General features: G+C 39.0%; 1 protein-coding gene across 1 annotated transcript; it reads right to left on the bottom strand.

Moving 5' to 3' along the window:
- Window positions 1-1,841: 1,841 nt before the first annotated feature.
- BTG3 (BTG anti-proliferation factor 3) lies at window positions 1,842-22,184 on the bottom strand. The gene is made up of 5 exons (XM_081235419.1): window positions 21,988-22,184; window positions 18,423-18,601; window positions 13,635-13,772; window positions 7,683-7,890; window positions 1,842-2,565 (listed from the first exon to the last, which is right to left on the bottom strand). The coding sequence occupies exons 2-5, from the start codon at window positions 18,593-18,595 to the stop codon at window positions 2,326-2,328; spliced, it is 759 nt and encodes a 252-aa protein (XP_081091545.1). The 5' UTR covers window positions 18,596-18,601; window positions 21,988-22,184; the 3' UTR covers window positions 1,842-2,325.
- Window positions 22,185-60,948: the final 38,764 nt, after the last annotated feature.

The following is a 60,948-nucleotide window of genomic DNA, read 5'->3' as shown; positions in this document are numbered from 1 at the left end:
ATTACACTAAAAACCCAGAAACAAGCACTTTGGTATTGATGTAATATAACTTACCAAAAGAATTTATATTTTTCTTTTATTTTTGATATTTCCATGTCCAAGTTTAACCTCTAAATTTAGAGCTTTGCAGCTATGGCTACAAATATAAAATGGAGAATTAAAACAAATTTTCATCATTCAGTCACAAACCACTCCTTCTTCAAACAGCCTCGTAACATTGTCAAGCTGAAATTATGCAGCAACATTTTGTCTTCATTAGAGCAGTCCTGGAGTCTGAGGGAGACAGACTTAGAGATGTTACAACTCCTAGAGTCCTAATTACTAGTTAAAAAGTTTGACACACTTTGAATTGCATACTTACTAGACTGAGTTTAAGATGTAGCTTCTGAAAGAAAGATGGTTTTATTTCATTAGGAATGGATTGGAAAAGCTATATTGATGAGCTTTCTTTTGCTTTAAATAAATTTTGGAACAAGGTATGAGGTGGATAGTCAATAAAGGGCAGAATCTTCTACAGGTAACATATCTAATATGCAGTCAACTTCAAAATTAACATTTTCCCTGAGACACTGCCATTTAGTTGTCAACACTAATGAATAAGAGATTTAGATTTTTATAGTAATCTGATGTGGAAAGAAAGGTGTAGCTGGCTAGGTACTACCAAAAATATTTCCCTCAACAGTAGAGCTATTATGCTTCTGATTTTCCCAACAGCCTTATAACTATGACATGTGCAAACTAACAGAACAAATACTATCTGCTAACTCCATGATAAAAATACTTGAAACCTGCCACTTTTACGATTGCCTAGAAATCTGCCATTATCACCCAAACTCTCTAGGATCTATAAGTGAACAGTAACAATTAAAATTTTTTTTTCCAACTTAAATAAAACTAATCTCCCTTGTGATGCCAGTTACCCCTAGGAAAATATGCTCAAGTTTGAATAAGCATTCACTATAAATCTCAGGCAAAAATGTAGATATGGTTTAGAAATATATTAAAAGTTGCATGTGGCTTATCAAAGAGTACAATAACATGAAAACCACAGGCCTCTAAAGTTTAAGTCTTCTGTTGAAGTTGCAGACATTTTGAATTCCACATACTTCAAGCCTTTGAGAGCTATGTATCCACACGATTTGTGCACTTTTCTGGTAGTCTGTACATCAACAGACTTTATCAGCAAACACAACAGAAATATCTGGAACAGCCAAGGACATCCAATGATTTATTAGCAAGTTGTGATTTTTCTGGTAAGTCAAATAATTTGAGACTAGAAATCTAAAGATGTAGGTAATGAGAAAACATAATCTTTTAGTTTTTAAAAATTTACCTTCGGGAAAAAACCTAAATTCTTATATCTTTTTTTCTCTTTTCGTAGTTCAAGTACACTTACGAGACTGATGGCATTACCGTGGTATAAATAGGGACTACTGAAGAATCTGAAGTACTGTACTATTTGGCTTTATTTTAGACCTCTAATAAAGACTTCAACATGTTGAAAAAAAGCACAAGGCACAGAGATTAGCATAGCTATAAGAACATTTCTGCTTTACGCCATGGTACTAGGCGTATAAGTCAGATGTCACATCAAAATTTGTACAGGCCAAATTCTTGGTTAGGAAAATCTTACGTATAGTGACTCTAATGGTTGAAAGATGTTTCATTATATTTATATTTTCAATTATCTACTACTAACAAACTTTAGACGTTTTATATGAATCTTTCGATACTATAGCCTTTGGGAAAGGTATGACTAATAAAAAGTCAATTTTTTAAAGAAAAGTTAAAATTGTTAGTTTTTTTCTTTGCTAAATATTAAACACATGGAAGTGAGATACCCCCTTTGCTCTTTCTCCCTTTTTATGCACAGAACAGAAGCACACATTGTCATGCCTCAAACTACTTTTTATTTGCAACTACATGATTTCACGCAATTCTTCTAAACAATGACATAAAATAGATTTCCTTGTGTATAAATAACTTACATACTCTCCATAAAGTAAATGCTCAAAGGTGCTAGAACAGATCGTCCACTCCTACAGTGTTCTCATATCCAACAGAGTTGATGCACAATATATAAATACTCAAGTCCAATATTAAAAACTCAGGCACTTGACTAACTTTAATAAAGTTTCTCAAACTATATCAATATATCTAAAGTGCATATATATTTTTTAAGAAAGATTATTCTCAATAACTTCTCTATAAAAATAAGTTTGATGGTTTAGCCCGTCTAACTTTACTACTTTGAGTATGAACTTTTAATAGGCAGTCAGGCTTATTCTACCTTCTCTCAACATGACACCAACAGAATCAAAGCAGCTAGTGAGGTGCTAACATGTGAGGATTAATCCAGTGATTCCGGTCACAATGCATTCCAGGAGGAGGTACCCATGTTACTGGAATTGGGCGATATGGTTTATTCTTCCTTCCCTGATTTGGATAACCAAATGGAACAGGAGGAGGGTAGTGACTTTGATGACCATTCCCTCGGTACATTCCTGGTTTTTTTCTGGGTAAAGGGTGCCACATTGGAAGAGGCGGGAATATCAGCTCTGAAATCTGTAAAGAAGAGAAAACAGTAAGTTAATAAAAAGAAAAAATTAGTCATGTGTTATATAAAAACTAGGTTACCTTCCAGATTACTCATTAAAGAAAAACAAAATCACTCACCCACAACCCTAATAGTAGGTCTAAGGCACATTCCTACAATCAAGTCTAAATATGTTAAAAACCTCAAATATAATAGGTGATCAATCAGCGTTTTTTCACTAAATGAGTGAAAATGAGTAAACTCAAACACAGCACTCTAAAGCAACCGGATATTTTCTGGCTATTTCAACCAAAGAAGATGAAAACACGGAATGAATAGAAGCTTGTACGGATACATCATGTTTTAGACCACTGGTTTCCACAGCTGGCTAAAGAGTCACCTAAGAAGCTTTTAAACACAAAATGTTCATGCCCCAGCCCTGGTCTACTGAACAATATTAACAAAACTTTAGGAAGAAAGGCCAAGTATTTTGATGACACTGCAGGTGATTCTAATGTAGCCAGTTCAGCATTTTGGAAAACAGTCTTAGATTATCCCATAAGTCAAGTGGGACATCAAGTTCACATCATTCAAAATGTTATCAGCAGTTTCAGACTGCTCTGCTCAGAGTGCCACACCCTGTGACTATGAGTTTCAGAGTTCTCTGATTTCTAATCTGCTCTTCCTAGCATAGGCATTTAAAAATTTATATTCTGTATAACAGCACTGCATTCATGATAGAAAATTCAAAAGGTACAAAACTGTATACAGTGGAAAAAAGTCTCTCTTCTTTATGTGATTACCAGCTACCCTCTCAGAGGCAGCTGACACTAATCAATTGTTTGATTATCTTTAGAGATATTCTATGAATATACTTGTATACATCTATATACACATTTATAAAAACTTACAAAATTCTGTATACTGCTTTTTGCACTTGATAAATACATCTCAGAGACATTCATCTCAGTACATAACGACTTCTTTTGTCATTTTACAGCTAGACAGTAATGCAATGACTATGCCGTAACTAAATTAACTGGTGTCTTGTTGATAGTACATTTAGGCTTTCAGTCTTTTAATATCAAAAAAACAATGCACAAAAGCAAACAAAACAATGCAGCAGTGAATAACCTTAGCAGTTAATTCTTGATTATCTACAATAATGGGGAAATAAAGAATTTAGCGCTCAAACTAATTGACCTATACTACAAACCAGTAACAAAGTGGAATGTTTCATTTCTTTGTACATTGGGGTGTTGATAAGCTTTAAAAACTGTCAGAAAGCAGACACAATCCCACAGGCAACCACTGTTCTGATTTTTATCACCAGACTGAGTTTTCCCTGTTTGTGAACTTCGTATAAATGGAATCATGTGGCATGTATTCTTTTGTATCTGGCAATTTTTTTTTTTTGGCCACACCGCCTGGCTTGTGGGATCTTAGTTCCCCAATCAGGGATCAAACCAGCGCCCTCCGCAGTGAAAGAGGGGAGTCCTAATCACTGGACCACCAGGAAACACCCCGGCAAAATTCTTTTGCTCAATCAGATGGTTTTTAGGTCCTTCCGTATTGTGTCTATTATTAGTTCTTTCTGTTTTATTGCTATTATCCTACTGTGTGAATGAATACACAATTTCCTCCCATTCACTTGTTAATGGGTATTTGGGTTGTTTTCCTTTTTTTTATTAAACGATTATGAAAAGAGCTGTTATAAACATTCTAATATGAGGCTTTGTAGATATTTGTTTTTTTCATTTCTCTTGTTAAATACTTAGGAGTGGAACTGTTGGGTTATAGGGCAGATGCATATTTAACTTTGTAAATGCCAGTTTTCCAAAGTGGTTATACCATTTTACACTTCCATCAACAGTTTATGAATCCAGTTGCTTCACATCCTTGCCAACATTTGGTATTGTCAGACGTTTTAATTTTAGCCATTCTGGAAGTAGTGTTTCACTGCGGTTTAAATTTGAATTTTCCTGATAACAAATAAGGTTGAGCACCTTTTTCATTTGCTTACTGGTCATTTATATAACTTCTTTTGTACAGTGTTTATTCTTATCTTTTGCCCACTGCTTTTAACTGGATCATGTCTTTTATTATTGATTTATAGGAGTGATTTTTAAAGTATATTCTGGAAACAAGTCCTTTGACAAATATATGTATTGAGAATATTTTGTCCCAGTCTATGCTTTTGCCCATTCGTTTTCTTAATGGTTTCTTATTTATTTATTTTTATTTATTTTTTGGCTGCACCGGGTCTTCGTTGCTGCGCGTGGGCTTTCTCTAGTTGCAGCGAGCAGGGGCTACTCTTTGTTGCGGTGCACAGGCTTCTCATTGCGGTGGGTTCTCTTGTCGTGGAGCACAGGCTCTAGGCACAAGGGCGTCAGTAGCTGTGGCTCGCGGGCTCTGGAGCGCAGTCTCAGTAGTTATGGCACATGGACTTAGTGGCTCCGCGGCATGTGAGATCTTCCCAGACCAGGGATCGAACCCGTGCCCCCTGCATTGGCAGGTGGATTCTTAACCACTGTGCCACCAGGGAAGTCCCTCAAATTAGTTTTCTAATGTATGGTATCAGGTAGCAGTTAGGTTCTTTTTTTTTTTTTTTTAATATATAGATTATCCAATTGTTCCAGTACTAGTTCTTGTATACTTACCCTACTGAATTGCTTTGGCACTTTAATTAAAAAAAAAAACATAAACAAAATTGTACACACATGGGTCTACTTCTGGACTCTCTATCTGTTCCAATAATATATTTATATATCTTTAAATCATTATCACACTATCTTGATAAACATAATGACTTAATATTAGTGTGAGATCTCTGAGTTAATTCTCCTTTCTTTAAATTTTATCTAGAAAAAGACTTTTGGGATTTTGATAGCAAGTTGAAACTACAGATCAGTTTGGGGAGAAATAACATAATCTTCATTCTTAATTAGTAGAGAATTATCTCTGGAGGCTCCTTTCAGAAAACACAGACCCCCCTCAGAGAACAAAGGCCCCAAGCTTGGAATTATTTTGCCCATACTCTGATAAACTCTTTTTTAAGGCTCTTGGTAATGCCAGGTTCAAGATGGAAAAATGTATAGGTAAAAAAATTAAAGTGGACCATCTGCACCAGCTTTCTACACAATGATTTTAAGAGCTATGCTTCTCAGTCATGAAATGTTTTGTAAGTGAATATAATGTCAAGGAGAAAAGCACATGAAGGACAGTTCAATTTCTATGCCTTTCTGTTATAATTTTATCCTAATAGTCTTTCAACATAGGGGAAAACAAATACAATTTAATTTTAAAAGAAAATCTAAAAATTAAAGGTCAATTTACTTGAAAAAATTGGCAGCAATCACTTCAATTTGGAATTTACATTCTTGCTTTGCTGCGTAACAAATAAAATTCTTGAGGTAAAATTAGCACACATCTGAATGAATTCCAGGCAATTTAACAATGGTAATCTGTAGTACGTAATACATCATACAGAGGAAAAAAATGTCCAAAGTATTTATGGTAGTGGTCTTAAAAATGATCCCTGAATTACAAATATTATGTTTACTTATCTATATAGGGAATCTCTTGGGAAGAATACAAAAATAACTGGTAATGAAAACCTCCATGCAAGGGCACAAGACTGGTCACTGTGGGAAGAGGAGGACGTGTCACTATTATACTTTTTAAAAAAATTTATTTATTTATTTATTTATTTATGGCTGTGTTGGGTCTTTGTTGCTGTGTGTGGGCTTTCTCTAGTTGCGGTGAGTGGGGGCTACTCTTCATGTGGTGTGCGGGCTTGTCATTGCGGTGGTTTCTCTTGTTGCGGAGCATGGGCTCTAGGTATGCAGGCTTCAGTAGTTGTGGCTTGCAGGCTCTAGAGTGCAGGCTCAGTAGTTGTGGCACACGGGCTTAGTTGCTCTGCGGCATGTGGGATCTTCCCAGACCAGGGCTCGACCCAGTGTCCCCAGCATTGGCAGGTGGATTCTTAACCACTGCGCTACCAAGGAAGCCCCTATACTCTTTCATACTGTTTCAAGTTTTTGTTTTTGTTTTTATTTTTTTTAAAAGCAGGTGCATATGTTATAATATACACATATACATATACCCCTAAGAATGTGATAATCTTCAGAACTAATCTTCCTCTCAAGCCTAGGAAGGATAATTCAACAATTAAAAAAAAAAAATTAGGGCTTTCCTGGTGGCACAGTGGTTGAGAGTCTGCCTGCCGATGCAGGGGATGCGGGTTCATGCCTCGGTCCGGGACGATCCCACATGCCACGGAGCGGCTGGGCCCGTGAGCCATGGCCGCTGAGCCTGCACATCCGGAGCCTGTGCTCCGCAACGGGAGAGGCCACAACGGTGGGAGGCCCGCATACCGCAAAAATAAATAAATAATTAAGAACTCAAAAATTAAGTTAAACTGAAAGGATGTTCATTATATAAATGTATCCTGGATTTAAAGGTTCAGTTTCTCATACTCATGATACTCTGATTTCTCACTCATTAAGGTCTAAATTCTCATTTTAGCCCAAATCAAACCCTACCAGAAACCTGGTATGTTTAATTATGTCTAATTAAGGCCAAATTAATAAAAATAGGTATATTTAAAAATATACTCAAAATTAGCAAAACTGCACGTACAGAATAAGGCTCAACTCAAAGGACTTCTTTAAATTTTTGTATTAGTAGCTATATGACTCTTTAAATGTTAAAGCAAAGAAAAATATTGTTTTGGCTTGAGTGAAAAATTAAAGAATAATTTAGTGAGGTTTCTCTTTAATCATAGAAAGGGAAAGAACATGAAAGTTAGGTACAAATTGGAAGTGTTAAAGGCTACAAAAAAATTAGTGGCTATTTTTGAATGCAATAAGGATTTTTAAAACATCAGGAATGTTTTATCACCATGATTTTTTCTATTGTTTTTACAATGTATTCATCCCACTTATTTAGTAAAGCAGACCTTTGATAAAATGACTCAGGATGCCTATTTCATCTCAGAGGAAGCAGCTTTCCCCTTAGCGTGGGAAGGCAAGAACTGTGATCCAGAATTTCAACTCAGAAACTTTGGGCAATATAAGCAGGACTACCTAGAATGCCCTTGCAAGCCTTGCTCATGACCTTCAGTATGGAGCCACTTCATGGTTACCTGGTATACGGGGCTGGGGGTCGCAGCCACTGAATTGGGTTTCACTTCTACTTCCTTACTTGTTTCTTCATCTGAAGAAGAGGACCCTGAATGATAATCAGAGGTAACCTTATCAAGGGCCCTGGTCACTTTCTTGGAAATCTCATCCTTGTTCTCATCCTCATTTTCAAAGCTGGCAACAATGAATGCGTTGTTTTTCTCTCCATACCTAAGAATAAAAAACCCAAAAAACTTACACACCTTGAAGTCACATCAACAAAGGAAGAAATGTCCATAAAAACAATTGAACAGGTTTGGACATGCCATCAGTCCCAGGCAAAGAAGGAACCCTCCCAGAACTTGATTCTGCATCTATAGTATCCTAACCCAGCTCCATGCCAACAGGCAGGCCACAATTTTCTACTTCTGGTCTATTAAAGTACAAATAAAAAGTGACCTCATTCTCTTTTCCAATTTTCTTTTCTACTGTCTCCTGACAAAAATAGTTGTCTACGATATCAGAGAAACTCATTGTTTTGATTACATTTTTGTATGTACCATTGAAACTGGCCATACAGAACTTTCGAACAAATTTTTAACTGACCCTTATAACGTAGATCCTAGTAATTCAAGTCAAAACTCAACCAGACATTTCCTATGGGATTTATTTTTACCACGATTAAATAAAAAAGAGGCCTGTGTTTCCTATATACACACTGACAAAAACGAGAACTGAGGCAACTGTTGAAGTTAAAGGGGAAAAAAAAACTACTGTTGAGGAAAATAAAAGGATTTTGCTTGAATTATACTGCTGATTTCATAGAGATTCCTATGATAAATGCTTACCCCTCATCTTAATTTTTTTAAATTAAGCAAACATTTTTATCCTTCCAAAACATTTTTAAAGCTTTGATCTAAGAAAAATAATTGTCAGAACATGTAACTTCGGCTGTTGGGTACTAGAAAAAAGGAAAATAAATTCTGCAATGAGGGAAAATAGCACAACACACAGTAAAACTAGGAGTTTTCATTGAGAGGACAGAGGAGAAACCCACAAATCCATTCTAATAGATTGCACAACATAAACACTATGAAACAATTTCTAGGAAGTGTTAGGACAAAGGAAATGAATTGTTAAGCAGTCTTACACAGCATGTAACTAAAGTTAAACAAAGTGATTCTAAGCTTAAAAAATATAAAAACATCAACAGAAAATAGGGTTAATTGACTACAATGTCAATTAATTTCATTCATGATAATTCTTGTCTCAAATTATTTCTGAATCAGGATGATATCTACAATTAAGTAAAAGGCCTAACTGCAACCAAGCCTTTGAAAGTTTAAATGGCAATCAAGTAGTCTCACAGGCGGGTTCTATTTCTTTCAACTGTGCTATCTTCCATTCTCATAGGCTGGATGGGGCCATAAATGCAATCTAAATATGGTACATAATTTCCTTTTCTATTCTTTTTCAGTCTCTCTCATAAAAGGAGTTGCTGCAGGATGGTGGAAAGAGCACTAGACATGTTTCTGGTTCTGTTCTGTCATTAACTAGCTCTGTTACCAGGTGCAAGTTATTTAATCTCTCCCGGCCTTAGTTTCCTATCTGCAGAATGAGGAAGCTGAAGATAGCTGGATAGTGGTTAGTCTTCAGCTGGTGATTCTTCTTAGTAAAAGATGCCTGAACAGTGGGAAGGGTTCTTCACAACACAGAATTCATGAAGTATAATTTCAAGATTACTTAGCCTTGGGTTGTAGCAGTGGAAGCCTACCCCTTGGTCCTCTCCAGGTTTAAAGACGCAACAAATTTCAATAAAATCAAAGGTTAATTCATATATTAATACCAGCAGTATTAACAATGGGCTTAGGCCTACCTTCAGTATTGCTCATTAATGGAGTCAAAACTCAAGCAAAACAGAAAGGCAAGAAATTTGAGAAAAATCCCTGCCTCTGTAGAAACAGAAACCTAATCCAAGGGCAGACATCTAATGATTGAAGGATCAGCTTTATTAACTCAGGTTTCTTTGACACTCAAGCTCAGTTAGGTTTGCATTTTTCCCGTGGTAGTATTTTGGTATGAGGGCTCTCTTCAGGGTAAGTGAAGCTGCTTACTATATTACTATAACATTAGAATGTGCAGTTAATTCCTCAGAATTCGTAATGGACAACTTTTAAGTTTTCCAATTTTCAATGACACAGTGCTAAAACATTCAGGCCTACTGAGTTAATCTGAAACAAATCAATAGTATCTATTGCTCTTTATCAGGAAAAGAAAGGATTATAGAAGTTACAAACAAACAAAAAAAGAAGTGTAGAATATTGAGTAGATAATAAAGCTGCCAGCTATTTGCTGGCCTTCTCCTTATAGGATCTGTCATCTATTCAGTATCTTCTCTAATATTTCACTTAGTGAAATATTTCTAACTATATAACACTTTGCACTCTTCCAATATTTATCCTGATGGAATAACTCTATGAAGAATGTTCTCTTTGAGTGCATTTCAATTTTTTTCATAACCTTAGTCTTTAGTATACCAATAAGTTATTATTTTTAATGACTCAGATATTTATTCTATTGCTATATCAGCTTTAATTTTCAGAATAGTTCCAGTTTTGGTCCAAAAGCACTAATATCTCAGTCTCCTCTATTAATTTATAGCAATCACCTCTACCCAATCACTAACAGGTCTTTCTTTCTGGGATTTCTATCATCACTGAATGAGCACTCATATTCTGAAGATATCAATAATTTCTATTAACCGTGAAAAACCTCACATCATAGCCAATTTGGGGCAAAATTTTGATCATATATAAAATAATTAGAAGGCTACTGAATGCAAAGGTTTTCTTACATTAACAAGATTAAAGCACAGTAATTTTTTATTATCTGGCATCATCAAGTAATGAAGTATCCACTTAAGTAGAATGTCCATGTAACTAAAGCTTCTATCTTCAGGTGCCAAGATGTTGTTTAAGCCTTTCAAATAAATATGTCCAAAATGTTTATATAATTAGCCAACTTCTTAAATGTCCTTGGATATGGGAACTTTTCCCTAATGATTTAAGATCGTTGTATTAAGTATTCATTATTTGATGTTGTGATAATACATTTGGGTCAACTCTTGCTTTTTTGTTCTTGCCTCTATGTCAGACTGTTACTTTTTTTTGTAGCTTTATGACAACAGTATCCTGGGGGATTGGTTCCAGGACCATCCCTGCCTCCCCCAAATGACAAAATCTGTGGATGCCCAAGTACCTTAAATAAAATGGCATGGTATTTGCATACAACCTACGCACACCCTCCCATACACTTTAAATCATCTTTAGATTACTTATCATATCTAATACAATGTAAATGTTATATAAATAGTTGCATGGCATGGCAAATTCAAGTTTTGCTTTTTGGAAATTCTCCCCCCCCCCAAATATTTTTGAACTAAAGTTGGTTGAATGCATGGATGTGGAACCCTCAGATACAGAAGGCCAACTGTACTAGGAACAATCCCCTTTCAAATGCCACGTAATATTTTATGGGCTGAAAAACTACACAACGAACTTAAAAGAACTGTGTGTTAAGTAAGAGTAAATATGATCAAAGTGTGGGCCTCATAAAAAGTAAACATTTCAATATAGTAACTTTGTGATAGCTATTTCTTGTATACTGAGGTCTTCTGCAGGGATTCAGTGGTCCAAGTCTATAAAACAAAGTCTGATCCTGGCCTATGGTAAGTGCTTAATTAGTCCCAGACTCTAAAAATGTTTGACCTTCTTAGACCAAAAACTGAGGTATCTTGCTCTTCCTTTTTCTGAGAAATAAGTATTGGAGAATCAACTACCTACACCTGGTTTCCCAAAGCAATAAGCTTATATAAGCTACCAGCTTATATCAAGCAGCTCCAGGGTGGTACAGAAAATTGTTGCAGGATTACCATGTATTTTTCCAACATGTCTTCACCACCACTTTCATTTCTGGAGATCAGGTCAAAGGCTATGACCACCTTTGGAACATATTAGGGTTGCATCAAAAAGCACCTCTACTATAATCAATGGGTGAACTGTACCTCTAAACCAAAGAGAAAACCCTAAAGGGACAGCTGTAGGAAATTACTCACAGGGGTTCCATGCATCTATTCATCCTGTTCCTCCTGCCTGGAAATGTCCTTCCAACCTTGTCATCTAGTCAACTGCAACTCATCCTTCCCCACTCAGCTCAAGTATCACCTACTGTACAGTCAGCCCTCCATATCCATGGGTTCTGCATCCATGCATTCAACCAACCACAGACCAAAAACATTTGGGGAAAAAAAATCCAGAAAGTTCCTAAAAGCAAAACTTGAATTTTTTTCAATTCAAGCAACTATTTACGTAGCATTCGCATTGTACTTACAACTATTTACACAGCATTTACATTGCATTAGGTATTATAAGAAATCTAGAGATGATTTAAAGTATATGGGAGGTTATGCATAGGTTATATGCGAATACTACACTATTTTATATAAGGGACTTGAGCATCCAAGGATATTGCCTCTGCCTGTGTGTGTGTGTGCATGTGGCCAGGGCGGGGGCATGTTCTGGAACTAATCCCTCACCAATACCAAGGGCTGACTATAGTCTTTCCTGAGGCAGTAACTTTCTCGTTTGTGCCACCAAGTATTGCATTTTGTACATACTTCTATTATAGCAGAAATCACACTCTGTTGTAATCTACTTATTCTTTCTTCTCCCTCATTACACTCTGAACTACCTGAAAGAATGTCACTTTTTTTTTTTTTTTTTTGTGGTACGCGGGCCTCTCACTGTTGTGGCCTCTCCCGTTGCGGAGTATAGGCTCCGGACGTGCAGGGTCAGCGGCCATGGCTCACGGGCCCAGCTGCTCCGCAGCATGTGGGATCTTCCCGGACCGGGGCACGAACCTGTGTCCCCTGCATCAGCAGGTGGACTCTCAACCACTGCCCCACCAGGGAAGCCCGTCACTTTCATTTTTTAAAAAATCCTACAACTAAGAATGCCTGGTCCAAAGTGAGTATTTTAATTTAATTTAATTAATTAATTTATTTATTTATCTATTTATTTATGGCTGTGTTGGGTCTTTGTTGCTGCGCGCGGGCTTTCTGTAGTTGCGGGGAGCAGGAACTACTCATCGTTGTGGTCCACGGGCTTCTCATTGCGGTGGCTTCTCTTGTTGCGGAGCACAGGCTCTAGGCACGTGGGCTTCAGTAGTTGCAGCACTTGGGCTCAACAGTTGTGGCTTGCGGGCTCTAGAGCACAGGCTCAGTAGTTGTGGTGCACGGGCTTGGTTGCTCCACAGCATGTGGGATCTTCCTGGACCAGGGCTCAAACCCATGTCCCCCGCCTTGGCAGGCTGATTCTTAACCACTGCGCCACCAGGGAAGCCCACAATGAGTATTTTTAGAATGAATGAAGTTCAATTAGATTTCATACCTAACACTCACCTTTTACAATTCTGCTCATTAGGAGAAAAGAAATAATTTCCATTATGAAAATAAAACCATGAAAATATCACTCAGCCACTTAAAAACCAAAAAGGGGGAGGGAGGCAAGAGTAGAAACAAACAGAAACAGAAATCAACCAAAAGTTAATATCCAGTATTATTTGGGATTAGCATCTTTCCTAATTTGAAGAGGGGAAAGACAAGGGTACCACCAATGAAAGAAGATATAATTGACCTATAGGGAGTCTAGGTGTCTAAATTCTACAATAGAGTTCTTGGTAAAGCTCTAAAAAACCCCCTGCTCTATCAGTTTTTGAGTTTCTTTAGCTGTAAAAGAGGAATGTAACCAGTCTTTCACTATCACCTCCAAGAAGAATAGTTTACAAAATTCACAGCTGAGAAAGCCAAACAACCAGCTCCTAGCTATAAAAATACGTGCGTAGGCAGTACCTGAGAGAATTTCATAAAATCAGTTCCAGCATGGTAATCAGTTAAGCAGCCAAACTCAAGAACTCACCGACAGCACACCTCACATGGGTCCACCCATAGAGTGAGTTCCTTTGGCAAGCCCAGGTCACTGTACAAAATGCAGCTGTTCTCACAGGCTTTCAGGACATCAGGATCAACTCTCTGAAACTTATTGACACGAATGCATCTACAACAAAGTGGAGTAATGTTAATAGCTTTAAATAAATGTAAATCAGAAACTTTGTTATATCTATTAGTTTTTGTCAACATGAATTTAAAAAAATAAAACGAACCCTGGCAAAGAACCCAGGAATATCTATCCTAAATAGATAATAAATCTGAACTAAAGGCAAAGAGGCAGCAGCATCATCAAGACTAACCAGCCTGGTGGAAAGAAGAGTCTGTGTGAGCACAGGGAAATCACTAGAACTGGCTCTACTTCATTTCACACAGAAACTACTCAATCTCACACGTACATTAAATGAGCAAGGAGTATGAAAGTTGCATGAAATTACTTAGAGCTTTGAAGGTAAAAGTTTTAATAGGTCAAATTCCTATATAACAAAATCTCCAACTCACAAAAGACCTCAACCAATGGTTCAAATAATATTTGGAAATTCTTGTGACAAGTTTTGATCTGTTGTTACCTTGCTTAAGAAGGGTATCCTATGCCTTACCTATAATTGTTCTCTAAATACCGAATCAGTCAAGGACACAGAACCATTCATACCATGTACTTAAGATTAAAATATAATCCAGGGACTTCCCTGGTAGTTCAGTGGTTAAGAATCCATCTTACAATGCAGGGGACGCAGGTTTGGTCCCTGGTTGGGGAACTAAGACCCCACACCGCAACTACTGAGCTGGTGCACTCTGGAGCCCACGTGCCATGACGAGAGAGAAGCCCACGCACCGCAACAGAAGATCCCGCATGCCACAATGAAGATCCTGCATGCCACAACTAAGACCCGATGCAGCCAAATAAATTAATTAATTAGAAAAAAAAATCTGAAAATGTTATTGGCTTATTTCACTTAACCTCTGTTACTCGAGTTTTCTTTTTTTTTTTAAGTTATCGAAAGAGAGAAAAAAATTCTAAACCACTAAAGACTGCTCCTTTTTTTTTTTTTTTTTGGTCGTGCCACATGGCTTTCAGGGATCTTTGTCCCCCAACCAGGAATCTAACCTATGCCCACAGCAGTGAAAGCACAGAGTCCTAACCACTGGACTGCCAGGGAATTCCCATCTGTTCCAATTTTTCTAACCTAAGAAATACCATTCACAGCTACCTAACAGAATGCTCAAAGATGGCTCTCAGTATGAATGCAAAAATACCTGTTAAAATAAGTATTCTGCTTACATAGAGAAACGTTAGCTACAGTGAAAGTATTTACTGCCTACAACTAAGAAATCAATCAAGAGAACCCAGATTTAGTACGAGTCCTGAGTACTAGTATTATTGGGTGAATTTAGATTAAGTCATTTTACTTCTTCAGACCCCCAAAATATGGAAAATATAAGTTAATTGACAAATACTGATTATATTACTAAATACAATACTGTAACATCAACAGAATAAGGTACTATTTAAATTTTTTAAAGTTTAATTATTAGTTAATTTCAACTTTCATTTAAAACAGTGAAAAAAGTTCTCATTAGGTAACAGCTAATATGTATTTCTAAACAATAATAATAATAACTCTTTTTGAAGGTTTACCATGCAATGGAGAGTCTTCTAAACACTCTGCATGTACAGGCATACCTCAGACATTGCAGGTTTGGTTCCAGACCACAGCAATAAAGCTGTGGTATCTCAATAGAGCTAGTCACAAAATTTTTGGTTTCCCAGTATATATAAAAGTTGTATTACAGTATACTGTAGTCTATTAAGTGTGCAATAGCATTATGTCTAAAAAACAATGTACATAGCTTAATTAAAAACTACTTTATTGCTAAAAAATGGTAACCATCTGAGCCTTCAGCAAGTCTTTGTAACAGTAACACCAAAGGTCACTGATCACAGATCATCAAAACAAATAAAATAACGAAAAAGTTTGAAATACTGTAAGAATTACCAAAATGTGGTCGGGGTTTCGTACGTAGCAGAGCAGCTCCCTCGCTGCGATCTATTGAAAGTCAGCCCTCGACACAAGGTTTAAAAAAAAAAAAAAAAAAAATTTACCAAAATGTGACAGAGACACAAAGTGAGCAAATGCTGTTGGAAAACTGGCACTGACAGCCTTGCTCAGTGCAGCTGCACAAACCTTCAGTTTATAAAAAACGCAATGTCTGTGATGCGTAATAAAACGAAGCACAATAAAATAAGGTATGCCTATGTTAACTTTTTTAATTTTCACAATGATCCTGTGAGTTAGATACTATTTTCTCCACTGTAAAAAAGAAAGGAGGCAGAGAGAGTTTGAGTAACTTGCCCAAAATTACACAGCTAGAAAGTAATGAATCCAGAGTTCAGATCCAGACCAGATGCCAAAGTTCACTTTATTAAACAACCCTATTATGCCTGTACTTATTGTAACATCACCGTTAACAATTTAGCAAATTCAGAGTAAAAAAAAATATTTTAAACCATGTAAGACACTCTTTATTCCTTTCTATAATATGGTCCTATGTTACAGATTCTAATGTTGTGTAGGTTGATTCAAAAGTCCCACGTGCACCAGGATCAAAAGCAATTAAGCGTAAGGTAGATCTTAGATGTATGTTTGTTTTTTTTATCTACAATGAGGGAGATGCAGGCTCTCAGCTTAAAAAAATATGTGTAAATATAGATGCTTAAATAGAGACTCGCTTCAACAAAATTTGCATACCTTACATATTTTTATGCTATTTTTTTCACTCTAGATACTGCGACGATTTACCCATTAACCACTCTTCAAAAACAAGATTTTAAAAGCTGCATAAAAATAGTCCATTGTTTACTTAATGTTGACAGTGTAGCGCTTTCCAATTTTTTTGCAATTATAAAGTGTAAGAAATATCCATATTCATACATATTTGTCTGCATTTCTGATTATGCTTCTAGAATAGATTTTAGGAGATTTACTTTTCAAAGACTGTGAATATTTTTATAGATCTTGATAATGTTACCAAATTGCTCTTATTTGTATAAGAGAAACATACCCCCCTGCAGAGAAACATACTAATTTATAAAAACTTTAGAAGAAAAAGAACTTTACGGATTGAAGAGTCTACTAACTCTGGTTAATCCTATAGTCTATTCATTTATATAAAAGAAACGACCCACAATTAACTCTAATAATTTTCTACTTCAAAGACGGCTTCAAAATGACTCAATAATGATACTTCTGATTATATGCCAATTTAATATTGTGGCTAACTTTTTTCCTCAAGTTTTTAGAATTAATGGAAATAAAATTGTACACTGTCTGACCTTTAAGCATTTACTTGATAGTGTCTCCTTTTTCAGTAATAGTACGGTGGCTTGGCACTTCCAAAAGTCTTAGTCCAATGTCAATTACATCAGTGTAAAAAGCTTGAACAGCTCTAATTCACAAAAGCTGTTCACTCTATCAGAAATGAAGATGTGCAGAAAAAAATTAAGAGAATCAAGTGAGAGGATAAAAAACAGTAACTTGAGTGCTTTATATAGAACATCCACATTTCTACTTTCACTCACCACATTTTCCAATATACTAGGAAACCTCTTTGGATAGAAATGAAGAGGAAAATATATCAATTACTTTGATTCTTTTCAACAGATCATATGCTCACCTGGCTTTTAGCAAATGAGAACTAAACAAATCATATTTTCACCTCCCTTGCATACTCCGTGAACAGTCTTACACTTTCAAGAGCTCAGCGACTGAAAGGAAGTTCTTTTTATTGTGAAGGGCTGATTTGTGGAGGAATCTTTGGGGGCAGCAATATGCATACATAAAAGAATTTCAGTATTCATGATAGTCACAACTGTTCCACTTTTATTTTTTTGGTCACATCCACAAATGGGGCACGGTTTGACAGCTGAGTTTAGCAGAATATTCTCAACTCAGGTTCCCAAGTAGTCACATAAATACTAAAGAGTGAGCATGCCAGGACATGTTTTACAGGAGGCTGCTCTTCTTTAAACTGTAAATGTAACTTATAAACCACAGTACAAAAGATAGCTGGGAGTGAGAATTGCCTTCACTCTCAGAGACAAGGCTGCGGGAGGACAGTGGTATACAGAAAGCTCATAAGAATTTAGGGTCAGTGAGACCTGAATTCAAATCCCAGAGCTAATATTTACCAGTTGTGAATCATAGGTAAGTCACCTTCATCTATAAAATGGTTACAATGGCTTCTACCACAACGAATTATGCACAGTACAAATGAAATTATTCCTGTGTCAAGAACATGTTAGGTGTCTAATAATCTTAGTTCTCATTTACCAAAAAACTTTTAACACGTAACATGTAATTTACTTTTAAATACAAGGAACTCATTTCCCTCAACCCTTACCATGCCCCCTTTTAAGTGATAGTTTTAGGGGTTCTCTACAATTGGGAAAGCCCTCAACTACCTGTGATACTTAAAGAAAAACACTCAGGAACCACACTATGACCACAAGACTAACTCCCATGAGCCTATACTATTGGCCCTCCAAGTCCAGGCAGTGGGACTCGAATGATGAATACTTATATTTTAAAGTGAATAAGGAAAAAATAAAACTGAGACACTCCTGAGTTGGGTATTTTGCAGATAAACTGTGAAAGGCATGGACTGGACACACCCATCATTCCTCTGGCCTGGCACTCATTTGAGGAGCTGATCAGCCTCTTCATTTAGTCCAATCTAACTGTCCAAGCGATTCCTTTACCTGTAGGCCTGTCCTTTTGATGGTTTTTCCGGATACCAGTGATTTTTATATTTTTCTTGAAGTATTAGAGTCAATTTCTCAGCAAACCTCTCGACTGCTTCTTTTTTCAACTTATCATGTTTTCGAACTAGCCTTGTGAAAAAGAAGACTACGGCAGCAATTTCGTTCTTCATCTTTCCCTGCAAAGATAAAACAGTTTTTCTCAAAAAACCGAAACATCAAAACTTGAAGATAAAGCTCTGCAAAATATCCCTCCTTTACAGCAGCACCCCTTCCTCCTTCTAATTTTATCTTGTGTTTCACTGGCTCATATCTGGAGTAGGGAACAGTCACTAATTTATGCCATAAAGACCTTATTATAAAATACTGTTTAAGAGTCTTATCACCTAGCTTTGTAAAGGAGTTCAGTAAAGAGAGCACACCAAATTGCTCCTGTTAGCTAAAATAAAATCAGAGATATCACTCAAAGAGAAGCATTACAATGATACCACTATATAGTTTTTACTAAATGTGTCAATATTTAGCTACAATAATTCAAGTTTAAAGTTCTATGAAATAACTTGTATTTTAAAACATAAAAAAGTCCACTTTAAAATCCAGTATTGTAGAGCCACTACAGAAGACAGTTTGGCAGTTCCTAAAAAGGTCAGATATATAGCTACCATATGACCCAGCAATTCTACTCCTAACTCTATACCCAAGAGAAATGAAGCCATATGTTCACACAAAAACTTGTACACAAATGTCCACAGAACCATTATTCATAGTAACTAAAAAGTAGAAATAAACTAAATGTTGATCAACTGATAAATGGACAAATAAAGTGTGGTATATTATTCGGCAACAAAAAGAAATGACATACTGATATGTGCTACAACACGTATGAAACTTGAATACATTATGCTAAGGGAAAGAAGCCAAAAGACCAAATACTGTATGACACCAATTATATGAAATGTCCAGAATAAGCAAATCTATATAAACAGAAAGTAGATTAGTGGCCTAGGGGTAGGAGGATGGGGGGAAAGGAGTGATGTCAGTTGAGTATAATATTTCCTTTTGAGGTGATGAAAACATCCTAAAATTGACTGTGCTGATGGTTGTACAACTCTGTGAATGTACTAAAACCAAAGACCTGTACATTTTAAATATGTGAATCGTAGTTTGTGAATTATATTTCAATAAAGCTGTTATACACAAAGAAAAAAAATCCATTATCAAGCTTCTGTAAGCACTCTTTCAAGAACAGAGATATATTTACCTAAAAAATATGACCAAAAAACCCCAGCTCTATCAAAACATATTTAAGAGAGTGGAAATTCAGGATCATTCACAGAAAATCTAAAAGAAATAATCAGAGATTCAGCTGCATATTGGAACTGTCTCAAGAAGGACTCTTTTTAAATGACAGATCTGATTTATCACAGATTAATGCATAAAGGCAAAAACCTTGTACTGGGATTGTTTCGATGTATATTCTGTCTTTGCTTGATGAGCTCATTCATTTGGCTGCTGTAAGTAACTTGGAGTTATTCAGATGCTGCGTTTATTAAGCAACATCACCTTTTCAGAGCCAATTATTAAAGACATACAGCCCCTGTTATGTTTAGTGCAAAAACTGACCAACCCAGCCTATAGTTTGTGTTCTTTCGTATTTAAAAAATACAGCTGATTCTGTTAGCTTCCTTTTTCTTTTCTCAAACTTGCTCTTAAAGTCCGTCTTCATAAGATTCCTTTCCTCCTTGTGCAAATTCAAACAAGGGACCTCAGTGTGAAATAAATTCTATATGTTATTTGAGAGGTGTGCTGGCAGCCATGGCCACCCTGATGCTAGATGGGAAGACACCCAGACCTTCCTCTTGGAAACCCTAGAATGCCAAGTCTACCTTCTATGGCCAGCTGCACACAACCCCAGCCCTCCACAACTGCTGTGCAGCCTCCTCCTGAAAAAAAGTCAGCCATTTCCACTTATAAAGCTATATTTATACTCCACCACGTTATGATGGAAAAGAAAACCCACTGCAATTTAATACATGGTTTGGGATGAAACTTGCTGATGGAACTCCATTAGCCTCCACCCCACCAAAGAAAACAAGAAAGGTACTCAATCCCTAACTAGCCCATTCTCCTCATTCATTAAATTGGCCAACTATGTTCCACATATCTGAGTTTTGTTTTCCTTTTATTTTTTCTTCTCTGTTTCATATCAAAAAATAAAAGGAAGAAAGGAAGGAAAAGAACCACTTAGCGGTTGCTTTGGGTTGTAACACAAGATGAGTCATATGGAATTACTTTTTTTTTTTTTTTCTTCAGTTTGAGGGAATGATGCCTGGAAGAGCTGAGAATTTAACCCACCTCCACCGGTCAGTATTCTAGGAGTACCAAAAGGGCAGCCCTAGAGGGGAGAGTTATGAGGTCAGGGAGAGAGAAACCAGAAGCCAGCAGGGCCAAGAAGCTCTTAGGCGTCTCGAGTAAGTCGCCGCAATTCCTCCACCCACACTCGGAGCGAAAAGCTCCCATTTTAAACATCGCACGGTGACGTCATCCTGGGACGTAGTCACCGAGGCGGCTGCCCCTCAAGTTCTACTTTGTTCCACAGGCTCCTCTGCTCACGGCGGCGGGCAGAGAACCCAAAGGAAAACCCAGTCCTGCCTTCCAGGAGTTTATAACTTTGTACTTTTCCCTCTCTTGTAACGAAGAGCTTCATCGCGGCCGTTTCTAGAAACAAGTATTTCTCCCGACAGACGTTCCCAAGGTTGAGGAAGGGGGGGTGGCGGGGGGAGGTCCCGGCCGCGAGGGGTGACGAGCCCTCGACCAGGCTCCGCGGCGACACAAAGCGGGCTCTGGACCCCGAGAGACAGGATTCCCACGGGGCCGGGAGTTGGGCTTTGCAAGCCATCCAAGCCTGCTGCTCGGCACTCGCGCTTGGGTTTGAAGAGCGCCGGGTGAGTAGGCTCCAAACGTCCCCACCCACTCTTGGAAGAACGGCCTGAACGCGCGTCCAACTTCTGCAATCGCGGGTTTTCCTGAGTTAAGGGGGCAGCGCCCCGAGCCCCCTCCCCTTCCTCCCGAGAACAGCCTCGCAGGGTCCGCAGCCCCCGGACAGGCTCCAGCCTCCGGCAGCCCTGGGTTCAAGGACCGGGCTCCCCTCAGGCGCGACTCCCCCCCGCCCCCCCCCCCAGACAGCGAGCCGGATCCCCGGCTCCAGAAAACCCACGGACGCGGAGGGGGAGGGGGCGTGGGCAGGCGCGGGGCTGTCGCCCACCGCGAGCAGAAGGTATCGCGCGGTGAAAACGTGGCAGGAGCCTCGAGGCGGCGTCTCCTCCGTCGCGATGCCGCTGAGGGTCCCGCGGAAACCCTCGCGGGCCGCCCCCCTCCGTCCCCAGCCCTTCCTTCGCGCCGGGCCAGAGCCGATGCAAGCAGGTTCGACCCCGCGCTCCTCCTGGTTCCCCCGCGCGTTGCCCGCCCGCGAGCCTTCGACGTGGCCGCAAAGGCGCCCGGACCACCCTCCTCCCGAAGCCCTCAGCCCCGCCATGTCCGCCTCCTCCAGGCCCGGTCTCCTTACCGCCGCCGCCTCCGCTCTGGGGCCACAGATTCCCTCCTGGCCGGGAACCGAGGGCGCCGCCTCAGCGGGCCGGCGCTCGGCGGCAACGAGCGCGGCGAGCCTAATCTGGCGCGTGCGGCTCCCGCGTCGTCGGGCGGCCGAGCGCGCGCTGAGAGGGCGGGCTGGTGGGCGCGCGCGAGCGAGCGAGCGAACGCGGCTCTGAAGCGGCGCGCGGGGGGCTCGCGGCCCGGAAGAGGGGAGGGGCGATGACCCGGGAAAGGGATGGCGCCGCGCGGGACCGGCTCGCGCTCCTGGGGGGGAGGAGCCAGAGGCAGGGCTTCGTCGACGTCCCGCCCCCAAGGCTCCGGCCTCGCTGTGCGAGCCGCGAAGCACCTTCAGTCTTGCGACGCGCCAGCGGAGCCTCGGGTCAGACGGCTAGGACCCGCCGCACCGCGGGCTTCCGTCCTCGGGAAGGAACGGCGCTGAGAGCCGAGCGGACCCTCGCTAGCCCGCTCTACCTGCTGCAGCGTCTTCGGGAGTCGCGTGGGCCACTTCCCCTCTGCTACCTGGGCCTCTGCTTCCCCCTCTCGTTTCTCCTTGTCGCCCTGCGCCCTGACACCCTCCGGCCGGGAGGGCGAATACTAGACCCTGCTCTGTAGAGGTCCAGTTCTTTAGACCTGGGGCTTCGGGGGCGGGTTGGGGGGCGTGGGGGTCTACACAGGTCAGACGGAAGGCGGACTTTGCTTTTGTGGACTGATGCTCTTCTTTGCTGTGACAGTTACGGGCACGTCAGCTGTGCAGCCGCCTTGTGATATTTCAGTTTGTTTTGAAGTCCTAGTTGGGCCCCTCCCTGGCCGGGCTGGTGGCTCCCTAAGAGCAGGGACTGCCTCCTGTTGACCCATGTGTCCCAGCTTGGCACTGAGTACAGTGTCTTGCACAAAGGAGGGGCTGCAGGGATGTTGGCTGAATGAAACCTTCAGAGTCCAAGCTTTCTATTTCCCAGCCACTTCTAGTCAAGGACTTCCAGATACAAAGCTTAATCTTTGAACAAATACAAATGTGGAAAAGGTACGTTAACTTTATGGAAGAAAAAGAGGAACATCTTTCCAACCTTTTGTATTGAACTGGCGCCATGGTATTAGTTTTGTGAAAGCGCTTTAATACATTAAACAGGCCAGAAAAAGACAAGATATTTCTACTTTTTTTTTAATTAAAAGAGAGCCAGCTTTCACTGTTTCTAGCCAAAACATATTGTATATTACTCAAGAAATGATTGTTCAAGTTATACGTTGACCAGATATTTCACTGCCTGCTATGCCTGGGAGCATGTTTTCAGCTCAGTTCTATGAATATTTTAAATTTGTGTTACTGATGGTGAGTATAGCCTATTCGCAATTCAAAACGTTAATGCTTTTAGCAGTAAAAAATATGCAATTCCCAAACCAGTACAATAAACTTTATTTGTATTAAAAAAAAAAAGTATACTGTTCTACCTAGAGATACTCACTGGTCAATTTAAGGAGGATACTTGTATTCACACCCTAGTCTATTCTAGGAGATATGAAGGTGTTTTCATTCTAATCTCATAACAATCTGATTGAGGTTATTTTACTGATGAAGGCTTTTCTCTCTACGATTTCATAAAATAGCTAGGCAGGGCTTCCCTGGTGGCGCAGTGGTTGAGGGTCCGCCTGCCGGTGCAGGGGACGTGGGTTCGTGCCCCGGTCCGGGAAGATCCCACATGCCGCGGAGCGGCTGGGCCCGTGAGCCGTGGCCGCTGAGCCTGCGCGTCCGGGGCCTGTGCTCCGCAACGGGAGAGGCCGCAGCAGTGAGAGGCCCGCGTACCGCAAAAAAAAAAAAAAAAAAAAAAGCTAGGCAGTGACAAACACTACTCAGAATTTGTCCAGAAATTTCTAAAACTCAAGATTAGTATTTTTTTTTTTTTTTTTTTTTGCGGTACGTGGGCCTCTCACTGCCGTGGCCTCTTCTGTTGCGGAGCACAGGTTCCAGACGCGCAGGCCCAGCGGCCACGGCTCACAGGCCCAGCCGCTCCACGGCATGTGGGATCTTCCCGGACCGGGGCACGAACCCGTGTCCCCTGCATTGGCAGGCGGACTCTCAACCACTGCGCCACCGGGGAAGCCCAAGATTAGTATTTTGTGTGATGTTTATAAATCTGTGACCCACGTGGCCCCGTCTTACTTAGAGCAGTACTCTACTCAAAACACTCAGGCAAGTACCTGAAACCTAATTTCAAAATACAAAAAATTGTTATAGCCTAGACACTGCGAAGCAGATAAGTAACAAACAATGGATCTTAAACACTTCTCTTTTCTCTCTCATCCACTGTTCTCACACAAGGTAGCTGCTTGTGTGCCTCTGTCTTTCAAAACGCCCTACTGTTCTCCAGTCCTGGCTGCATGTTTTAGATCTTTCCCCCCAGCTCTCTTTCCTCCTAATTCAGAACCACACAAGCCCAAAAGAATTGGTCTCAAGTCTGGACCCTCCTCTTTTGGAGGCTGGAAGAGGGGAGCAGAGGCTGATACAAACAGTTACCCATTAATATGGATTTTTCCTTTCACAGTTTCTTTCTTTTCTCAGTGAACTCTAAATGTTCACTAAGATCGTGTGTTAGTAGATGTAGATTGCTTTTAGCACAAGCTGTTTCTTTGGAAAATGAGCCACCTAAATAGGGCAGGGCATCTATAATCACATACATCCTGCGGTTGTATCACAAAGTCACAGAGACCACGACTCAACAATCACCAAAATCTATGAATAGCTTCCAAAATCAGGACTTATTCTTTCACTAAATAAGTGTAACTCTTTCAAATCTGTTATTCCTTTTGAGCTCAGAGAAGTTCAGCATTGAAACCAGAACAGTGTCAGGCAACACCTTCTCAATCCACATGTCAAGTTTGAGTCTGAATACAAAACCATCCACTTTTATAGTGGACAGAGAGAGTTCTGTTATGTAACATCAGGGGAAAGTGTGCAGCCTTTGGGGGCCTTTGGAGGTCTACCAAGTGGGATTTAAGACTTTTTAATTCTAAAAACACTTCAATATATTTCTTCAAAAATTTCCAGGACCTAACCACTTGGATAAATTAAAACAAACTAAATCTATAATACTTTCTTTGCTTTGACTTCTTCAATATCCACAAACTGGCAGTGGTTTAAAAAAACATAAGCATAAAGAAAATTTGTAATCTTCATTATTTTCTCCATTACATCATGCAATAAAACTGACTTCCAAGAGTCGCAGCATAAACTCTCCTGATGAATGAGGCAATGGAAACTGGGCAAACCAACCTCTTATTAACTCTTAAAACCCTCCTCCCTGCCCCCCCCCAACTATAGTCCATCTTTTTTGGAAGAAAATGTTTTGATTAAACTTCTCAGTTTCTTTATTGGAAATTGGTTAGGATTTGTCAATTCATATGAACTAGCTTAGGCAAATGTATAGGTTATAGCGCTTAGGTAGGCTGCACACTCTGGACTCAAATAGAGCTTCATACTGGAAACCTCTGGTGTAAGATTTCCATGCTTGCCGGAAGAGGTGCCATTGTTGTTGGGTTCCTTTGACAATACTCTCTTGTTCTTCATACCAATAGAGAAACAGACTTCCATTAATAAGTAGTATATAAACTCCTACCCTTATTCAGTATAACAAAAGTAAGAATATAGATATATTCATTTAGCAAAACATTCAGAAATATTGTAAAAGAACTGCTTAGAAACACAACTGTGTTAGCGTTCTCCGGATACATATATGGATACAGAGATTTATTTTAAGGAATTGGCTCATGCAATTGTGGAAGCTGGCAAGTCTGAAATTTGTAGGGCAGGCAGCAGGCTGGAAACTTACACAAGAGTTAAAGTTGTAGTCTTGAGTCCCGAATCCATAGGGGTGATTTTTATGTTAAGGTGTTGAGGAAGGAATGGTATTCCTTCTACTCTGGAAAACCTTGTTTTTTGCTCTGAAGACCTTCAACTTGTTGAAGCCCACCTACATTATTGAGGGTAATCTCCTTTAAACTCCATTGATTGTAAATGTTAATCACGTCTACAAAATACCAATCACAGCATCATCTAGACTAGTGTTTGACCAAACAACTGGGCACCATAGTCTAACCAAGTTGACACATAAGATTAACCATCACAATGACCTTCATTCAATAGTATTTCCTCAAAGGCATGTGATAAGTAGGTTTAAAAAGATAAATCCCTTAGTGAACACTGTAAAGCATGCTTTCAATAAGAAAACAGCTCCCCTTGTTTCTATTTTTCTTTGCTCTTTTCAGTCAGTTGTGTGGTGATGGGGATGGTTGGGGACGGTGGGTGGGGAGGGAAGATTGGATGTTGGTCTTCAGGTGGCTTCTGCTTAATGATATCAAATATTTGTGCTAGAGTATCGGGGACAGTGTGTCCATTAGGGAGGATCAAAAGATGAACAAATAAGTTGCTCACAATCTAGTGGAAGTTAGAGACATGAACAATCTACCTTACATATTACAAGTTGTATTATATTGATAAATTAAGTGCCACAGAAAGGTATAAAGGCAATAGTAATGTAGGCATAGAAAAGGTTTTGTATGTGATTGGGCTCCCAGCTAAAAGGAAGTTTCACAGACCTGGAGGGAAGCATCGCAAACCTTCCTTAATACTTTTTCAGTACAGGAAGGTGGAGGGGGAGATGCCATAAGCCTAAGGAAATTGCTCCCAAGGCAGAGTCAGTCCCTTGATGCGGCAACATCAGTTGCACCACAGTGATGGCTAGAGTTAATCAAATTCACACAGCAAGTCCTGACACTTGATGGCTTAATTAGGGCGATTATGGGTAAGCTTTAAAAAGTCTGCTTTGTCAGCAGATGATCCAATAGATGAAATAAAGAGCATATTCCCACCCCACACCCAGCCCAGGAGAGGCTCAAAACATGGAACTAAAGTTAGTACATTAATATTTCGTGATGTAGTTGGAGAAAATATTTTGTAATTGTGTTTATAGGAGTATTTTAGGTACTTTAGATAATTGCATCAGGTCAGGAATTTTTCTATCTTGTAGGAAGATTTCAGCAACTCTTTGTGATACAAAAAGTTATATATATATGTATTTATGACATATATGTATATATACAGATATATATTTAGATGTATATTTGTAATACATATGGATAGATATTTATGTAACATACATGTATAAATAAAACCTTTATCTCTGAGAGAGAGAATAAGACAGAAAATGAGAGAGTCATGATACAGAGAGAAAGATTTATGACAGAGTTGGGTTTTATTTTTAAGTGTTTTAATGTTTTTATACTAGCCTAAAGTGCTCACAAATACTTTTTTTTTTCCCCAGAAGGAAAGTTGGTGAGAGTAATAAGCTAGCTATGACCCATATCATGAGCAACCACTGACACACAATGGGGACAGTATGTGTAGAAGAAAACAAAGAGTAGAACAAAGTTGCTGGGTTAGTAATTTTCTGTTTTGTTTTGTTTTTGTTTTTAATTGCAGACATGTAAATACTGAATTCTCATAGCGCTGAGGTATCAAAATGAATTGAAATATAATACTCCTTGCCAGATATTTAGCATAAATGTTATATAGAAACATATATAATTCTAGGATGTTAAAATGTCTCAGAGCCACAAAGTAATATAATTTACTAGTCTTTTGATATGATTGTGCAGCTTATGCTGATTTCACTGGACTATTTCAGCTCTATGATCTGTGTTTAATTTGGAAGACCTAACTAAAATTAAGTGATGACTCTTTATTTTGGATTTTCTGTGATGGTACAGATTTTATTCAATTTTATTGTTATTGTTATTATTATTATTAATTTATTTATCTTTTTATTTTTGGCTGCGTTGGGTCTTGGTTGCTGCACACAGGTTTTCTCTAGTTGCCATGAGTGGGGGCTGGTGGCTTCTCTTGTTGCAGAGCACGGGCTCTAGGTGCGCAGGCTTCAGTAGTTGTGGCACATGGGCTCAGTAGTTGTGGCTCGCGGGCTTTAGAGCTCAGGCTCAGTAGTTGTGGATCACAGGCTTGGTTGCTCCGCAGCATGTGGGATCCTCCCAGACCAGGGCTCGAACCCGTGTCCCCTGCATTGTCAGGCGGATCCTTAACCACTGCACCACCAGAGAAGTCCCCAGTTTTATTTTTTTTAAGGCAGGTAATTCATTAAATACATAACTAAATATTTTTCAAATATTTTGGTTTGTGGGATTATTCATTTATTTGTGTTTACAAATCAGAGAAAAAAAATACGATCTAGGAGAGATTTTCAGAAAGGGGTAAGCCAGGAGGTACCATTCTTTTCTCTTTACACTCTTTTCCATGGTATTTGAACTCATCATCTTAAGGCTTTGAACACCATTGATGTGAGAGTCCCTAATTAATAGTTCCAGTTCCAGACAATCCTCTGAACTCTAGACTTGTGTATCTAACAGCTTAATGAACATCTCCACTTGGAGTGTGATTGGCATTTCGTACATAATATGTCCCAAGATGAACCCTTCTCTGCCCCTGGTCCCTGATCTCCCTCTAGACTTGCTCCTCCTGCATTGTTTGTTATCTCAGCACCACTTTTCTACCCTTGGCTCAAGATGGTTTGGGGATCAACAATGACTCCTCTCTTCCAAGCATGCCATAGGCCACCTATGAGCAAATCCTCTTGACTCATCCTTTGATTTTCTACTCTTTTTGACCCACTCAAATGGCAGTTTTATATAGTTCAGCCTAATGTACCCAGAACCTGACATCCTCTCTCTCTTACAATTTCCCCAAGTTTATACAGTTGTGTGAACTATTGCAACATCCATCTAACTGGATTCTTATACAGGGTAGTTCAAAGAGATCCTTTTACAATGTAAGTTTGATTATGTTATGCCTGCCCCAATCCCCCACTGACTCCCCATTTCACCCACAGTAAAAGATAAAGGCCTTACAATGGTCTGCAAGGCCCCATAGGAGTTGCCCTCCCTTGTTCACCTTCTTCCAATCCACCCTTTCATCTCCTATTACACTCCCCCCTCATTTCAATCCGTTGTCATGGTCTATTAGTATTCTATTGCTGCCATAACAAAAGGCCACAAATTGCCACAAATTTAGCAGCTAAAGCAATACAGATTTATTATTTCATAATTCTGCTGGTCAGAAGTCATTTGGTTCAGCTGGTTTTTCTGGTTGTTGGCAGAATCTCACGCTTTATGTTTATAGGACTGAGGTCCCTGTTTCCTCACTGGCTAAGGGCTGCTGTTAGCTCCCTAAGGCCTCTCTCTGGTCCTTGCTCAGGGGACCACACATCTCAGAGCCAGCAACAGTGTGTGGTATTATTCTCACACTTGGAATTTTTCTGATTTCCTTTTCTGCCAAATCTCTCTTGCTGCCAGAGAAAGTTCTCCGCCTTAAGGGCTCATGTGATTAGATGGGACCCACCTGGATAATCCAGGATAATCTATTTTAAGGTCTGGAACTTTAATTCCATCTGCAAAGTCCCTTTGCCTTAATATAATATAGCAAATATACAGGTTCTGGGAATTAATCACATGACATCTTTGGGGGACCGTCATTCTGCCTATCAGAGGGCCTCTTGGCCAAGCATGCTTCCATCTCAGGGCTCATATACTTGTTGTCCTACTACCTGGAATATTCTTCCCCTGATAACTGAACAGCTCATTCCATCTGTTCAGGTCTCTGAACTAAAGATCTGTTATAACCATATCCTATCAGCCTCTCTAAACAGCCTTTAGAAGAAATCCCTCCTTACTCTTTTTTCCCTTTAACCTTTTGTTTTTCTTTTTCTCACCAGTACCTGACACAGAATATAATCGTTTACTTGTCTATTATCTGTCTCCCTCTACCAAGTCCCTTGAGATGAGGGACTCTGATTTATTCACCATTGGCTTCCCACTACCAACTGCAGTTCCTGGCACATGGTGAAATGTTCAATAAATATTTGTTGAATTAATGAAAATCACCAGGAAAGCCCCAGAGGCTTCACTCCATTAATCACGTCTGAAAAAAATTAGTCAACTAACTCTGAATTGACCTAATAGAAAAACTTAAAAAAAAATCTTATTCATAAGAATATCGTTAGTTTGTCAAATGCCTTGCTAAATCATTAGTTGTAACTTCTATAGCATCTCCCCATCTATCATAAAAGAAAACAAGGAGCTTGACGTTCCTGTCCTTGGCATACCTAAACTAGCTCAAAGTTTTCCTCTCTTCCATCGCTAAGGGCTGACAAGCTTTTTAATAATCTGTTTTAAAATCGTGAAAGAGCTCAAGTCTGTAATTTTCAGAACCCACTTTCTTCCTTCTCTCAAAATTAGGATGTATCTCATTTTCAAATTCTTTAAACTTCTCTTATTTTAAATATTTCCTCAAAGATGATTGACAATACACTCTCAATATATAAGTGACTCTACGATCTGAGATATGAATCCCCTCAAAGTTACCATTCCTTCTTTTTCTTTAACCCCCATCATCCCACCCCACCCCTCTGTGAGGTTTGTTTTGTATTTTCTTATTTAAGTTTGCTTGGGGCAAAGTAGGAACACAAAATGAAATTTTGAAGATTTTGCTGTCTGTCTCCACCTGCAGCTGAGCAGGGATCTGAACACCTTCTCTGGACTTAGCTAAACAGCTGCTTGAGAAGTATCAGTTCACCCTGACAGCCTTTCCTCCACCATTGTTGAGGGTTTCAGCTGATGTCTTTTCTATTTGTAGCTGATCCATCAGGCAGCACCTTGTGCAGTCTCTTTGGTTTCCTATGCATTTTCTCCTTTTCTTTCCTCTTGGATATTATTGATAACATGGGCAGAAAATTTTAGAATTTCCCCTTCCTCCTGAGCCATTTTCTAGTTTAGATCTGTGTCAGTGCAAGTATACCTCTCCTTCTGAATTAAAACAAACTTTCAAAAAAAATTTTTTGAGCCCAAGTGCAAGCAAGAGGATGTGCTATATACGATGGAAAACATCTTTGAGTTGTTTTCTAAGTGTGCTCCCTGGACCACCTGAATCAGAATCATGGGGTGGGGTGGGGGGGCATGTTTATTACAATGTAGGTTATCAATTACTGAATCAGAATTGGAAAGAGGTGGATGGGAGGCTTGGGAATCAGCATTTTAACAAGTTTCTCAGGTTATACTCTTCAAAGTTTGAGAACTTTATCTGTCAAGGTATGCAGAAGTGTAGGTTCTTGCTATTAAGGAGCTAATACTATATTTAAGATAAGGTGTAAAAATAATATATGTCAAATGAATGGCATAGACAGTAAGTACACGGGAGTCAGTAAGTCAAGCTGTTAGGGGTGGGGTAGGGCTGTTCAGGATGGCTTCATGGAGCAGGCGTTCATTGCTCATAAGTGATACTCAAGAACTGTTTGTTCTGTGTTCAAAAAATGACACACCTGTACTGAAAGGTGAAGAAACCATAACTTTTTTAATTGTGAAAGAACATAGGATCCTCTTGTCTTATCTCATTTTCATGCAGATAAGGAAACTGAGTTCCAGAGAAGTTATTTGACAATTGCCCCATTTTACACAACATGGTCGTATTGGAAAAGACTAGAACCAAAGTTTTCTAATTCCAGAATTTGGAGTGGATAAGAGTAAGGGGGAAGGCATTCTAAGAACTGGAGTAAATTTAGTTCAGTGTGTCAAAGGGGAAGGGCAGAGGATTTGATTGAAAGTTTAATGACAGACAATCCTGAAAAGGTAGGTTGGAATCAGATTGTGAGCAACTTTGAATACCAGAATAAAGGATGTAGATAGTGGAGACCTGCTGAAAATCTTAGGATAAGATAAAAGCAGTTTATTAGGAAACTGCTACTGAGAAAGCTGAGAGAGATGAAAGGCCAGGGAGACACGTGAGAAGGAGCCAGATTCATGGTCCATGATGAGAAAATTCAGACCAAGTCTGATAAAAAATGGATGTGACAAAATTTAAAGAATGGATCAATAAACTATGGAAACTATTTGAATTTTGGTCTACTTCAGTAGTTTCCTTCTTTATTTTAGTTGATTGGTTGTGTTTTTTAAAAAGCAAGGAATTCACATTTTCTCATTCCAATGTAGGGCCCAACTTTTCCTTTTTTTAAAAATAAATAAACAAATAAATAATCAAATCTAAGTCTTACACTCAGGAGGTAATAAAATCACTGTATTAAAATACCAATTCAGGGACTTCCCTGGTGGCGCATTGGTTAAGAATCCTCCTGCCAATGCAGGGGACACGGGTTCGAGCCCTGGTCTGGGAAGATCCCACATGCTGCAGAGCAACTAAGCCCGTGTGCCACAACTAGGGCCCACGAGCCACAACTACTGAAGCCCGTGCGCCTACAGCCCGTGCTCCTCAACAAGAGACGCCACCGCAGTGGGAAACCCACGCACCGCAACGAAGAGTAGCCCTTGCTCGCTGCAACTAGAGGAAGCCCACATGCAGCAACAAAGACCGAACACAGCCAAAATTAAATAAATAAACTAACTAATTTTAAAAAAGAGAGAGAGCAGATTGCTCCATCTCCTATTAAAAAAAAAAAGAAGTTAAAAAAAATGAAATACCAATTCATTCAGCAAACCTTTAAAAGAAACATGTCTTTGTTAGGCACTGTACCAGTTCTGGGTTCTTTAGAAATACATAAAATATGGTCTCTATATTAGTCAGAATCCTCCAGAGGAACAGAACCAATAGGGTGTGTGTGTGTGTGTGTGTGTGTGTGTGTGCATAAAAATTTATTATAAGGAATTGGCTCATGTGATCACAGAGGCTGAGAAATCCCAAGATCTTCAGGGTGAGTCAGCAAGCTAGCGACCCAAGTGTATTTCTAGTCCAGTGGTTAGCAGGCTTGAACCCAGTAAGAGCCAATGTTCCAGTTTGAGTCTAGAGGCAGGAAAAAGCAGATGTCCTAGTTTGAAGGCAGAAATTCTCTCTGATTTAAGGGAGGGTCAGCATTTTTGTTCTATTCTGGCCTTCAACTGATTGAATGAAGCGCACCCACATCATGGAAGGCAATCTGCTTTGCCCAGTCTACTGATTTAAATGTTAATCTCATTCAAAAACACCCACACAGAAACACTCAGAATAATGTTTGACCAAATAATTGGTCACCAGGTGGCCCAGTCAAGTTGACACCTAAAATTAACCACCACGGTAGCTGTCTTCAAGGAGGTTATACTTTATTGGGAGAAGACAGACAAGTAAAATAATAACACATCATTTTAATGCTCCAATATAGGTGTTTCAAAAGTATTTTTAAAGGGTGAATGATGAATTTTGCCTATAGAGAAAAGGAAAATCAATGACGTTACAGGACAAATAGGAAAACACCTGGATGGACAATTTTGTTTATGGATATCAGGTTCTCTGAGTACAGCCATATTAACGCAGGATACTCCAAATTGCCCTGGGTGGGAAATAAATGTACATTTGACGTTTGGATGTAGGCAAGAGATTAAGAGCTAGATTCTAGGAAGAAATCAAGGCAACCCAAAAATATGTTGGGCTAGTTCTTAAATGGAGAAGAAACACCAGTGAAAATTTCTAAGATTCAGGATTAATGAGAAGTTCTAAGAACAGGAATATGTTATTTTTTATTTTTAAATTAGAAAGTTGTATGAAATGTAAACACATACAAAAGAGAATAGCACAACAAAGCCCCTATGTCCATAAAGATTTGGCAGTTATCAAGTTTGCCCCATACTCACTTAATCTGTTTTCTCTCTTTACTGAATATTTGAAAACAAATCTCAGAAATGTTGTCATTTCACTTCCATATATTTCAAGATGCATCTCTAAAAATATGTTTTTTTTAATAAAACTTAGTAACTTTAAAAAATAACAATGTGATTTTCACACCTAACAAAATTAATAATAATTCTTGGATATCATTTTGATACTGTCAAATATCCAGTTCATATTAAAATATTCTTGGTTGTCTCAAACACTGCATTTGAATAATTTGACTCTTGAATTTTTTAAATCTAGAGAAGACCGTCTTCCTTCTCTTTTTCTTTATTTCTCATGCTACTGTCTTATCGAAGAAACTGGGTTGTCATTTAAAATATCCCACATGCTGAGTTTCTTCTAATATTTATTTATAATTTATTTTCCATATTGCTCTGCAGTATAATCCTCTATCTTTTGCTCTGTACCATCAGTAAATTCTGCTCCCCACTCAGCTTTGAGTCAGCTTCTTATGGGAGCAGAAGAATTGGAGAGATGCTTTCCAAAAGAGGGTGGTGGGTTATGGAAAAGGGAATGCCTGTGTAGAAAGTGAAATGGCATAGATCAAGAAGACAAAGGAAGCAAAAATAGAAAGTGAGAGAGAGTCGATGCAGAGAAACATAAAGCCTCACCCCAGCTCCCCTACACCTACCAAAGAAAGTGAATCAAATTTGAAAAAATGGAGACATCAAGTGTAGATGTTAAGATAATTGTAGAAAGATCAGTATTAAGAGGGTGATGGAAATCTGAATAGTAAAAATGTATTAAGCCCACTAAATAGATTACTGTTAAATTGGCATTGTGGGCTCTTTGACTGAAATATAAAGTTGACAATTTTTTTCTTAGGAAAAGGCTAGATTATGACACACTGTAGAAGCATGTATTATAGAATTCAGTGGTAAATGGTTTAGTATAGTTTTACAGTTTGTTGCTTTTATAGTCTTAGACTATAAAATAAAACAGTTGGACTGAAAATGTCTTGCTCTTAGCCAATTTCATCACCTCGCTGCTTTCCACGCTCTTTTGCTTTTTGTTGGCCAGCACACTACTTCATTTTAAGCCAAGTATTTGAAAGTGTCAAATAAAAGTTCTGCTGCAGCCAGGCAGCAGCTGACTTTATTTTTACTCAAGTGTGAGATAGCGCTCACAGATGTCAACTTGTATTCGTTTTTAATGAAATAATTTTTGTGGCTAAAACACTGCCACAATTACTTTAGAAACCTAGTGTACAGTAATCAATGTAGACTCCAGCAACACCTCAAATGTATCAAATATCTATTTTCATAGAGACCTGGTGAGATCAACATGACAGTATTAATGATTTTAGTTTTTTTAAAAAAATTCACTCTTGATATCGTTTTCATTTTATACACTTCTTTACAGATTGCCATTTTATACATTTCTCCATATTACTACCCTCTAAGACAGAGTGAAGCTAAAGACATTTGTTTGTGCTGCCTAGCACCCCCAAGTGCGGTAAACTAGACACCACTTGATTGAGGTGACAATAAAGGGAAGATGAGGTTTATTTCACACTATTTTAAAAAGTCTGAATTTGGAAAACTTTCAACAGGAAGTAGCAAACACGTTTGAGGATTTGGGTATAAATAATTTATTTATCTCCAGTCTCAGTACCACATAGTAAGAGGTTCAGAGTGGACCATTTGAAGTTGACAAAATTCACATATCTCTTCAAGAGTGAAGGGTTGTACAATCTGCAGGTTAAAATTGGGGCCTGAGGGACTTCCCTGCCAGTCCAGTGGTTAAGACTTTGCCTTCCAATGTGGGGTGGTGCGGGTTCCATCCCTGGTCGGGGGATCTCTGATCCCACATGCCTCGCAGCCAAAAAACCAAAACATAAAACAGAGGCAATATTGTAACAAATTCAGTAAAGACTTTAAAAATGGTCCACATCAAAAAAATCTTAAAAAAACAAAAACAAAATTGGGACCTGAGTTTAAAAGTCTGTGACATACAAAGTTTAAGGGCTTAGAGGGAAATCTAAGACAATACACTGTGAGTTAACAGCTTTAGGAAAGATCAAGGATGGGAAGAATTATACAAAGAACAGGTAAGGAAAGCAAGCAGAATAACAGAGTTGCATATTGGTGTGGAGGCTCAGCTAAAAGGAGATTAGGACAAACCGGTCAAGGTTTCCAAAGGGCGATATTTAGGAGACACAAGCCAACTTGGCAATTCAGTTGGTCATTAGAGGTTTTACTTCTACTTAAAACTAAAAGGAAGAGGGGCTTCCCTGGTGGCGCAGTGGTTAAGAATCTGCTTGACAATGCAGGGACACAGGTTCGAACCCTGGTCTGGGAAGATCCTACATGCCATGAAGCAACTAAGCCCATGCGCCACAACCACTGATCTTGTGCCCTAGAGCCCGCGAGCCACAACTACCGAGACCGCCTGCTACAACTACTGAAGCCCGAGCACCTAGAGCCCGTGCTCTGCAACAAGAGAAGCCATAGCAATGAGAAGCCCGCGCACCGCAACAAATAGTATACCCCGCTCGCCACAACTAGAGAAAGCCCACACACAGCAACAAAGACCCAATGCAGCCGAAAATAAATAAATAAAATAAATTTATAAAAAAAAGTAAGAGACTTGGGTCAAAGCCCGTGTCTGTAGGTATGAAGGGTTTGAAGCAGGGAGTTTAGATTCTGGCTAGAGCTACGATTAAGATGGTCCCAAGGTTTAAGTCTAATTCTTTAAACCTGTGCTAAGTTAATTGTATACCATGAGACCACGTCTGGAATTTTCTTTAATTATATGAAGCTAATATCTCAAAATAGCCTCACACGCACTAGTAAAGATTAGCAGGTCTTTTGGGCCGAAGGTTTGTTCTGGAATAAAGTGAACAGAAGAGGAAGGAAAATTGCAAAAGGTCATGAACCCAGGGGTATGATCTTCAGAGGAGAGATTTCATTTCTCTTAAACGCTACATAATAGTGGAACTCTATATGGGAGGATCTGCCATCTGGGACCTGCCTAGAGCAGAATAAGGTACGGGTACCTCATTCTACTACAGCGAAAAGAAAAAGTACTTTTTAAGACTTTGCAAAATTTTGTTCATGTTGCACGTCTTTTTAAAATTCTGGCTTTATACACTAAAAAGAGAGAGCCTAAATAAACTGTCTTTTTGAATTAAGAGCCTGATAAGTGCAATAGCTCTTCCAGTTAAGTCAGGAATCAGACTTACAAAAATATCAGAGGGAGCTTTCCAGGCGTAGCTAGAGAAAGGTCGGCTGGTGAAACTGAACCAGTTATTTTTATTTAGAATCTTGAACCTTTTTTAGTTTACTCATGTATCCTCCAATACTCTAGCTTTCTCTAGAAATCAGTAGAGAGAAATAACGGTGCTATTTCAGGCATGTAATGTGTCAAAGACTACATGTTGGAGGACTGCAGAAAGAAGAAAAAATAGAAGTACCCATAATCAACGACGGAAACATGCTAAATGCCTTCTTTACTCTTCCTGGATGGTGAAAGAGAAAACCATTTCATAGCCTCTCATTCCTTGAACACGACCACAATAATCCCAGAGTAATATTCTACAATAAAAATATGTAAATTACAAGGAGTTGGAGTCTACAGAGAAGAAATGAATGGAAATTATCTCAAAAACACAGAAAAGCCTAAATAGAATTTTTAGCATAGATCTGGAAAGAGCTCTTAGAAATTATTTCCTTCAGTAGCCTCCTTTGTAAAAATTTTTTATTTTATATTTTATATATACAGTTGATTAACTATGTTGTGTTAGTTTCAGGTGTACAGCAAAGTGATTCAGTTATACATATACATGTATCTATTCTTTTTCAAATTCTTTCCCCATTTAGGTTATTACAGAGTATTGAGCAGAGTTCCCTGTGCTACACAGTAGGCTCTTGTTGGTTATCTACTTTATTTTATTTTATTATTTTATTTTTTGGCTGTGCCGGGTCTTAGTTGTGACATGCAGAATCTTCATTGCGGCATGCAGGATCTTTAGTTGTGGCATGCAGGCTCTTAGTTGTGTCATGCGGGATCTAGTTCCCTGACCAGGGATCAAACCCGGACCCCCTGTATTGGGAGCACAGAGTCTTAACCACTGGGCCCCCAGGGAAGTCTCTGGGGGAAGTCTATTTTAAATGTAGCAGTGTATACATGTCAATCCCAAACTCCCAGTCTATCCCTCCCCCACACCCCCCACTCTTCCCCCGGTAACCATAACTTTGTTATCTAAGTCTGTGAGTCTGTTTCTGTTTTGTAAATAAGTTTGTTTGCATCATTTTTTTTAAGATTCTGCATATAAGCAATATCATATGATATCTATCTTTCTCTGTCTGATTTACTTCACTTAGTATGATAATCTCCAGGCCCATCCATGTTGCTACAAATGGCATTATTTCATTCTTTTTAATGGAGTAGGCTCCTTTTGAAAATATCAAGGCTCAGACCCAGATGGGTAAAGTGACCTGCCCAAGTGCTGATAAGTGATAGGCCCAGTGCTAAAGTTTTAGGTCAGCAGATTCCCAGGTCAGTGCAGTTTCTAGAGCTTCTAAAAATTGATGTTATTACTTTTTGCTGAATTAAAGCATAATTAATAAGCATCAAATATTTGTAAAATATCTTCTGTGTAATAGGGTATGTTTCTTTTACTTATTAGTAAACTTACCACTATATTAACTTACTTAGTAACTTAGATTTTTCTCCCTGTCCATCATATACTTCACTTGCCACACTCTCACTTCTTCCCTCTTCCTTCTCACCTGGTCTGAAGGACAGAGTCTCTCAGGCATTTCTCAAGCTCGTGACAACTACTAATTTACTTTTAAAATATTGTAAATCTAAAACAGTTTTTATCTGCAAAATTTACTTTAGTAAGATTGGTTTTTCTTAAAGATGTTTCTAGCCTTTTATCCAATAATTATACTCCTAGAAATGACTTCCTAGAAAAATACCTTTAAAAACCCAAAATGTCCTGTAACTTTGTTCTTTTTTCCCCAAGTTGTTTTGGCTATTCTGAACCTTTTACATTTTCATATATATTTTAAAATCAACTTGCCACTTCTACAAAGTAGTCTTCTGGGATTTTGACTAGGATGCCTTGAATCTATTTGCAGATTTTGGAGAGAATTAGCATCTTAACATTATTGAGTCTTCTAATCTACGAACACATTTTATCTCTCAATTTACTTGTCTTTTAAAATTTTTCTTAGCAATGTTTGTAGTTTTTAGTGTTTGAGTCACACACAACTTTTGTCAAATTTATTCTTAAGCATTTCATGTTTTTGATGCCATTGTAAATGGTAAATTTTAACTTCAGTGTCTGTTCATTGCTAATGTATAGAAATACAATTGGTTTTTTATATTGACTTTAAACTTGCCATCTTACTAAACTCAGTTTTAGTTCTAATAGCTTATTTGAAGATTCTTTACGATTTTCAAACGACATAGATAACCATGTCGTTTGTGAATATATAGGGATTTGTTTCTTCCTTTACAATCTGTTTGCTTTTATTTTCTTCTCTTACCTTATTATAGTGTTAGAACCTCCAGTACAACACTGAGCAGAAATGACGAGAGTGGATATCTTTGCCTTGTTCCCCATCTTAGGAGGGATGTGTTCAATCTTTCACCATTTGTATGACACTAGCTGTAGTATTTTCATATATGCCTCTTATCAGGTTGAGAAAGTTCCCTTCTGTTTTTCTGAAGTAATATGCAGACTGCAAAAGTAATTGTCAGGTTGGTATAATTTTGAGTAATTAAAATACTATATCTCAGTTATGTTCTTCAACCTTGATGTACATCATCTTTTCAATAACATTTTCATTGGTAATAATAGCTGAATCAGTTGCAACTCTTTTCTTGCCTTGGACAGAAAACTCAACCAACGTTGGCCGAAGTAAAAAGGGAGGTTATTTGATCACATAACTAAAAGGTGCAGGGACTTGTGATGCCATTAGGGTCCAGTTTCTCTCTCCCAGGCTCTCTGCTCTTCTCTCTGACGCCGTTCTTAGACATCCTCTCTTCCTGTGATGTTAAAAGGGCTACAGCACTTACATTACCTCTTTTAATCTTCACAACTACTGAAGAGAAAGGCACTATCCCCACTTTATAGATGAGGAAACTAAGCTTTAGAGATGTTTAGTAACTTGCCCAAATACAGACAGTAAATGGCATAACCAGGAATCCAACTAGGCTGATTACAAAGCTGGTAGATTTTACTACTAAGTTAAACTTATTTATTGTTTCTTCAATTCTTTCAAAGAATGAGTAATGACTCTCAACCTAAATGAAATTATAACAAATTAGTAAAATATGCACGAATAAGGGTTTTAGAACAGTAATAAACCAGAGACATAAATGATACTTCTGGTTTCCACAATTTACTTTATGCTCTCTTTCTTCCAAAGGCTGGACTTGATAATAATTTCTTTGAAATAAAATGTACCCCAGGATGTTCTCTGAAATAATCTTATCAAATGTCTCATAAACCATTGATTCCTTGCTATGGACTGAATGTTTACATCCTCCCCAAATCAGATGTTGAAGCCTAAATCCCCAATGTGATGGAATTCGGAGGTGGGGACTTCAGGAGGTAAATAGATCATGAGGGTAGAGTGCTCATGAATGAGATTAGTGCCCTTATAAGAATAGACTTGAGAAGGATGATTGCTTTCTCTCTCTCTCCACCATGTGAGGACACAGCAAGAAAATGACCATTGGCAAAACCAGAAAGTGGGCTCTCACCAGACACTGGATCTACTGGCATTGATCTTGGACTTCTCAAGAAATAAATTTATTTTGTTTACAATCCTCCTCCCTCCCCCCCCCAAAAAAAGGAAAGGGCTACAGCAGCCCCAGACCTTACATTTTCTCAGCCTTAAGGCAACTAGAAAAGAGTGCCTGGACTTCCCTGTTGGTGCAGTGGTTAAGAATCCACCTGCCAATGCAGGGGACATGGGTTCGAGCCCTGGTCCAGGAAGATCCCACATGCCGTGGAGCAACTAAGCCTAAGAACCACAACTACTGAAGCCCACGTGCCTAGAGCCTGTGCTCCGCAACAAGAGAAGCCATGTCAATGAGAAGCCCGCACACCACACAATGAAGGGTAGCCCCTGCTCACCGCAAGTAGAGAAAGCCTGCGCAGCAACGAAGACCCAACACAACCAAAAATAAAATAAACAAATAAATAATTTAAAAAAAATTAAAAAGAAAAGAAAAGAGTGCCTGACTCTGTCCAGATGTTTCAGCAAAAGTCTTATTCTCGGCCTGAGTTGGGTTGCTTGCCCAAATGAATTGGCCTGGCCTGGGGAATGTGATGAGTTGACTGGCTCTGGCTTGTGTCCAGCGTACCAGTTGGAGTTGGGGTGGGGCCAGCGTCAACAAAACCACATGGTCTGAGATTGGCAGAGGTACTGCCCTGAAGGGAAATAGGGATGTGGTTACCAAACTTAGAGGGAATGGATTATGAATGGCCAGAATCAAGAACAGTCCACTGTACTAATGTTTATTCAGCATACAATATGTGCAAGGTACCTTAAATCTCCTCGTTTACTCCTCCTCAGAACAAGTCTGTAACAATGACTGTTACTATTCCAGTTCTCCAAATAAGGAGACTGAGGTTCAGAGGTGTCATACAGACCCAAACTCATATGGTCAAATTGTCTGATTGTCTGACTTCAAAGGCCAAGCAATTAAGTTCTCTGCCTGACTGCCTCTCAGTTAACTCACTGCCAAGATCATATGTAATCTGCCCATGTTCAAGAAATGAGAGAACGCAACACAAGTCAAATCTAGTAGGAGAAACCCCAAAAGGAAAGAAGTATTTTTGTAAAATATACTTAAAGGTGATACATTAAAATGTATAAAATTGTTTTTATAAAAAATGTTTTTGAATAGTTTCTCTTTTTAATACACTTTATTTATTTATTTTTATTTTTTAAACACTATTTTTTAGAGCAGTTTTAAGTTCACAGCAAAATTGAGTGGAAACTACAGTGATTCCCTGAATGCTCTCAGCTCTCCCCAGCCTCCCCCAGTATCAACATCCCCCCACAAAAGTGGTATGTCTGTGACAATCAATGAACCTACAGTGACACATTATCACCCAAAGTTCATGGCTTACATTAGGGTTCACTTGTGGTGGTGTACATTCAATGGGTTTTGGCAAGTGTATCCATTATTATAGTATTATACAGAATAGTTTCAGTGCCCTAAAATTCCTGGGCAGAGCACATTTTTGGGATTGGTTCCAGGACCAATACCAAAATCTGCGGATGCTCAAGTCCCTTATTTAAAATGGTGTAGTATTTGCATATAATACTTTTTTTGTCTCCCTATTCTTTAAATCATCTCTAGATTACTTATAATACCTAATACAGTACAAATGCTGTGTAAACGGTTGCTGGCACACAGCAAATTCAAGTTTTGCTTTTTGGAAATTTCTGGAATTTTTTCAAACATTTTTGATCCACGGTTGGTTGAATCCATGGATGTGGAACCCACGGATATGGAGCGCTGTACTGTTCCCAAACCTGGAAAAAAGATAAGCATGCATAGGTCTGGTTTTCTAATCAAGGTATAGAGAGGTATAATAAAACCGTTCGACAAAACCACATACCAAGGTGCCATTCTTGGCCTGATGGCAAACCTGAGGTGACAGTTAGTAATTGTTCACTGTTACATTTATCAAATGTTTATTGACTCTCCCCCAAAGTGTGTTAGCTCTATAATTTTAATTAATGCATTGTATGGAACAATCTTTTTTTTTTTTTGCGGTACGCGGACCTCTCACCATTGTGGCCTCTCCCGTTGCAGAGCACAGGCTCCGGACGCGCAGGCTCAGCAGCTATGGCTCACAGGCCCAGCTGCTCCGCGGCAAGTGGGATCTTCCCAGACCGGGGCACGAACCCGTGTCCCCTGCATCGGCAGGTGGACTCTCAACCACTGTGCCACCAGGGAAGCCCTGGAACAATCTTGTTATGTGTCTGCGGCAGAGTCCTATCTTTAATATGGTGCCTAGAATTAGAAGACGCCCCTGAATGAAAGCTCTGTTCTAAAGTCCACAGAGAACACACAGGTCAGTGAGAAATGCCTTGGTTCTAACGTATTGGTAGATTCCTATAGTGTAACAAGGGAAACTTTGATACCCAGTTATATTAATCTAAGATAGCAGGGGTGAGTGCTAAAGAGGGTATCAGCAACATTGGGCTCTGCTGGAGTGACTTAAGCAAGAAAGTGGGTTATTTTCTTCATGTCAACAAGAAGCACCAAGGGCAGAAGTCTGCTCTTCTATTCCAATAAGACTTCAGGGGCACTAGCTACTTCTAACTTCCAGCTCTTCTTAGTGCGAGACCAGTGCTGGCTATGTAACTTGTGGGGCCCAGTGCAAAATGAAAATGGGGGGGGCTTGTTCAAACATTAAGAATTTCAAGAACATTAAACCACAACTCAGGGCCCTGTGCAACTACATGGGTTGCACGCCCATGAAGCTAGACCTTTACTATTGCAAGATGGTTCCAGGTTTTGTATTCAAGTTCTGGGCAATAAGGTGGGAAACATGGAGGCAAAAGATACGTGTTAACTGAGACTGTCCCTTTTTTTTTCGGAAATACAATAGCTTTCCTGGAAGCCGTAACAATAAACGTCCACTTACATTTCATTAGCTAGAAATGAATCAAATGTCAACCCTTAGCTGCAAGGTATCTAGGGAAATAAGTTCTTCTGGCTGGTTATTTTGCTGCTCCAAAGAAAATTGTGGTTCGGATTCTAAAAAGGAAGGGGAGAGATACTACTGGATAGGCAATTAGCAGACATGATATTAATACTAACACTTACTTCTTCATTTTTCTAATGCTGTGCAACCAACCACCCCCAAATCTAGTGGCTTAAAACAAAGACAACATTTAATTTGTTTACAAGTCTGCATTTTGGTAGGGTTTGGCAGGGATAGGTTCTCTCTGCTTTACTCTGCATCACTTAGAGTGGCTCAAAGCTGAAGGCTAGAAGCACCTGAAGGCTCACTGACTCAAGGGTCTAGAGGTTGGTTCCGGCTGTTACCTGGTATCTCTACTGGGCAGTGGCTGTAACACCTTCCTGTGGCTCTTCCATGTAGCTGCTTGGCTTCCTCACCCCATGGTGGGTGAGTTTCAGTGACAAAGCTCTATTGTCTTTTATGCCTTAGCCTGGGCAGTCACATGGTATCACTACTGCTCTAGTCATAGGCCCACCTCAATCAGGGGAAGGGGACCTAGACTCTACCTCTTGACAGTAGAGTGCCAACATCATATTGTAAGAAGAGCATGTGGGATGGGATATATTGGTGCTGGCACCTTTGGAAGATATAATTTTCCAGTAAGTGCTTACCTGCCCCTGTGCTAATATGTGAACATGGTTGTTTCATTTCTACGAACATCAGCACCCATTTTTCTTTCTTTTCTTTCTTTCTCTCTTCCTTTCTTCCTTCCTTCCTTCCTTCCTCCCTCCCTCTCTCTTTCTTTCTCTCTCTTTCTCTCCTTCCCTTTCTTTCTTTCTTTCCTTTCTTTCTTTTTTCCTTTCTCCCTCCCTCCCTCCCTTTCTCTTTCCTTCCTTTTTTTCCCCAGAGCATTCTTTTAAAAACAAAATTTGGACAATGTTGTTTGTCCACTTAAAACGTTTCAATTCTTCCCAGTAAAACTCAAATGTAATAAAATCTTTTTACCGTCGTTTATGAACCGGGTTTCTCTCTCCAATTTCATCTCAGTTTCTTCTCCCCTTCACTTGCTGGGCTTCTGCTACAGGACATGTCAGTTCTGCAAACATACCCGTTTCTTTCATTCTTCTAGTCCTTTGCACATGCTGTTTGCTCCACCTGGAGCACTCTTCCTTCAGCACTTTGAATGGATCAGCCCTGCTCATTTTCCACCTTCTTAGAGGGCTTTTAAATAGTAATTAGCTGAGGCGTTAAATAGTAATTAGCTAAGACAGGGGGTTCGAGCCATAGAATGAGACTAGACCGAGCTCAGTTCAGAAGCAAAGGAAAGCATTCTCAGATCAGAGAATGGAAGGCATGCTCCAGCTCTAGAGCACAAGCTCTACCTAACAGACCGTGGGCGGGGCTGCTTTATAAGGATCTCCTCACTGGGGAGAGGAAGAGGCGGAGTTCTCGCAGGGCCGCTGCGGCTGCGCGTCTCAGGCTCCAGCTCGCAACGCCAGGCCTGGCGTCTCTGCGCACCGCCCGCTGCCGCCATCTTGCGTCGCCGTGTGTTGTGTGCAGCTTGTGCAGCCGGTCCCAAGCTGAGGTGTCGGCACAGCCGTTTCATACCAGGAACTCTGGTCTGAAGGGCCGGGTGTGAGGCCTCTGCACGGGCACCCTATGAGCAAGTGAGACTAGACTAAGCACCAAGGAAGAAAAAGGTTAGACTTTATTTTATTACCCAGATTCTAATTTTATTTCCTGGGAATTGTTAATGGGCTTTGCTGTTGACGTTTATATATCCACATTTATTTTTACTCATTTATTTTTATTTCCCCCTCTGAATGAAGCTTCATAGCTGCAGAAACCTTATCAGTTTTGTCACTGCTGTGTATCTGTGTTTAGTCTTGTGCCTGGCATTTCATCATAACCTAATGAGCTGGGTACTATTATCGTTCTCACTTCACTGATAGGAACTGAAGCCCAAGGCCCATAGGTGGTAAATGACACAGCCAGGCCTAGAACCCAGGGGCAGACTCCAGAAGCAATGCTCTGATTCACCATGCTCTAAATGATTTGGTAAAAGAGAGAAAGCATGCATTAATTTGGCCTGCCATAGGTGATAGGGTAGGGGTTTCTTGGTGGTGAGGCCATTTGAGCAGGGCCTTGAGTGTTGGGGAGAGCTTTGTTGAATGGTGATGGGAAAAAGGGCATTTCAGGTGGTGGTGGGAACAGTGTGAATTGAAGAAGAATTGGGAAAGCACTGGAACATTCTGGGAATAGTAATTGTAGAATAGGGTGTAGGGGAGTTAAAACTGGAAAGGTGGTTGCAGCATTCTGTAGGGGCTTAGAAGACATCAACGTTGTTTCATTTTGTTTTGTTAAGAGGAGGCTGTATCTGTATTTTAGGAAGAGACAGCTGCACAGGATAAGTATAAGAAGTCAGCTGTTGGTTTTGAACAAATCATATAAATACTTAGAATCCCATTTTACTTGTTTATAAAATGGAGATATAACACTGTGCTCATGGTTTCTTTTGGGTTTTTTTGTTTTGTTTTTCTTGTGAGGGTTAAATAAGATAATCCTTGTGGAATTACTCTGTAAACCTTATACTATACACAAAGGTTAGTTAGGATTTTCATCATAAGTTCCTTGACTGAAGAGAGTGTAGAAGTGAGCAGGTGACCAGAGCAGTTGGGCAATAGCAGAGATCCAAGTAAAACGTGACCAGAGTCTATACGGGGGCCAGATAATGAGATAATATTGTCCAACAAGGGCAAGTTTAAATGAGTTTATGTTTGTGAAGCTCCCAGAAGAATACTTGTCTCATAACTCATCATAAGCGATTGTCTATCATCTATTTATCACTCTCTTTTTTTTTTTTTTTTTTTTAGATGTTGGGGGTAGGAGTTTATTAATTAATTAATTTATTTTTGGCTGTGCCAGGTCTTCGTTTCTGTGCGAGGGCTTTCTCTAGTTGTGGCAAGCTGGGGCCACTCTTCATCGCGGTGCGCGGGCCTCTCACTGTCGCGGCCTCTCTTGTTGCGGAACACAGGCTCCAGACGCGCAGGCTAGTAGTTGTGGTTCACAGGCCCAGTTGCTCCGCGGCATGTGGGATCTTCCCAGACCAGGGCTCGAACCCGTGTCCCCTGCATTAGCAGGCAGATTCTCAACCACTGTGCCACCAGGGAAGCCCAATCACTCTTTGTTTTTTAAGTAATAAGAATGCAAAAGATGTTTAAGGGATGGAACAAATTACGACTATTGTGTGAAGGTCAGTTGCAGAGAAAAAGGAATCAAAGTTAACAACAACAAAAATATTATAACCCCAGGTGCCTGGGAAAGTGTTCATTAATTGTTATAAGGAAGAAAGAACAGAGAGGAGAGATCAAGACTTCCTTTGAACATGATACATTGTCCATTGAAAACCCATAGCAGATGTTCAAAAGCTTATTGAAAAAGGATGGAAGGAACTCGTGGTCAGAGGAATAAATTTGGGAATTTTTGTTTAGAGTGGTTACTTGGAGTTTGGGATCAGATCAAGAATAGAGTGAACAGGGGCTTCCCTGGTGGCGCAGTGGTTGAGAGTCCACCTGCCGATGCAGGGGACACGGGTTCCTGCCCCGGTCCGGGAGGATCCCACATGCCGCGGAGCGGCTGGGCCCGTGAGCCATGGCCGCTGAGCCTGCACGTCCGGAGCCTGTGCTCTGCAATGGGAGAGGCCACAACAGTGAGAGGCCCGCGTACCGCAAAAAAAAAAAAAGAATAGAGTGAACAAAGTTTAGAGAAAATGGCCAAGGGCAGAAAATTAGAGCAATGCTTCTGAAGCTTTACCATGTATATGAATCACCTGGGCATGTTACTGAAAGACAGACTGACTCAGTAGGTCTGAGGTGGGCCCCCAAGATCCTGTATGTCTGACAAACTCCCAGATCACAGCAGTATTGCTAGTCCACTGGCACAGTCTGAGGTACTGAGGTATGGTCAGAAAATTGAGAGCCAGAAGAGACAGAGGCAGAAAAGAGAGGGGGCGAGAAATAAAATTGAGAATGCAGTGCTGCAACGTAATGAAAAACAGGCGAAAGAAAGGAGAGTGCTCCTTCGTGCAAGCACAATGAGTAAGGCTTAACTTTGACAAGTAATCCAGTATATATAAATAAGAGCATGGTTTCAGCAGATGGATGTTGGAAGTCACATTACAGCAAGGAGGTAGAAACCCTGAGGCAGTGATTGTAAACCGTCCAGTAGACAAATTAAGCAGAGAAAGAAAAGTGGGTGGCGAGTAGCGTTAATAGGGCTGTAATTGTAAGGAAAGCATTGCATTCAGGATAGGAAAAACTCCTAAGTTTGTAGGCAGAGAGGGAAGAGGCAGTAGAGGAGAAATGCCTGACTGGAGAAAGAGGGGGAGACAGAGAAAACATATATCAGAGAAAAAAAAGGGGTGTGTGTGTTAAATCTAATCACAGGCAAAAAGAGTTAGACATGAAAAAAGAATAGATGAAAATATAGAGGTGATTTCAGGCAGAGGAGAGGCTAGGGAAATAGATGGCATTAATTTCAGATGGTTTAATCGGCCTAGGGGTTACAGAACTAAGGCAAGTTTGGAGCAACCTCTCTGGGTGACATGAAAAGGTACAGAAAGAGTGAAGTAAGGATGGCCAAGCAGAATGAGGACATGCTGAGATTAGATAGCGTGAATAGGTAGTGGACCAACAGGCACCATTCAGCAACTTTCTCAAGCAATGCACAGCAACAGTGCACAATGGAACAGAAGTAGAGGCTTGGGCTTCCGCAGGTGTTGGGAGCTGGACATGTGGGTCCATGTGAGGGACATGCTGGTTACATTTTGGTATTTTTAATTGTTGCCTTAAGGTTGAGTAAAGAGCCAGGTGAAGCTGAGAGAGAGGAGAGAATCATGGGTCAAAGCAACGTGACGCCGGGGAATGAGTACTAGACTCAGAGGCAGGAGACTTGGATTCCTACCCTAGCTTCACTTTCTAGATGGTAGACCTTGGATAATCTTCCTTAGTTCCTTTATCTTTATAACAAAGGTGTTGAAGTAAATTAGCTCTCAACCTTGGCTATACATAGAATTGCCTGAGGAAGTTTAAAAAAATATTATTCTTGGTCCCTATCTTAGAATAATTAAATCAGATTGGGAGGTGTGACCTAGATACCTGGTTTTTGTTGTTGCTGTTTGTTTTTTTAAAAAGCATGTCAGGTGGTTTTTTCCCCAGCTTTATTAAAATATAATTGACATGTAACATTGTGTAAGTTTAAGGTGTACAAAGTGATGATCTGACATGTGTGTATATTGTGAAATGATTGCCACATTTGTTAATAAGACTAGTTAATACATCTGTCCTCTCACATAGCTACATTTTTATTTTTTTTGTACGTGGTAAGAAATTTTAAGTTCTCTTAGCAACTTTCATGTACACAATACACTATTTTTTAATGTTTTTTTTAATTGTGATAAGTCACATAATATAAAACATACTATTTTAACCATATTTAACTGTACAGTTCAGTGGCACTAAGTTCATTCACATTGTTGTGCACCTCTCACCATCATCCATCTCCCGAATTTTTCACCTTCCTAAACTGAAACTGTCCCCATTAAACACTAACTCCCCATTCCCCCTCCCAGCTCCCACCCTCAGGCATCTACCAATGTATATTGATAACTATGATCACCATGCTGTGCATTAGATCCCCAGAACGTATTCTTATAACTGGAAGTTTGTCTCTTTTGACCAGCTTCACCCATTTGCCCCTACAACCCCCATCCCTGGCAACCATGAGTCTCCTCTGTTTCTAAGAGTTTTGTTTTGTTTTTTAAATTCCACATATAATTTCAGTTATAGAGAGTGATTGGGAACATTGGAAAAATTGGTCAGAAAGTGAAATTTCAGGTTGGATGGTAAGGTTGGGGGAAAGGCCCTCCATGTGGGTGGCCATCACTACTTAGGGTTGAATTTTGTGGCCACACAGAAATAATTTTTAATTGAATTGCTATTAGGGATACTGTGCAAAGAGCCTTTTGAATAAATGCCATAGCCAAATGGTTGAGAACACATGGGTTCTAGCCAGTGCCAATCTCAGCACTTACAGACTAGGCCACCAGCTAACACCATTGGGTCACTTGGGGCTTGTGCCCAAACTGATACTGATGAAACCGTAGAACCTTGTTAGCTGTTAATTCCTTTCATGCCTCTCATAGCTCTTACCCTCAGGTCTAGAATGCAGGCTCCTCAGGCATTTCTTATTATCTTCTTCATGCTCTGTGCTTCTTCTCCTCTGAGTCATCTCGTTGCTTCCCAGTGCTGACGTCTCTCACAACCCTTTTTATTGCTCTCTAGAAATATTATTCCATTCTCCACAAAATCCTCAATCTCTTACCGGAACTCACTGTGTTCTTGTCCTAATGTAAACTTGGCTTTTCCTTGACATCATCACTACTCAGGTAGCTTTCTTTAAAAATGTTAGCCATTCTGTCTTCATTTGTATCTCTGAACCAGCAGATGATATTCACTTAGACCCTCATAGTAACTTTCAAACCTTGACTCTCCAATCATATCCAAAAAGCCCTCTGTCTTTGAGTTGTGTGATACACAACTCTAACACCCACTCCCCTGCTCAAGTAATCGGGTCACTTCCATGATTAATGAGGACTCTGACAAGTAGTTACTCATAAAAAAGTGTGAAATGAAAATTATCTTCTCCCCATGTCTTTCAGTATTCCAGTACCCCTCTCTAGAAGCAACTATTATCACCAATTTTTGGATATCCTTCCAGAAATATTTTATGAAAATACAATCATATGCAAATATATAAATATATATGCATATTTATACATATATATGAATATATGCCTATTTATATAAAAATTATTTTTTAGAAATAGACAATGGTATGATATTATTACATTATATGCACTGTTCTAAAACCTTTCATGTTTTTACTTAACAAAGTATTTTATTTTCATTTTTTAATTTTATTTACTTATTTATTTTTAATTAATTAATTAATTAATTAATTTATAGCTGCGTTGAGTCTTTGTTGCTGTGCACGGGCTTTTTCTAGTTGCAGCGAGCGGGGGCTGCTCTTCCTTGTGGTTCGCGGGCTTCTCATTGCAGTGGCTTCTCTTGTTGCAGAGCATGGGCTGTAGGTGTGCAGGCTTCAGTAGTTGTGGTGCATGGGCTTAGTTGTTCTGCAGCATGTGGGATCTTCCCAGACCAGGGCTCGAACCCGTGTCCCCTGCATTGGCAGGCAGATTCTTAACCACTGAGCTACCAGGGAAGTCCCTTCATTTTTATTTTAATTGAAGTATAGTTGATTTACAGTATTAGTTTCAGTTGAACAACATAGTGATTCAATATTTTTATAGATTATACTCTATTTAAAGTTATTATAAAATAATGACTGTATTTCCCTGTACTTTACAATATACCTTGTTGCTTATTTATTTTACACATAGTAGTTTTTAATCTCTTAATCTTATACCCTTATTCGCCCCTCCTCTGACTTGTTCCCCATATCTGTGAATCTGTTTCTGTTTTCTTATATATATTTGTTTGTTTTATTTTTTAGATTCCACATATAAGTGATAACAGACTATTTGTCTTTCTCTATCTGACTTATTTCATTAAGCATAATTCTTTCCAAGTCCATCTACATTCCTACAAATGGCAGAATTTCATTCTCTCTTATGGCTGAGTAATATTCCATTATATATATATATATCCATTATCCATTCATCTGTTGATGGACACTTAGGTTACTTCCATATCTTGGCTGTTGTAAATAATGCTGCTGTGAAGGTGTGGGTGCATGTATATTTTCAAATTAGTGTTTTAATTTTTTTGGATATATATTCCAGCAGTGGAATGGCTGGATCATATGGTAGTTCTCTTTTGGGTTTTTTAGAACCTGCATAATGTTTTCCACTCTGTTTGCACCAATTTACATTTCCACTAACAGTGTGCTAGGATTCCCTTTTATCCACATCCTAGCCAACGTTTGTTATTTGTGGAAAAGCATTTTATTTTAAATATAGCAGTGTGTACATGTCAGTCCCAAACTCCCAATCTATCCCTCCCTCACACCCTTCCCTCCTGGTAACCATAAGTTTCTTCTCTAAGTCTGTGAGTCTGTTTCTGTTTTGTAAATAAGTTCATTTGTATTTTTTTTTTAGATTCTGCATATAAGTGATATCATATGATATGTGTCTTTCTCTGTCTGACTTATTTCACTTAGTATGACAATCTCCAGGTCCATCCATGTTGCTGCAAATGGCATTATTTCATTCATTTTAATGGCTGAGTAATATTCCATTGTAAATATGTACCACATCTTCTTTATCCATTCATCTATCGATGGACATTTAGGTTGCTTCCATGTCTTGGCTATTGTAAACAGTGCTGAAATGAACACTGGGGTACATGTATCCTTTTGAACAATGTTTTTCTCCAGATATATGCCCAAGAGTGGGATTGCTGGATCATATGGTAGTTCTATTTTTAGTTTTTTAAGGAACCTCCACACTGTTCTCTGTAATGGCTGTACCAATTTACATTCCCACCAACCGTGTAGGAGGGTGCCCTTTTCTCCACAGCCATTGATGACAGTCATTTTGATAGGTGTGAGGTGATATTTCATTGTGGGTTTGATTTGCATTTCTCTGATGATTAGCGATATTGAGCATTTTTCATGTGCCTGTTTACCATCTGTATATCTTCTTTGGAAAAACATCTATTTAGACCTTCTACCCGTTTTTTAATTTTTTTGTTTTTTTTTTACAGTAAGTTGTATGAGCTGTTTATATATTTTGAATATTAACTTCTCATTGGTCATATCATTTGCAAAGATTTTCTCCCATTCAGTGTGTTGTCTTTTTTGTTTTGTTGATGGTTTCCTTTGATGTGCAAAAGCTTTTAAGTTTAATTAGGTCCCACTTATTTATTTCTTTTCCTTTAGGAGACAGATCCAAAAAAAAAATTGCTACAATTTATGTAAATATGTTCTGCCTATGTTCTCTTCTAGGGGTTTTATGGTTTCTGGTCTTACATTTAGGTCTTTAATCCGTTTTGTTTGTTTGTTTGTTTGTTTGTTTGTTTATAGTATGAGGAAATGTTCTCATCTCATTCCTTTACATGAAGATGTCCAGTTTTCCCAGCACAACTTATTGAAGAGACTGTCTTTTCTCCATTATATATTATTGCCTCCTTGGTTATAGATTAATTAACGTAAATTCATGGGTTTATTTCTGGGTTCTTTATTCTGTTCCATTAATCTGTCTGTTCTTGTGCCAGTACAATACTGTCTTGATTACTGTAGCTTTGTAGTATAGTCCGAAGTCAGGGAGTGTGATACCTTCAACTTTGTTTTCTTTTCTCAAGATTACTTCAGCAATTTTGGATCTTTATAAATTTTAGGTTCTATATAAATTTTAGGATTATTTGTTCTAGTTATGTGAAAAATGTCATGGGCATTGGATAGTGAGTGCATTAAATCTGTAGATTGCTTTGGGTAATATGAACATTTTAACAATATTAATTCTTCTGGTACAAAAACACAGTATATCTTTCTACTTCTTTGTATCATTTTCAAACTTCTTCATCAGTCTTTTATAGTTTTCAGAGTATAAGTCTATTACTCATTGGTTTAGTTTATTCCTAGGTATTTTATTCTTTTTGATGTGATTGTTAATGGGGTTGTTTCCTTAATTTCTCTTTGTGATAGTTCACTGTTAGTGTATAGAAAAGCAACAGATTTCTGTATATTAACCTCATATCCTGCAACTTTACTAAATTCATTTATTAGTTCTAATAGTTTTTTTTGGAAACTTCAGGTTTTCTATGTATAATATCATGTTATTTGCAAATAGTGACAACTTCTTCCCTTCCAATTTGAATTCCTTTTATTTTTTTCTTGTCTGATTTCTGTGACTAGGATTTCCATACTACATTAAATAGAAGTGGCAAGAGTGTTTATCCTTGTCTTTTTCCTGATTTTAGAGGAAAAACTTTCAGCTTTTTATCACTGAGTATGATTAGCTGTGGGTTTGTCATAAGTGGCCTTTATTATGTTAAACATATTCCCTCTAAACCAACTTTGATGAGAGTTTTTATCATGAATGGATGTTGAATTTTGTCAAAAGCTTTTTCTGTGTGTATTGATATGATCATGTAATTTTTATCCTTCCTTTTGTTAATGTGGTGTATCATGTTGATTGATTTGCAGATATTGAACTATCCTTGCATCCCTGGAATAATCCCACCTGATTATGGTGTATTATCCTTTTTATATATTGTTGAATTCGATTTGCTAATATTTTATTGAGGATTTTTGCATCTGTATTTATCAAAGATATTGGCCTATAATTTTCTTTTTTGGTAGTGGTTTTCGTATCATGGTAATGGTGGCCTTGTACAATGGATTTGAGAGTGTTCCCATCTCTTCAATTTTCTGGAATAGTTTGAGAAGGATAGTTATTAGCTCTTCTTTTTATGTTTGGTAGAATTCCCCTGTGAAGTTGCCTAGTCCTGGACTTCTGTTTTCTAGGAGTTTTTTTAAATTGCAAATGAAATTTTACTACTAGTGATTGGTCTGTTCAGATTATCAATTTCTTCCTGATTCAGTCTTGGAAGGTTGTATGTTTCTAGAAATTTGTTCATTTCTTCTAGGTTGTTCAATTTGTTGGCATACAACTGTTCATAGTATTCTTTTAGGATTTTTTGTATCTCTGTGGTATCGGTTGTTATTTCTCCTCTTTCCTTTCTTATTTTATTTATTTAAGTCCTCTCTCTTTTCTTGATGAACATAGCTAATGGTTTATCAATTTTGTTTGTCTTTTCAAAGAACCAGTTCCTGGTTTCATTGATCTTTTCTATTTTTTGTCTCTTTTATTTATTTCCTCTCTGATCTTTATTTCCTTTCTTCTTTGGGCTTTATTTGTCCTTCTTTTTCTAATTCCTTTAGATAGGAGGTTAGTTTGTTTATTTGAGATTTTTCATGCTTCTTGAGAAAGGCCTGTATCACTATAAACTTCCCTCTTAGAACTACTTTCGCTGCATCCCGTACATTTTGGAAAGTTGTGTTTCCATTTTCATTTGTTTTGAGGTGATTTCTGATTTCCTGATTGAGTTCTTCATTGACCCATTGGTTTTTTAGTAGCGTATTGTTTTGTCTCCACGTGTTTGTGCTTTTCCCATTTTTCTTCCTGTAAGAGATTTCAAGTTTCATACTGTTGTTGTGGTTGGAAAAAATGCTGGATATAATTTCTATCCTCTTACATTTGTTGAGACTTGGCCCAGCATATGATCTATTATGGAGAATGTCCCACGTATACTTGAAAAGAATGTCTACTATGCTGCTTTGGGATGGAAGGTCCTATAGATATCTATTAATTTCAACTGGTGTATTGTATATTTTAAGGCCACTGTTGCCTCATTGATTTTTTTTGTCCATTGATGTAAGTGAGGTGTTAAAGTTCCTTACTATTATCGTATTCTTGGCAATTTCTCCCTTTATGTCTATTAATATTTGCTTTATATATTTAGGTGCTTCTGTATTGGGTGCGTACATGTTAACCAGAGTAATATACTCTTCTTGTATTGATCCCTTTATTAGTATATAATGTCCTTCTTTTTCCTGGTTATAGACTTTTGTTTTAAAGTCTATTTTGTCTGATATGAGTATTGGTACCCTCAGTTTCCTGCTATTTTCATTTGTATGAGATATCTTCTTCCATCTCCTTACTTTCAGTCTGTGTGTGTCTTTAGTTCTAAAGTGAGTCTCTTGTAAGCATCATACAGATGGGTCTTGTTTGTTTGTTTGTTTGCTTGTTTGTTTTAATCAAACCAACCACCCTATGTCTTTTGATAGGGGTATTTAATCCACTGACATTTAAAGTAATTATTGATAGGTACTAACAAAGGATTTAAAAAAATTTTTTTTATCAGTATATACAAATCTTCCTTTAAAAAACTTTCTACCATTGCAAATGAGGCTGCTATAAATAGCACTTTACCTGTGTCACCTTTTATATTTGCAAGTTATTTGTGGTGTCAGTTCCTAGAAGTGAGATTTCTGGGTCAAAATTATTTGCTTTTTAAAAGTTGTGGTAGAAAATATTCTGGTTTCTATTCAAAAATTTCTAGAGCTCCCTGTCCTTTCTCTTTCCAAAGAAATGTTAGATAGGAAGATGTGTGTGTGTGTATGCAGGTGTGTGCAGGGTGGGTGTGGGGAATTGTGTGTATATATTTACATGTGTAATAAGATATTCCCACATAAATATTCCATTGTTACCAAAAAAAAAAAAGTTGTGGTAGATATTAACAAAATTGCTCTCCATAGGCTGTGTACTGATTTACATACCCATCAGTGATATTTGAGTCTGTTTCCCGTTATACTTGCCAACACCATATTTTATTCATTTTTTTACCTTTGCCAATTTGATAATTGAAAAATATTTCATTGAAATTTTAGTTTGTGATTCTCCTATGTTGAGTGAGGATGAGCAACTTTTTAAATGTTTAACAGCATATTTCCTTTTCTGTGAATTGTTGGCCATCTCCTTTGCCTATTTTATAGTGTGATTTATAATAAGATATATATGTACCATTTTTTTTTTTTTTTTTTTTTTTTTGCGGTACGCGGCCCTCTCACTGTTGTGGCCTCTCCCATTGCAGAGCACAGGCTCCGGACGCGCAGGCTCAGCGGCCATGGCTCATGGGCTCAGCCACTCCGCGGCATGTGGAATCTTCCTGGACTGGGGCACGAACCCCTGTCCCCTGCATCAGCAGGTGGACTCTCAACCACTGCGCCACCAGGGAAGCCCTATATGTATCTTATTAAATATATTCTCCCTCTCTCTCTCTCTCTCTCTCTCTCTATATATATATATATATATATATATATCTGTAATGGTCCCGTTTTTTCGCACAGAGCTAAAACTCTTGGAACTTTCTAAGTAATGAGAGTGATTAAAAAGTATCTTTTGTTATGTTAATGAGATAACTTTTAGTCCACACCTAAGGATGGGAGCTGGTTGCCAGGAGAATCAACCATGTGATTAGAGGGCTGTGGCTTTCAGTCCTATCCCCTGACCTCCAGAGAAGAGAGAAGAGTGGGGTGGAGGTTGAATTAATCATCAAAGATCAATGATTTAATCATGCCTAAGTAATTCAGCCTCCATAAAAATCCAAAAGGAGGGGGTTTGTAGAACTTCCAGGTTGGTAAAACAGAACTCTTACATGTGCCACCATGCTGGACCCCAAACTCCATGAAGATAGAAGCTTCTTTGTTCAGGACCTTGCCCTATGTATCTTTTCACCTGGCTATTGATTGTATCCTTTAATATACTTTGTAGTAAACTGGTAATCTAGTCAACAAATGGGTTTCCTGAGTTCTGTAAACTCCTCTAGCAAATTAATCAAACCTAAGGATAGAGTTGTGGGAACCTCCAATTTTTAGCCAGTAGGTCAGAAGCATAGGTAACAACTTGAACTTATGATTGGCGTCTGAAGTAGAGGGCATTCTTGTGGCACTGAACCTTTAATCTGTGGAATCTGATGCTACATCCAGGTAGATAGTGTCAGAATTGAGTTGAATTTGTAGAAGAACACACAACTTGGGTCAGAGAATTGTTTGGTAGTGTGGAGACCGCCACCCCCACACCACGGTGTAACTGGGTGCAGACCCTTACCTATTTTCCTGTTATTTTGTTGCACATCTTTATATAATAAGGAAAATAGACCTCTACTGAAATACAAGTTGCAATATATTTTTTTCTAGTTTATTAAGTTACCATTTTGGTTTTGGTGTTTGTCAGGCAGAACAATTTTATTCACATGGATTTAGTTTATTAATCTCTCCAATTGCATATTTTATATCATACATATACAGTCCCTGTTTTGAGATAATTTTAAAAATTTCTGTACAGCATGATGACTATAGTTAACCATACTGTATTGCATATTTGAAAGTTGCTAAAAGAATAGATCTTAAAAGTTCTCATCACAAGAAAAACTTTTGTAACTATGTGTAGTGACAGATGTTAACTAGACTTATTGTGGTGATCATTTAGCAGTACATACAAACATCAAATCATTATGATGAACAGCTGAAATTAATGTAATGTTATATGTCCATTACATCAATTAAACACAAAAAGAAAGAAGTTCACATATTTTTTTGGCAGAAAAGAAATACTTAAAATAGATTTCATTATTATAAAACTTTATTAAGGAGCTTCTCAAAATTCCTTGTAATGTGAATTTTGTAAACAAATGAGAAAACATTTCCTTTGTTTCTTATAGAACTTCAAATTTTTTGGTGTTTATGTTTTTACATAAATCTTTGGTCCATCTGTAATCCTAGTCTTTCTAACCTTTGCACCATCCTGGATCACTTCAGTATTAATGACCTTCTCAACCTCCTACTATCATGGTCCTTGATCTCCTTTACTACAACAGCCGCCTCCCTTCCACCTTTCACCACCACATCCCAGAGCTTCTCATCATCTGTAAGACCCTTCTCCATTTCTGAAAACTTAAAACTCTTACATTCCATCCCTCATCACGATCGTCTTTCATTCTTCTAGGTCTTTTGCTCTCTTAATTTGACTATAAATTCATAATAGTTTCATTAAGATCTCTGATTTGTTGACTGAAATAAAAATGCACAATTATATTTGGAATCTAAAAAAAAAGATACAAATGAACTTATTTACAAAACATAAATAGACCCACAGACAGAAAACAAACTTATGGCTACCAAAGGGGAAAGGGGCGGGGAGGGATAAATTAAGAGGTTGGGATTAACATACACATACTACCATATATAAAATAGATAACCAACAAGGACCGACTGTATAACACAGGGAACCATACGCAATATTTTGTAATAACCTATAAGAGAAAAGAATCTGAGAAAGAATATATATATCTGTCTGAATCACGGTGCTGTACATCTGAAACTAAGACAACATGTAAATCAACTATACTTCAATAATTAATATATATATATTAAAAATGCAGTGTTAGAGTTGTGAGTTTTAGTTTTTGGGGACTTACTGAGGACTATACCAGAAGACGGTTTCTCAGATAACTCTGAAGAATTTCTCCAAAGAGGTAAGGGGAGAGGTCAGCATATATGTGATTTGGGAGAAGGAGTACGTGCAATCAAACACACATCGTGGCAGAAGGTCACTGTTAGTCACAAGGAACAGATTGTCTCTGTTAATGATTTTAGTGCTTTTCTAAGTATGGGAAGATGCAAGAATTGGGGTTCATAAAATTTTCTCCTGAAAGTATCTAACTAGCAGAAAGTCTGTTCTGTCAGTGTTCCCAGAGCACAGAGTGCCTCATTCCTGATCTCTCTCCTGAATTCCTCTCAGTGTGTGTTGAAGGTCAGCAACTGCAGTGGCTAATGACTTAATTCTTGTAGAACCGGGTGGCGAGCAACATTCTTTAGTGGCCATCTTTATTTTTAAATTTTTTTTTTTTTTTTTTTGGCCATGCTGCATGGCCGGCATGTGGGATCTTAGTTCCCTGACCAGGGATCAAACCCGTGCCCCCTGCAGTGGAAGCGTGGAGTCTTAACCACTGGACTGCCAGGGAAGTCCCTAGTTGGAACCTTTAATAGTTCCCTTTTTTCTTATATTATTTGCCCCTCCTAGGCAGGACCACATAATGACTTTCATAAGCCCTATGCATTTTTGCCTTCACGGGCCCCTGTCCTCCATAAAAAAATGATTTTACATTTATATTTTACAATTGCACTTATATAAAGATAAACATATTAATATATATTAAAACACTTTCTTTGACCTAAAAGTTAATTTTTTCATTAGATTCCAAAATAAATTAAAACAATTTTGTGGGTCCTAGGCTCTGTGCCTAAAGCATCAGTTGTGTACAAACATGATTTTTGAAAACTGGGTCTAGTCTTACTAATTTTGTCTTCCTAACTTCCAATTCACTGCTCAATCTGCTGGGTACTGGATATGGATTGCCACCCCTACTACCATATTGAAACTATTCTTCATATGGTTACTAAAGACTTCCTAATTGCCTAATCCAATAGGCACTTTAAAATCTCTATCTCAACCTTTTGGTAATATTTAAAGATATTGATATTACTCCCTTGTTCTTGAGAGTATTTATGGGCTTTTGTTAGTCCTTCTCTACTGGTTTTCTATATGACTTCTTGGCACTATATAGATGGCTGAGTCTTAGAGAATGAAGGTAAAAAATTGGATAGTATATTAGTTTCCTATGGCTTTGTAATACCACACACTTGATGGCTTAAAACAACAGAAATTTATTCTTTCTCAGTTCTGGAGGCCACAAGTCCAAAATCAGTATCACTAGGTTGAAATCAAGGTGTAGGCAGGGCTATGCTCACTCCAGACGTTCTAACGGAGAATAGATTCCTCTTCTCTTCTAGCTTCTGATAGCTACTGGCATTCCTTGTCTTGTGGCTGCATCACTCCAGTCTTTAAGGTCAGCGTCTTCAAATCTCTCTATCTTCACATTGTCTTCTCCTTTGTGTGTGTGTCAAATCTCCCTCTGCCTCTCTCTTGTAAGGACACCTATGACCAAACCAAACTTGGATCTGCTCACCCATGTGCAGTGAAGCCAATCTACTGACACTGGTTATGGTGAAGGAAATTACAGCATTTATTTCAGGGTACCCAGCAAGGAGTCCAGGACAGCTAGTGCTCAAAAAGCCAGAACTCCCCAATGGGTTTCAGGAAAGCACTTTTAAGGCCAGGTGAGGGAGGGGAGTTGCAGGGTATGTGATTAGCTTATGCACAATTCTCTTGACTGGTTGGTCGTGAGGTAACAGGGCAATGTCACAGGGGTTAACATGATCAATCCTTAGGCTCCAGTAGGCCTGGGGGCTATGTGCTCATGATCATCAAGTAGTTAATGTCTTCCATTTGGTGGGGCTTTTAGCATCTGTAAGATAACTCAGGAAATGTTCATCAGATACTGTTATCCTGGGTCTTCAGAGAGAAGCTAAAGCAGAGGATATAGAGGAAGGGTGTGTCCTGGGAAGGCCCCAAAGGGTCCTGCTCACTTACACACCTGTGACAGCACTTAGGACTCACCCAGATGATTTAGGACAATCTCCTATCTCAAAATCCTTAATTTAATGACATCAAGTTCTTTTCCAAATAAGGTAGCATTTACAGGTTCCAGGGGCGCATAGATATATTTTGTGTTCCCATTTATTAGCCTACCATAGATGGGGAAGAAAGTTTGCCTAGTAATTCAAAACCTTATGGAAAGGACTTCCCTGTTGGTGCAGTGGTTAAAAATCTGCCTGCCAATGCAGAGAACGTGGGTTTGAGCCCTGGTTCGGGAAGATCTCACATGCCGTGGAGCAGCTAAGCCCGTGAGCCACAACTACTGAGCCTGCACTCTAGAGCCCGCAAGCCACAATTACTGAAGCCCACGCACCTAGAGCCCCTGCTCCGTGACAAGCGAAGCCACCAGGAGAAGCCCACGGCACCGCAACAAAGAGTAGTCCCTGCTCACCGCAACTATAGAGAGAGCCCGTGCACAGCA

Source organism: Mesoplodon bidens (genome assembly GCF_964165515.1).
Source record: "Mesoplodon bidens genome assembly, chromosome: 5".
Lineage (NCBI taxonomy): Eukaryota > Metazoa > Chordata > Mammalia > Artiodactyla > Ziphiidae > Mesoplodon > Mesoplodon bidens.
Note: the sequence above shows the minus strand (reverse complement) of the source record. Positions and strands in the feature narration are given on the sequence as shown.

Excerpts from the sequence above, each read along its gene's own strand:
- BTG3 (XM_081235419.1), bottom strand. The coding sequence starts at position 18,595 with ATGAAGAACGAAATTGCTGCCGTAGTCTTCTTTTTCACAAGGCTAGTT. Across the intron at positions 13,773-18,422 it reads TCAAAAGGACAGGCCTACAG|ATGCATTCGTGTCAATAAGT; the intron begins GTAAAGGAATCG and ends ACTTTGTTGTAG. Across the intron at positions 2,566-7,682 it reads CCCCCAGCCCCGTATACCAG|ATTTCAGAGCTGATATTCCC; the intron begins GTAACCATGAAG and ends TCTTCTTTACAG.